The sequence below is a fragment of the Rhipicephalus sanguineus genome, unplaced genomic scaffold (genome assembly GCF_013339695.2).
Source record: "Rhipicephalus sanguineus isolate Rsan-2018 unplaced genomic scaffold, BIME_Rsan_1.4 Seq668, whole genome shotgun sequence".
Taxonomy (NCBI): Eukaryota; Metazoa; Arthropoda; class Arachnida; order Ixodida; family Ixodidae; genus Rhipicephalus; species Rhipicephalus sanguineus.
This window is the reverse complement of record NW_023615731.1, coordinates 1-60,001: the sequence shown is the minus strand read 5'-3', so window position 1 is coordinate 60,001 and position 60,001 is coordinate 1. Positions and strand designations below refer to the sequence as shown.

The window sequence follows — 60,001 nt, the reverse complement described above, 5'->3', positions numbered from 1 at the left end:
ATAACTTGGCTGCATACTCTCGAGGAAGAAGCCGCGCATCTCGAAGCTAGTCGTGTCGATCGACGGGGAGCACGCGCTGCGACGGGCCCGTGCTTCGCTGTGCCAAGCTTTGCGCGACTTAGTGCAAACTGCCAGCATTTTTTTTTGCCATCTTTTAACATCGGATGATAAATAAAAGTTCTGCTTGCTACGTGCGTTTAGAATCGAGTTTTCGCCCGTCTTCCATGCTACAATTCTAGAATATTAAAGCAGGTCCCTTTGTCTAACAAGAAACTTGTACGGTTCACATCTCTTTGGATGGTGTGAAATCCTCCTGTACCGGGCGTAGCCAGAAATTTGTTTCGGGGGGGGGGGGGGGGGGGGCGTTGAACCATACTTTATGTATGTTCGTGCGTTATATATACGCAAGCAAAATTGAAAATTTGGGGGGGGGGGGTTGAATCCCCCCCCCTTGGCTACGCCCATGCTCCTGTATATGCCTTCTCATTCTGAAAAAAAGAAGGCTTCCATACGAAATCACATTTATTTGTACGGTCACATCGTCATAGATCTGAATGAACATTACATTATTACAGCGATGTCGGCAAGCTCCTGAAGGGCACGACACCTAGGAAAACATCTAACAGAAAAATATTAACGAACTTTACACAGCCTCCTAATCGATATATGCTGCTGTGCATTGCGCGAAGAACATGATAGTATCGCTACAGCGCCATCTTTCGGCGCGATCAGTGCATCCACACGAGCGCTGCACAAACCGTCTACAGGCTACGGTGGCTTCCCGGCACACAAATCTCCTGGATCTTCACTCCAGTTCCGATTCCGGCCTCCGAAACCACCCAGCGCACCCTGGCCAGCCGGCGCAGCACGCATGTCAGGTCCTTCCACAAGACCCGCTTTCGCTCGACCGCGGCGCACGCGATCTTGCGCATATCGACCGCGAGGGCCTCAGTCGCACCGGTTCGCCTGCCTCGGGCGTAAAGACCAAGCACACGCCGCTTCGCTTCTTCGTCTCGACATAGATTCGCCACGTACAAAGCAGTGCAAGCGTTCAATCGAAACAGGACGTCTTCCGTCAACGCCGCTGCACTTGTGATACCCGATTCGGTCTCCGCGTCAGGTGCCCGAGACGACAAGGGCAGGAGGAGCTGCAGGTCTTCCACGGAGGGCCTCGAAGTCGTCAGAGCGTCTGTCGAACCGGACAGTACGGTCGCGACACAGCAACGTGCTAGAGACGCCGTCTCTCGTGCCGGGAAGTTCTCGGACAACACGATCACCTCATTGAGATCGTCTGGCACGGTCGAAGCGAAGGACTCGGTCTCGCGTTCGCAGTCCACGCCGCTCGACAAGGAAATTACCGAAGAACAAGGTCGCGCAAACGTGCAGGAGACAGCCGCGACGGCGTCCCGATTTTGCCGACTCCACTCGCGACCGCTCCAGCCGGTCACGACGACGTCGGGAAACGAAGAGTCCAGCCACTGGTGGACCGCGGCTGTGACGTCTTTCGCCGGACGAACGAACGCGGCCAGCGGATCGGCAGGCACGGCGTCTCTGTCGAGGCGACCGGAGGGTCCTGCTACCGAGTCGGGACCTTTGTCGAAAACGTCTTCTTCCTCGTTCTCGTCGTGGCCTGCAGGGCCAGTGGAGTCGACTCCATAAACCGGGCGGTCTTGCTCGACGTCCGGCGGACGACTCCCGGTGTCGCCTAGTCCGGTCGTTGAGCCAGGATCAGCGTTCACAGTTACCTCTGTATTTACATCATCATGAATTGCGGAGGAAGAGAGCGTGGCTTCGGTTATCACGAGGGCTTGGTTTTCGTCCGAGGTAATCGTACTGACGACGCGAGGCAAATGATGAGCTGGTCCGTCGGTACCAAGACTCTGGGAACATGCAGAAGGGACTGCATTGCAAGTTCCGGCGTTTTGGGCATCGCTAACAGGAGGCTCCAGGTGCGCATTCTCCTCAGTTATCCTCGGTGCCTGGAGACGTATTAATTTCAACATGTTTTCGACGGCCATTTCCGCGTCCTTGTATCCCGCTTTGTCTGTTGCCCTGCAGAGTTGGTGCGCAGTTCCCGCGTTCGTACGAGACTCGGTCGACGTTTCAGACACCTTCGCGTCTGACGCCCGCAACGCGGCGTCCGCGTTCTGCTTGCGCCGCGGAACGCTGCACCGGTAGCCGCGGCAGACTATCCCCGTGTTTTCGACTGCACCACAAGGATGGCCAATCCTGCGATCATGGTCTAATCGAGTGCTACGACTAGTGCACGAAGGACGTCCGTCCCCGCTGCCAGCCTGAAATGACGTGGCACGTTCAACCAGCGCATCTGCTTCCTGCGATACAGACCTGCTTTCGACCTTGCGGCGTTCGTCCGGCAAGGTTCTGTTACGAAAAACGCGTGGGTCTGCGTCTGAGGCAGCGGTCAGTTTAGACCTCGCACTGACGCCTTCCGCACACACGGCATCGGTAACTTTCATTCCCGAAACTTGCGTCGCCTCAATCCGAGAATGCACCGTAGCCAACTTGCTCACATTCGAGGACTTGCCTTTTCCAACGACGCTCTCGCCAATGGCACCGCGTTCGGTTCGGGCGTACATCTCGGTGCGGTCTCGGGACGCGTATAATGCGTTGTCTCTGCAGTCGCGCGACGCGTTCGCAGTTGCTATAACTTCGTTCGAAGCGACAGCGGTGGCGACGCTACTCCGCCTGTCTCCCAGGTCGCATCGTAGAAGACGGCCGACTTCGTCGTCTGCGCGGTCCCTACGGTCCCGCTTGCTGCCACGATCACCGCAGTAGTCGTCGTCGTCGTCGCCAGGCCTAAACGTGTCACGATGAGTCCTCTTGCGCTGCTCGTTATACCCGCTGTCGTCTCCAGCCGTCACGAATTCCTTCCGCGGAAACGGGAACTCATTACAACCGCGTGCCCAGCCTGCCGTTGCGAAGTCGTCGCGAGGCAGAGAGGGTCGGTGATGACGTTCAGGTCCGTCTTGCGCGTTCACCGCAGAAGCGTCGTCTCGGCCTCGATTTGACTGATGTTGAAAGTATAGCGCGCCGCTGTCGGCCTGTTGGTTGTGTACCAGGCCACCCCGATGGCTCCAGCCACCAGGACGAAGAGAAGATCGGTTACCAAAGCCATCCATGCTGCCACGTCCCGTCGCGCCACGTAGGAAGGGTCTCTGCGTGGGAACTCCAAACCGGGGGCGGAATGGTGTCCTCCACTGTGTTCCGGGTTGACCCACCCGAACTGCCCACGACGCCATCGGTGGCCTACACTGCTGCGGAACTGGCTGCCGCTGTCCGGCACCTCCTAACCACGGACGAAAGCCACCACCGCGGAATGACTCGCCGCGTCCGTCAACACCCCGCGCTCGAAGCGGTCTCCTCCAGCCGCGGTTTGGCATGGGGGTACTTGGGGCGGGGCATCCGTATGGGCCGGGCATAAAGTAGGCTGGCTCGCAGAAAGGTCCGATTGGCTTGCCGGCGCACGAAACGCGGCGACTTGCTCCTCCTCCGTCGGCGTTGACGTCACAGCCAACTTGTCGTTCGCTCTGTCCCTCGTCCTGGCCTTCCAGAAGTCGCTGTTCCTCCGCCGCCTCCACGAATACATCTGCATACGGTGCTGGCGAGCAGTCGTAGCCGAAAGTCTGCTGGCCGTGTTCTTCGGGCAAGGGCCTTGGTGCGTGGACGTAGCCATAACTGGAGGTACGGAACCCGGATCTCGCCACGCTGCCGGCCATGACGGCTCCTTCGCGAGACGCGTCCGAGCGTCTTTTTACGGCGCGCGACCACGCTGATGATGATCCGTGACTGAGTGACACGATTCCACTGTGGAGAATAGCCCGCGAAGTTGGGTGTGACCCATTGCGGAGAATAGCCCACGAAACAGGCGGTATGATTTACGCAATAAATGAATGAATGCATGAACATAAATGTCGCTCTAAGAAACGGCCATCTTCTTCGTCTTTCTATGCTGGCTGCCATAGTCTTTCTCGCTAGACAGGTTGCCGATCGTTTTCGAATGCTTGTTCCGCCCTTTTAATTTTTCATAAATTTCGTGTATATAGACAGTTTTAGATGGGCGTCCCCAGCAGCTCTACGGATGCAGGCTCCCATAGGAAATGGCTGGCACTGCGTACGCTGCGCTGCGTCCGTAACAGCGTCGCCATGCTTGGCGCAGAGCACATGGACAACGCAGCGGACTTGCACGGCCGCTCACCTTTCTTTCTTTCTTTCTTTCTTTCTTTCTTTCTTTCTTTCTTTCTTTCTTTCTTTCTTTCTTCTTTCTTTCTTTCTTTCTTTCTTCTTTCTTTCTTCTTTCTTTCTTTCTTTCTTTCTTTCTTTCTTTCTTTCTTCATCGAGCACCTGTGGTAGTAGTCTAAGCCAGAGGAGGCGTTGGCTAAGCCAACGCGGAGGCGCTGTGTAAGCAAATCAATTAAGGACGCTACGCACGCATTACTAAAACTTGCACATCCGACAGCGAACGCGGAATACGCCAATGCTACCACAAGCGACTGTAGTCCCGCGATTGAGTACGTGTAAGAAAATTAAAAAAAAATACTGCAGGACACTATTTGAAAGAGGACTCAGCGCACACCAGCGAAGTATTTATATTTGCTTCACTTTTTGCGTCGTCATTCACTTCACGTTTTTCCACGCGGGAGGTTTGCGTACCTTTTACGTGTATCTCAAAGGCAAAAGGCGTCTCCGTCTCGGCTGAGAGAAAAAAAGTCACAGTTTCGCCGCAAGGGCGAAGCAATGAATGCGATAGCAAGAAAAGCGGCCCGTGATGGACGCGCTGCTACGCTGCAAAAAGACCGCCCGAACACCCTGCAAAGGGTGTTCGGGCGGTCGGATTGTTAAGGAAGATCAGCAATAATCGATTAGGTATGCGGAGAAAAACGCTTTTATCAATAGACTGCATGTATGTTCGCCCAGTTCTTGAATTCGGGTGCATATTATATGCTGAGGCTCCTGCTTATAAGCTTCATCCTCTTGTAGTCCTCGAGAGACAAGCCTATGAGATTATGTTTAGGTCTTCCTAAATTTGTAGTAATCAAGGTCTTGTATCTGGAAGCTAGGCTCCCCTCACGTGCTACCCGTTTTAAGTTATTAGCAGCTCAGTCATTTCTAAGGCTGTACGAATCCCCCGTAAGACGTTCCGAAACAGTTTTTATTGCCAGTCCTGATTTGTTTTTTTTTTTTTTTTGGAGTATATTGGCCGAGATTTCATACGCCTCAAATTCTGATTATACAGAGCTTTCTTGACATTTTAAACGTTCAAATTAAGGACATGCCTTTAATCAGTAATAGCAACTCTACTAAAATACAGTTTGACGACATTTTCCCCAAAAATGCAAAACTAATTTCGTACCGCTTGTTAAACGCTATATTAAGTGATTACCTGGTACATATGCCAATAAAAACAGTCGTAGCGACTGATGCTTCGCAGAGTGAAGAAAAATGTGGAATTGGGATTTTCTCTCCCACTCTAGATTGGTCATTTTCTCTTCGCCTTCCACATTTTGTGCCCGTCTTTGTAGCAGAATTTTTAGCGATCATTCTAGCTCTCCGTAAATTAACAGCATCAATCAGATCTGCAGTAATTTTGACGGATTGTCGATCGGTCTGTTCCTCTCTCACTGCAAATGAGGAATCACACGTTCTGAGTGCTTTCAAATCATTAGTCCCACCGCATATAAATTTGATCAAGTTGTTTTGGGTTTCCAGGACATAAAGGGCTATTTATGAATGAAATGGCAGATGCGCTAGCAAAGACATCTTTGAATGGCCCTGTTAATCAAGTATTACCGGCATCTACATTTATTATAGGTGCGCGATTAAGGAGGAAGCTGTTGTTAGATGAATTTTCTGCACCGTCAATAACGAACACATTAGAATTTCAGCATTTGAATCATTATTGGAATAGTAACAAATGTCAAACACGAGCAATTGAAGTCGCAATCACTAGACTACGTTGTCAGACTCCATACCTAAAATTTTATTTACACAGAGCTGGTCTGGCAGCTTCCCCTAATTGTTCTTTTTGCGGAGTACATGAGACAACAGAACATTATCTGATTCACTGTAATAGATACTCTACCTTGCGCAAATTGACTTTAGGTACCGTCTTCCGACTCCTTATAGATTAAAGTGCACCAAATGAACTTTCATTGAGCGATTTGTCTCTTGGATATAGTGACGGAGAGATTCCGTATATTTTGTGCCCGTTCTTTGCCTAGCAGACAATAAAATCATTGACACACTCTTAGAAAAAAAGTTAGTAAATGATCAGTAAATGCTTGCATTTACTAATTTCGAGCATACTTTACTACCTTCGCGAAATCTGTTTAGTAGCCAGCAGTTAGTAAAGGTCGTAAAGTGCTGCCTTCACTAACCAGAAAGTTTACTTGGTGTTTTTAACTAAGTAACTACTAGCCACCCACGTTGCCAGATCTTTCGTAGATGCGCGGTATACTTTGCCGTAATCGTGACGGTCTTTAGAAAAATTTAAACAAACATTAATTTTATTGATTACCTTGGAATTAAAGTTTCGTGCTACGTGATGGCACGCATATATAAGCAAATATAAGGGCACACGATAATGTGTAGAAGACATCAATTATTCTTCTAAATTATATGGTTGCTAACCAGCACACGGTGTGCTATCCCAAAGTAGGAGCATAAATAGTCTTCAAGCCGCTGCTAGAGTAGATATCGGCTACCTAAAAGTCTTGCTATTCTGTGTGTGCGCTTGCGTGTGTTCTCATTCGTGATCAATTCTTCCCTCTATGTATGTTGCTGTGATGTGTACTTACAATGGTAATTACATGAACTAATTAGCGGCCATTAGTTAAAGGGACACTAAAGGCAAATATTAAGTCTACGATGATTGTTGAAAAGCGGTCCAGAAACCTCGTAGTGCTACTTTTGTGCCAAGGAAGTGCTTATTTTGAAATAAAATCACGTTTTAGTGGTCCGCATTGCGTTAGCGCATTTCAAGTCACCCGCCTGAAACCAGTCTTTCACATCTCACTGCTGCCGTGCCAAACGTTGCCCGCCTTTATTGCGCGGCGGCGTGTACTGGCGGCGTGCACCATTCGGGCATCCGGCAACATCACATGCATGGGGCATTTTGTCGAACTTTCTGCCACAGCGACATTCACGAGCGTGCAAAACACACGCGGCAGTACGCGATACCGAAACTACCACTGAGACGCGACCGCGTGAGCGAAGCAGGGCGCCGGGCGAAGTGCAGTTCGGCGAAAACGGAACCTTTGAACCACGAGCGCCGTTCCCCATGGCATGCTTTTCAACATCGCCCTCATGGGGCTTCCAACACAGCTGTCTGCTATCCCACGCCTAAATCACTGCCTATACGCGGACGATATTACCCTCTGGACTGCTGGAGGCAGTGATGGCGAAATTGAAGAGACCCTGCAAGAAGCAATCAACGCGGTGGTCGAGTATGTCGAGCCACGAGGACTTTCATGTTCGTCGAGCAAGTCCGAATTACTAATCATACGCCCCGCAACGCATCGTCGAACGAGTCAGGAGAGCACGCATCCCATCATGCTCGAAGTCAAAGGACATCCCATACCCTGCGTGCCTAGCCTGCGAGTCTTGGGGCTCCGCATACAACAGAACCGTAAGAACACAGACACTATCGAATGCCTCAAGACCCACGCTACTCAAATAGGAAGGCTCATCGCCCGCATCGCCAACAAGCACATGGGAATGAAAGAGGTCAACCTTTTACGGTTGGTGCAAGCCTTTATTATCAGCCGCATCGTGTATGTCGCGCCCTTCCTATGCCTCTCCAACGCCGAGAAACACAAGATTAACATAATTATCAAGAAAGCATACAAGCAAGCCCTGCACGTCCCTCAATCTACGGAGAATCAAAAGCTCATGGAATTAGGCCTACATAATACAATTGAGGAGTTAATTGAGGCTCAGCGCATTTCACACTACGAGCGTCTCTCGCAAACACAGACCGGGCGGCACATCCTCCGTGCCCTTGACATTGAATACGTTACGCAGACCGGACCCAAGGTCCCATTGTCCAAGGACATCCGAGAAACGTTCCTGATTCCCCCCATCCCTCGCAATATGCACCCCGTCTACAACGCAGAACGGCGCGCCGACCGTGCTAAACATCTCAGCAAGAGTTACAAGGGGGCCGCGCATGTAGCTTACGTCGACGCAGCAGAGTACCCGCAACAACCGGCCATGGCGCTCGCTGTCGTCACGGGAGAGAATCATGTAACTACCACCACCAGCTCCCTACTCACCACACAACCCGAAGAGGGCGAACAAGCTGCCATCGCTTTAGCCTACGCGACGAGTACCGCCTCTTGCATTGTTAGTGACAGCAAGACAGCTATCCGCAACTTCACCAAGGGCCTCATTTCACCGCAAGCGAACCGCATACTTGCAAGCACATCCCCATCTCGTCGCCGCCAAGTTCATTTAATCTGGGCTCCGGGCCATTCGGGCCTTGCCGGGAATGAAGCCGCTCACGACGCTGCCCGAGAAACCGTCCACCGGGCGCGTCACCCGTCATCAGAGCAGCTACCCTCCCGACGAGCCCAGCAGGCTGAGGACGAAGAAGTCGAGTCCCGGTGCGGCCACGCGAAAGAAAGAATGGTCACGTATGGTGAAATTGTCACGCATTACCGTAGGGCAAGATTGAAGTACCCACCCCCTGACAAGTCGCTAAATAAGCAACAGTCGACAACATAGCGATTATTACAGACGCGAACATTCCCTACACCCACGCTGTACAGCCGCATATACCCGGACGTTTACACACCACAGTGCAAAGCTTGCGGGATGGCTCACGCCAACCTCGACCACATTATCTGGGCATGTCCCGCAGCGATACACACCACCAAACACAGCAAGAACCCTAAACTTAAGATTACCACGCCCGAGCAGTGGGAGGCTATATGCTGCTCAGCGCGTACCCGGATGACCAACTCAGGGCAGTCCGGCTGGCCGAAGACTGCCGCCAAGACCCAAGGTCTGGCCGCCGCCTGAGGAAGGGGGGCTCCGGTAGGGCTAGATCTCCCGGCCCCCGCCTCCCTTGACCCCAGCAAGGACAAAATAAAGTTATGTCTCTCTCTCTCCCCATGGTAACGCCAAATAGGTGCTTTTTTGCATGAATCAAACAGAAACGAACAAACGGCATTTTATTACGTCTCTTGATGCACGCAAGGTTCTTTTTTTATTGCTGCTAGTTTGATCACTAGTGATTATTTGTAGGCAGACTCTCATATGTCATTGGGATCATTTTGAAAATTTACCTCTCGTGGCGCTCATCGTGTGATACATTTAGCTTAATTTCTCGGTAAGTAAGGCACTGCTGTTGATAATATTGCCGTTTGAGACGTTGTCCTGCATTGAGCTTTCACTCTGACATAAATTGTTATTTGCCTTTAGTGTCCCTTTAATGTACGAGGACAATGCCACTTCGTTTTTCTGTTTTTAATCCTTTAGGTACTTTTGTAATATACTCATTTTGATATGGCAATGCACACGCACATATAAACACAATAGGCGTAAACCTCTAATTGGCTAATTGTAGTAGAGTTAATACGGTTAGTAACTTGCTAGCGCGGTTACTAACAACTTAGTAATGGACTAGCCATTCGAGCTAGTACTATTCACTCACTAACTAGGTAGCAAGTTTCACTTACCTGCATTGTACTACCTTCACTTACTAAGAGGCTAGTGCATTTTGTGACAAGGAAACGGTTAGTATTTAGTTAGTGAATATGCCGACCTTTTTTCCTAAGAGTGCAGCACTGCCTTCTCCGGTTGCTGTTCTCACGTCTGACCGTCAGACGAGCATCGACCAATCACGTGCGCCGCGATAGAACGTTCTATCACAGAACCGTACAAGACTGCACCCCAGAGCACCCCATTCGGATGCCAAAGCTCGTTCGGCGACGTCGTTTCCTATAGATATTGCCGCCGTGGCATTACCCTTGGCCGTATAGCGACATCCGGACGGCACTAAAAATTACACCGGAAATTCGCTGGTCTCAGTTATCATCGTCCGTGCGAATATAGTACAGAGGCGATTCAACAACCCGTCGTCGTCGTGAAAACAGCGCTGGCTTGCACAAAAGAAATTCGCAATAAGACCCAACGTTGTGAAAAACGCATAAAGCGCGTAACGCACCGAATGTCATTACGTACGTGTCATTCCTGCTAAGAGCATTGATGTGAAATCATTGAACAGGGAATGAACCTTTCCCCCTCACGCACCCAAAACTGACATCTGCCAGGCGTCACAATAGTAATAATAATAATAATAAAATAATAAAAATTATGTCACACGAGCCCTTATCCATTTGCCTAAGACGACTCGAAGACCTCACGTGGTTTTGCAGCGCTGCCTCCGAGATCGGCCCACGTTTGACCTAAAGTTTGACCAAGCGACTATATCGGGTGACGACGCCATCGTGTGACGTCATGTTATGTAACGTCATAGTGATGTCACGATGACGCCATCGCACGATTCTTTTTGCATCACTTCGTGATGCCGCCGCCGACGGTCAGTTTTCGTGTTTGGTGAGGCATGTTAGGTGTTAGCCTTAATATTAATAACAATGAGTTTACTTGCAACAAACACACACATGACGCTGGAAAGCAGCGGAAGAAAACTGCCGACGTAACTATACATACGTGTATTTACATTACTATTTATAAGTGTATATAGTCATTCTTGACACATCACACAACGATATAAAGTGCACTGAACAATTCAGGCACAGTTCGTAACTACTTTGAGACGATGAAAAAAAAGAACTAAATAAAAGCAACTAAAAGTAAAAAAAAAAGGTAAATAAAAGTAAGAAAATAAAAGTAAAAGTAAGTAATAATCCGAACGTTGTCCAGTTCCGTCCACTACAGCTGGGAATAACTGTGCTCCAGCTCGCACAATTCCCGAATCCTCGCTCCATCGCAAGATCCCTGCTGCGGGAACAGCCACTCGATCCTCGTCAACCTACGCAGCACGCCGATAAGGTCCTTCCAGACGTCGCGCTGACGCTCGACCGCAGCTTGGACCAGAGCTCGTATACGCGCGCCGTACGATTCCATGGCGTCGCTGTGCCGGCCCTCGAGGTAGAGCCGGATAACGAGATCTCTCGTCGCGTAGTCCTCGATCAGGTTGAGCACATAGAGCGACGAAACGGTCATCAGTTCGAAGAGAGCGCCGCGTCTCCCGTCGGGACCGTCGACCGCGGGAAACCGACGGCAAACGGCGGCAGCTTCCGAGGACTGCGCGGTGTTCACCTCGTACATCGGGACTCGGAGAGTGGGCGCCCCGGGGGGCATCCTGACGGCGCATTGTACCAACGCGGGGCGTTCCCGCGAAGCATTCCGGGAAGGCGAGCCCTCGGACGCGACGTTTTCAGCAACACTCCGCGTGGGCACCGTCGCTGGCACGCGGGAGGTCTTACTGCAAGGGCTACCGGAAGTTCCGGCGGCGGAAACGGCAGGAGACGTGTGAGCGGTAACGGTTGCGCCGCGCCGAACGCTTTCGCGAACTGGTGTATCCGATTCCGCCGCATCTGCGTTCACACCTGCGGCTTTTGCGGAAGCGGGGCTGCTGATAGTGACGCGTTCGAGGTTCGACGTTGGGAACGAATCGGAAGACCGCGAGCGGTCAGCGACAGCACTGACGTCAGTCGATGGCGGAGCAGACGCAGCGGGAAGGGCGGTCTGACGGATAATCCCCCCCGCCGGTTCGTCGCTTCGATCCCGTGCCTCGCTGACGGAGCTGTTCGCGGCGGCGACTTCTGGTCGCGCGTCTTCCTCGCTATTCTCCTCGGATACGATGAGGACGTCGGAAAATTCGGTCGCACTGCTCGAAGACAGCGAGCGACTGCGGCTCGGTTCCTCCACGGTCATGTCGTCTTCAACCTCTCGCTCCACTTCGCTGGAGCTGCTGGACTGGTCGTACTCGTAAACTTCGGTCGCGTCGCTCAGCATGTCATCTTGGCACAGTTCGGCGCTCTGGTCACTTTGGATGTGCAAGTCACAACCGCACACTAGCGGTCGCTCAAGCGGCTCGCCGACGGTGGCGTCCCATTTCTCCGAGGGGGAACGAAGCGTGGATTCGGGTTGAATACTCTCAGCTGGGCTCGTCTTCGACACTTCGTCCGTTTCCGAGTGCGTAACCAGACGCGGACCGCTAGCTAGAGTCTCAGCATCGTACGCGATAAGACTTTCGGTACCGTCGGAAGCGTCGTCACACGATTCGTCCTCGCCGATTTCTTCGAAGGCGGCAACCGCGGGACTGGGTGTGTGTTCAGCAGTCGCTTGTAGCGCTTCAGGCGACGGCGGACCTGGCGGCAAACCGTCAGGTTCTACGGGAGCTGTCACGTCGCTCGCGACATCGCCGCAGGAGTCTTCGCCGACGGAGTCTTCGTTGAAGGCTTTCCTCGAGTTTGGGCTAGTAGTGCTGTCGGCGATCGCAACAGACGGAGCAACGACCTCATCTGGGTCGGGCGAACGCTCCTCATCGGCCAATAGCGCGGGATCCGGACTTTCCGGATTCAAATCCGTACTTTCGGAGTCGGTGCTATCGAAGGAACACGGACTCTCAGCAACGACCCCCGAGGATTGAGGCGAAGCGTCAGCCGCAGGCTCAATTCGTAGCTCAGACGTAGCACGCAGCGCAGCAAGCAGTTTCTTCGTCGCCGAGCCGCTGGAAGACGGCTGCTGCCGAACTGAGGAAACGTCGTCTGCCCCCTTGACCTGCGCCGAACTACGCTGCTCTTTCGCGCTCAATTTGGGAATCTTGTACTTCGCGATTTCCGGACTTATGAGGTCTTCGAACGCAGCCTTGGTCGAGTGGTCTCGGCGGTGTAGCTTCGCCCGCGTCGCTGCCTTGGCGACACTCGGTCGACTTGTCACAACGCTCTTCCTTGTCGACCCCGACTTGACCACACCGCTTGCCCGCGACTTTCTTTTCGAAGAGTCGGTGTCAGTAGCGGTCGCTCCACCGCTGCGCTTGATCTGTCGCGACGGGACGCTGGACGCACTCGAGGATCTCTCCTCGCTGCGGCTCCTGAACTTTCCCGCGCGGCAACCCGGCTTGTGTCGCTTGCTGTTCCTCCTCGCGTCGCAGCTGGTGGAGCGGTCGTGCCGCCGTTTGGTACCGTCGCAACCGCTCTCCGACTCGATCGAAGTATGCACGGTCGCCTTTGATACGTGTTTCGGCGGAGGAGTACAGGAACGCCGCCGCGCCGGTGGACTACGTCGTTCCGTGTTGTCCCTAGAAGTCTCCTTCCGTGCACCATTCGTTTCCTCCGTCCACTCTCTACTCCGCGACGTCGAGGGTGAACGACGTGGTAGACCTGAGGTAGCAGAATCACGCTCCGACGTCGCTGGCGAAGAGGAACGTTTGCGCGGCTCTCGACAGTCTCTGAGCCCGTCCGACGCACCGCTCGCGTTGAGGTCGTCGCACGGACGATCGCGGTCGCAGTACCATTTTGGCGACCGACGTCGCCTGGGATCGGCGACGACGCGAGTCTCGAAGTGTTCAGGTGACCCGTCATGCGGGCGTGGCGTCGGTACTAGCGTTCGATGCTCGCGGGAAGTCTCCTCGCCACCAGTCTTCGCAAACGATGAACTTTCGTCGCCACGAGTCACGTTCGCGTCATTGCACTCACCGGTCCATCTTTCGCGAGAACGATGCGGTTGTACGGCGGAGACGCTGCCGTCTTCGTAGTAAGTAGAAAGGTACTGCTCAGGCTGGGACGACTGCCAGCTTTGGATATAGGCGAAGTTTGGAGGGCGCGGAACGCGAAAGCCAGGCGGCGGCGTAGGCAGCAACGGAAGCCGACGGCCGACGAAGAACGGCGGGCGAACGCCGTGGGCGTACCTCGGGAACGGTGGCCTCCACCAGGCAAAGCGGGAAGCCTGCCGAAGCTCGCGAATGCCGGAGCTGTTCGAACGCCAGTCACCGCGTGCACTGTCGCCGCCGAAGTTCTCGTAGTAGCCTCCGTCACGCATTACGGCCTTTTAGAAAGTGGCTCCACTCAACGCTTGACGATAATTGCGCATCACAGGCGAATAGTGATGGCTGAAAGTTCTACGCCGTTGCGTCGACACTGGTTCTACTCATTCCCGTTGTGTACGGTCGCGCGCAGCACGTCTATCATGGCGAAGCTAGCACGGGCAGGCACGGGTACGCGTTCACGCAGATAGATCCACGTACTGCCATGTGCAGGCGCGCTTCCTCCAATCGCAGCGCATCCCCGAAGTTGAAGCAGCCAATCGAAAATATGGCGCGCAATTTGAAATGCGTCTCGTATCCGGACGGTGCACGAATCTAATGTTCATGCCGCCAGGAAACCACCGCGCTTTTTCCAGGTTGACGACCCCCGACCACAGTTTTCGGCTACTTAGAGTGGGTGCTATTTCATTTCGAAAGGGGCAGTGTAGAGGCGCTCGACGTGTCGTTACCTCTTCGATTACTGCGGGAGAGTCCAGCGAGGTTGAAATTCATGTTTACTATAGCGCGAGCATCATTGCATGGTACACTGAACTAGATACGTGGTTGTGGGCTCACTGGCGTCGAACGCGTGACGCCTTCGATGTCTCTTTGGGCGCAAGCGTTGCTCACAGACGCTACATTGATCTCGACGTCGTGACACGAGGTGCGCAGCAGCGTAAGCATAGGCGTGCGCAGGGTTCGCCTTCAGGGGGGCGAAGGTTCATCGCGGCGCCCCCCCTCCCTATTAAGTCAATTTATGGGGCAGACTTTGCGCCCCCCTCTTCTTAGGTTAGGAGGGGGGCGGCCGCCCCCGTTCCCGCCCTCTGCGCACGCCTATGAGCGTAAGCACCCTTCATTCCTAGCTCGAACGCTCGTTGCCTAGCTTCGCGTCGCGTGCCCCCTCAAGCACTGCTGCGCATCAGGTACTGTTAGTGACCGTCGAGATCAATGTAGCGTCTGCTCCGCTGCTGTGCAGTGAGCCCACTACCCTCTTCTAGTTCAACACATGGTTAACTAACGTTTGTCTCTATCGCCCGAAACAATCGTGTTCTTGAGCCATGGTAACAAATTGCAAAAGAAAGCAACAATTCTAGCCAGCCCTACTTAATTACTTTCAGCTAGGCGAGTACTCAGGTGCATGTCCGCGAAAATGCGGCCCCTCTTCTCATTCACTCCAAACACAAAAACGCTTCGTGCACCTTCTATGCGTTGCCTTTGGTTTCTGGCCTAACAGCCACCAACGGCACTTAAAACACCGGCGCGCGGACAGTCTATGCACTTGGCAGGACAGAAGGCTAGCGCAGCTGCCACGGCCGGATTGGCTAGAGGAGGCGACACGCACTCACCTGATTTGCTACCCACTTAATTGTTATTGGACGCGCGTTAAGACGGCGCGCATCAAGTCCATGTCACCCTCCTCGGCTCAGCCTCGTACCCACGACGTGACATGTGCGGGGAGTGATGTCATGTCATCAGACTCCGACATTAAGCGGAACATCACGGCGACGCCGACGGCAAAAATTCGCCTGGAGTCTCTCTGCAAATGGTATCTCAGTAAAGGCCCACGTGTATCCCTCGCATTGCAGTTAAGCGGACCTTTCTTCAGTTCTGCATGCTGTTACTCATGCAAATTGACTAACATGGTGTACTTTTACTGTTCACCACAACGATCATATTTAAGTGTGTGCTCTTCCTGTTCTTTTTTAGTTATGCTGCTTCGTCGGAGCACAGAGTGTACAGGGGTCAGGGCGTCAGTTACGTGCATGCTAGTGCCTTTAGTCCTCACCCTTTTGTTTGCCTGTAGGAAAACTGAAAAATTTGTGAATAAAAAAAAGAATTCTGATGGTCATTCAGAGCTTGGTGCAGTATGACAGTGGTTAACTGCAATACAAAATCCTTGTGGTGTCTGCATATTTGCACACAGCCAGTGAGAAGGTTCGCACTCACGTGCTGCGGTAGCTCAGTACACAGTGTGTTGCGCTGTGAAGCTCAAGGGCACGAGTTCAACTCCCAGCCACGGGGGTCGAATTTGGATGGGGGTGAAGTGCAAAGAACACCAGTGTGCTTAGATTTAAGTGCACATTAAAGAACCCGAGGTGATCGAAATTGAACTACAGTCCCCTACTACGGCATGCCCCATAACCATATAGCAGTTTTGGCATTGAAAACCCCAGCAGTTATTATTAGGTACTGTATAAAGACACCACGGACAATATTCATGGAGCACCAACTTAGTCGTATACTGACAGCAATGTTGCATAATCAGCTGTGTAGCATGCACGTTGTCATTCGTGTCTATAAAGTGTCCCTTTTTCAATGGTTTCTCAGTTGTACAGAGCATGATATACATTGATCGAGCCATTGTTCGCTTGCAGGGTGGCACCATATTTCTGAGTGGTTTCGCGAGCTCCAACACAAATTGACACTGCTATCAAAGGTAACACTAAAAACTTTCTTTGCTATTGCCTTCACTCTCTCTCTCTCTCCCACTTTCCTGTTGTATCTTGTACACTGTGTCTAGCAGTGATTGAAGGTGTTTAGAAAGGGCATAAAAACTGAAACAGAGGGGCTGCCTTTTTTTGTAACTGTTTTGTTGAGAGCTCTTCCTGCACTCCTGACAAGTTACTGAGTACGTGACGAACGAAAGGAGACAATTGTAAGGGCTCGTTTCTTTGTTGATTCAACCTTAATGAAAACCAGCAGACAATGAAGCCAACGAAGGTTAACTCATAACAAGGGTCTCGTTCCGGAACACTTGATGACTTCAGGTAGTATGCGAGAGCTTATTGGTCAGCTGTCTACTCGTAAAAAGATCACACGCTATGCGATGCCAGCTAGCAAAAAAAAAAGGGTGTTCCACACTCGCCGTCATGGCTATGAGCGGTGCTGACTAACACTTCCAGGTTTGCGTGCACACAAATACCCCATAAAGTGGCCGAGAGGACTACCACCATTGCAGATCGATTGGTAGCGCATCGGGTGCGTTTACCGAAGGTTGCAGGTTCGGTCCCTGCCGGCGGCAAGTTGTCTTTTTGTCCACTTTACTTTCTTCACATCTATATCACGATCACTACAATACACTAAAAACAGTACAGTTAACGTTCCCTATGCCTTCCTAGCCTTCATTATCAGCTGGTTTTCATTGAGTATGTGATCGGATGATGACACAGAGGCTAAGTGACACACACGGAAGGCCTGCAGGTCCAATTCTATAAGGGATTCAAGCATGTGACTGTTTTTTTTTTTACATTTTGCGCCTGTCAGAATGGAGTCTTCGTGGTTAGGAACCAAACTTGCTGCCACTTCTTTGCTTTCGACAACAGAACACCAGGGACGTAGCCGAGGTGGAGACATATCTAATACTCTGTATCATAGTTGTGGCACATGGCATTAATCAATGGACTACAGTGCCCAGCTCGCCTACCCCTCCACCCCTACTTGTTCAAAGGGGTTCCCTACACTACACTCCACCCCCCTATAAAAAAAATCATGGCTATGACATTGCAGAACTTCTCCATATCCACTGCTACACTCCCACCCTAACTGAAGAGATATTTGCGAGTAGCGCTACCTGTTCCATTCTCTAACATTCTTCTCTATGTGCACCAACACCAGTCATTGAAATATCATAAATCATAACCAATTACGTATGACTTCAGCAAGTCTTTCTATGCAAGCCTTCCGTAATACTAGATGTGTTCATTGTGTTGTTGTGCTGTGTCAAACTTACTCAGTGCTTTGCAGTGCACAAATCGTTTCCCTATGTTTCATCAACTTTTTTCCTTTCCACTAGTGCAGAGTACATAGCTAAAAGAATGTACGGTCCTCCACAAAACTTTATGGAACAAGGGTTCTATGACAATTCTGATTCTGCTCTCTAAAAACAGTGCTTCCAACATAACAGATCACTGCATAGGCCACAAGAACTATCGCAAATAGGAATGACTCGTACAGGTGTCCAGGTTTTGCAAGACACAAGCTTTTCTTTTTTTTTTTTGCAACTCCCATATCCTAAAACAGCGTACACTACTGCACTCAGTGCAGTTTCAGAACTGAGAGCATATATTTCTAAAGTCTCAGAGACAAACAGAACCCTTTCACTTCTTCATACACACCTGTCGGGAATGAAAAGTGAAAGAATGGGAGGAATATGTTTACATTAAGAAGGAGAATGTTGTTTTCCTGCTTTTATCTATACTTAAAACTGTATTCTAGAACGTCCCTCTACCCGACGTTCCACCTTGACTCGAAAATGATGATGGCAGTGCCGCCCCCAAGTAGAAATGGTCACTGCATATGAGCGATAATCGACACCAATTCTTGAAAATCACGACATCATTGTTAGTCGGGTGGTGGCGCTGTGATCAACTCGGTCGAGTGAAGGACGAACTTCAAGTCAAGGCTCATATGTGAATACGTGGGTTAATATTTTCAAGTTTCCTACAATTTATTTTCTCAGTCTTGAACAATTTCCTTAAAACTACCCGGTTCTTGGTTGTGAGCGTGAGCCCCAAGTTCAAGGTTCCACTCTACTCTTATAAAACCACCTAATGGGTCAATCCCCCACAATGGGTGTGAGTCCCCGGTAATAGGTGAACAAGAACAACATGCCTTCTTAGAGAAAGGATGCATGCATAGAAGGTGGCCAGGGTGCAGCGTTCAGGGAGAAGACGGTTGACACCTCTCTGGGTCCTGCCCCAGTATTGCAATGTTCATCTTGCCCGAGTAACAGGCTCAGAGAGCAGCTGTCCGCCGGTTCCGTATCAATACGCTGGCCCTGACCTACCCGACAGGACACTTCAGCGTTTATGTCACTGAACATGGGCGCACAAAGGCTGGCTGCCACCAGTCCCTGTCCCAAACAAGGACTGCAGCTAGACCGGTGAGAACCAGGAGTGCTAGCCGGCACAAGGACCACACTGCCGGAGCATGACAGTGTCCAAATGGTGCCCAGCCAAGCTCGAAGGCCGACCACAACCGGTCAACAACGGACTACAGACCACGTGGCGACACAGCACCAGTAATGGAAGCGCCTTGACGGCAACCTACCGACCATCAACACCCAGATGTTAATTGAAGCAGTGTGAACGATGAGTGTAGTTAAGGAGGACACAATAAAGTGTAAAAGAAGTGCGGCAATATATTTGTTTCATGTGTTGCAAGCATTTCACAAGGATTTAGGATGTAACATCGATGAAGGTCGTGTTTGTGTCGCAACTCTGATTCATGTGTTCATTACGCACGCAATAGCAAGCGTCCCAGGGACTAAATTACGCATGACAACATCTCTGCTTGCAAGCACATGGGTTCACATACAGTGATCCACGTGATCAAATGTGAACCCGTGTGATACATGGGTTCACATGTGATAACATGTCATTCAATGTTCACATTGGGTTCCCAACCTTAGTATCAGATGGTTTCTCTTCGGCACAGCTTCAACTTCCTCGCAATTCTCTATAATCTGGGTAAACCAACATTTCGGCCAGGTTACGCATTATAAGAGAACAACACAGTCCACAAATGAGGAGGCCAGAAATATCTTACAAATGCTAGTTTATATTTCATTAAAACAAACACTTCAGCATGTACGGCCTTCGGGTACTACTGGTCTCCCGGGCCCTTGAAAAGATCAGCCGTGTTTGGCACACCCGTCGGAGGGGTGTCCGGTTGGCACGACGGGTCGGCCTTCTGGACGAGCGGGTGCTGCTGAAGCGCCGCGTAAATTCGCCGCACCGTCGGGAAGGGTGCCACGTCGACGCCAAAGCGGTATGCATTGCACACTTGAGGCACGAGACAGGCATCCGCAAAGGTCACTTCATCTCCGAAGCAGTACTTGCCGGCAGTCTCCGCAAAGATGGCTTCTAGGGCTGAAAGTTTTGTTTGTTTCAAGGAAAGGTCCCACACAGAGTACATAAAGCAATCGTTTTCCTGCTAACATGGAATGGTTATGTAGTTGACCCACCCAGTAGATATCCTCACGAAAAGAAACATACGCTATAACCTCATTACAACAGTCACATATTACACAAAAATACTGTTATATCCGAAAATTCGTTATAAATGTGCATTCATAACACTGTATCTATGACAAGGCTTTCTTCATTTACTTCGTTATAACCGATAATTTTTTATACCCTTGTTCATTATATCAAGGTTACAGTGTAGTTAAGAAATTTAACTGCAATAGTGAAGTGCTCCAGATTGTTCTTCCACCACTTGCCTTTCCTAAAGGGGTCATGGACCATGCCTCAGGTTTGGTGAGGAAACACATCCTGCGGATAGCAGACACTGCTTCGAACATCTCAGCCAAACCTTGCAGTCATGTGTGGCATGGAGAGCTTACAAGCGGGGCATGAATTTGCCATTTTCTCAGACGTCCTCTTTTCGTACAAAGGCTTGTGCTCACTCTTTTCGGAATCGTCAGCGCCTGCTGTGTGACGTCGTACAGTGGGTAGCATGCCATTGGCCAACAGCCAGCATAAATCGAGAGTGGTGTTTGGTTCAGATGCGCTTGTCACCGCGGGGTGCCGTCACATGCTGGCACTGTGCTCCGTAGTCTGACAAATTTGCCAGTGAGCCACACTCGCGTGCAGGGTTCACAATGGGAGAGAATGATTGCGCTCCATCATGCGCGCTCAAGGTTATAATGCACGCCGACGTAACTTCTTTCCCCGTGCCATCCCTCCCTGTGTAGCTTCCAGTGTGCTCATCAGGACGAGAGAACAGAGAAAGAGCTTGAAGTGTGTGACAAATCCCTGTAACTTCGCTCGTTCTTGACAAATTCAAGAAATTTTTGCGGCAATAGATTTGTGAGGCTATAAACTCCAATACTAAGTTAATTCGACGATTACTTGGTGAAGTGGTTCATGACCCCCTTAACGGACACCTCAACGGAAGTGTGCAAGCGTCCTTGCATTTCGCTCTCATCAAAGCGCAGCCACTGCAGCGGGGAATTGCACACCTGCAACCTTGAGCACGGCAACAAAGCAGCACGGGCACTGAGACAGCACAGAACATTAGAACAAAAAACTAATAAAAATAGCCTAGAATGTACTCTCAAGTCCTCAAGTGTTGCCAGCTCATGTGCACGATGATGCTTGATTTGGCGATGGCAGGAACCTGGACATTTGTAACAACAGTTTGTTCATAGTTTTTGCATTCATCCCACTTTCCATATCCTTTCCAAGCACAGTGTGCGCAATTGTGCATGCCAAATTGGTGTGTTATAAGCAACAGCACAGATTAGGTTGTCGTGGTATTATTTTAATGTCCTCTCTTTCATTTCAGAGTACTACAAATTTGACCTGTGCTGCAAGTCTGAATAATACATGTAATACACATGCACATAAAGTGTTTTTGCGAAGTGAACTGGAAGGCAAATGCCAGGGTGCTTGCTTTCAGTGTCCGCTTAAACTTGTAAACTTGTTTAGTTGGTTTCTGTGAAGTGTCACATGAGGCTCTTTTTTTTTCATGCAGCTAGGTAGCTGCTTTTCCAGTGTGCTAGACACAAAACAGCCTATGCTCTCACATCCACTATTTAGTACGTTCGAATTGCACGTTCCGTAAACTAGGAAAAAATCACCGAGCAATCTCAGAGTTTACGTTTGAATTCCATGTTCCATAAGCTCAAAAGAAATCACCGAGGCACCATTCCACAGCCGCGCGATTTTTCCCAGTTCTGAAGATGCAAGGAACGTGGTTAAGCCAAATATAGTGTATGATGAACTTATCAGCTGCTTGTATGTGATGCTACCGACGTCAAGTCGGTCTTCCCATTGTCAGAACGTGGTGCCCCCGCGTACAACATATGCCCATTCATCCCAGTTTTCCCAAATGACTTGCGGTTTTTCAGGCTCACCAGTAAAGCCGCGAGTGATGTTGCGGTCGGCCCACTTCTTCCATTCCGCCTTGCCGAGAAGAGGGATCAGGCCAATGCTCTGCAGAGGCTGAACTCCAGAGACGAGAAGCTCGACCACCTCTCGACACTGCAGAGAAAGTAGCCGTACTACCATTTAGCTACGGCAAACTGCTGCCCAATTTGGGGGATGCTCGCGTGCTACAACAACAACAAAAAAAAAGGTTGTTAACTCGGGAAAACCTCATGAGCCACAACATCCAAAAGGTGTGCCAATTCGGTGCAAAAGAGAATGCCCTTTTTTGACACGCTACAAGACAAAAAAAAAAGGCGCTGAAAGGGTGCTACAAACAGCTTGTGAACAGGACGATGAAAGCATACAATTGCGAGAAAACGTGACGCCTTTTTTTTATATTCGAAGTCCAGGCATGCCAACTACACCCTTGTGCATACTACGACACCCCAAGAAAGGGCGCTGATGAGGGGAAATGTCGTACGCTACAACACCCAGGAAGGGTGCCAATTTGGTGCACAAGACAATGCCTTTTTTCAACGCATCACAACACCAAAAAAAAAGGCGCTGAAAGGGTGACAAAAATAGCTCATGAACAGAATGATAAAAGCGTACAATCACAAGCCAAAGCAAAACTTTCTTTTACATTCGCAGCCCAGGCATGCGAACCTGCGACCGAGTATGCGCACAAATACGTCCATGTTGTTGTGAAGCAACTACATGTAGCGGACCTGTGCAGATGGAAATGAGGTTCTGCTAAGGTTGGTTTATTGGGTTTAACATTCCAAAGCGACTCAGGCTACGAAAGACACCGTAGTGGAGGGTTCCAGATAATTTCAGCCACATGGGGTCCTTTAACATACACTGATATCGCATTAATTATTGCAATAGCAATTATATGGACAGTCTCGGCTGAATTTTGCCGTCGCCGTCGCCGCCGTCATGCACCGTATATGTATAAGTATGTATATATATATCAAAGCCCCAAAGAAAAAGAATTCAGAAAAATGCTTCCGAAGCGTGGAATCGAACCAGCGACCTATCGTTCCGCAGCGCGTGGTGCTAACCACTACGCCAGAAAGCGCAGACCCTTCAGGTAGCTAACGGCGAGCGTTATATACACACCCTTTATCGATGGCAGGACTCAGAGACCAGGCGCTTATAAGCGTTTCTTCATTACCAGCGAGATGGCGCGAGGAGCGCGTCGGCGAGCTCGCTCGCTTCTTCTTATATTTGCGCCGGGAGAACCTTGCCCTTCCGCTGTCTGCTCGCGTGGTTTTCTCGTTGTGAGGGGAAGAGGGATGTTTCAAGCTTTCACCGTGATGTCCGCGCTCATGTTACGGAGCGTACGAAAGTCACTCGAGCTCAAGAGACGCCGCTAAACGAACAAACAGAAGATGAGCGCGAACTATCAGGTGTCACAGCTCGACACTTGAAGCACGCTAGATTCCTTCGAAGCTTCGGCCGCCTTTGCAACAGGAGCGCTGTTTAAACTGAAAGTATCCATTGGCAAGCCTCACTTCGTGTAGCATTAGTTTCTTGCTATCGCATTCATTGCTTCGCCCTTGCGGCGAAACTGACTTTTCTGCCAATTTTCTGCCTTCGACTTGCTTGCAACTGTAGAAGCGCTAGTCCAACTAACATTTTGTTTATGAAGTCCATTCATTTGGTTCTTGCTTCTAGTTGCTCAAGTTTGTCATGTCACTCCCATCATTCTCGGAGGCTGAATTGCTCCTCCAGTTGCACTACTCATGCACTTAAGCAACTTGTTTCAGGACATGCTAAGCAACTTGTTTCACACAACACATCACGAGTGGTACCACTGTGAGGAATCTGAGCGGTCAACGCAAACATCGTCTGATCATTGCAATAACACATTATATTTATGCACTTTTAACTTGCCAGTTGTGTCCGTAGGCTTTGTAACAGCGTAGATCAGTAGCACAGTGAAAAAGATTACATGCACACAGCATACGTCATGATAATAATATCATTATGATAAGTTTATTCATTAGGCCATCAAGAGAGTTATTTTTCACTGAAAAGAAAGCTTTCCCGAGCAAGGAAAATGCACATGCATGTATGGAAGGATTGATGCTGCAATTCCCAAGAAATGTAGCAACAGATCCCATGAAGTTATATGTTGCGCCATTTGCGTGTGTATAATGTGCAGCTAGATTTCAACATCGGCTTGTGAAAAATGTTCAGTAAGTTTCAATGTGCAAAAAACAAAAAAAAACCTGCCTCGCCAGTTTGATTGTATTTGTTCTGTGAAATAATTTACTGATGGAACCTCATTCCCTGGGATCTACCAGCGCTACCTGTTGAAGCGTGGTGCCTTCTGTGGACAGGTGGCCTGGAGTACAAGTTGGCTAGCGTCACTGAACAGAGCATGGCCTTTAATATTGCCGGCATCGCCAAACATGTGCTACTCAAAACTAAACTTGCACAATTTCCCCAAAGGGTAGCATAGTATGATCAAGTGAATTTGTTTTTTTAAACATCGATTTGATGCAGCAGCGGCACTAAAATAAAAACATCAGATCGATCGAAATAGATAAAGATTTCTTTCTGAACAGTGTTCTCATCGATATCATGGTAATGAGCTCATTTCGAAAAAAAAGAAAATGAAGGACAATGTCGATTTTCAGAATTTCTCGGCAGTACTTAGCACAGCTATTGCGATGTCGCAAGCATCAAAGTATTTTAACTGCATGCTCGCATTATACGTTTCCTGGTTACTGAGCTTTTATTTTTTACAGTCCTGTGAAAAACAAAGGGGTTCTACAGTAGTGATGCAGAGTGCTCATGCTAATGAGCCGCTACATCCCATGAAACACAAAACCTCTATAAAACGTCTTTAAAATGTTTAAAACTTCTATAAACCTCTATAAAACGTTTTATAGAGGGTTCATGTTTCGTGGGATATCACAGTTGAAACAGTGTGAAAGAACAAGATACGGTAAGAACACGTCGTATCATTTCATAGTACGTCTTTTTCTGCGTCGCAATCTTTCGTACTTTTTCAACTACGACCTGCGGTACGGCAGGTCGAAATTTTTCAGCGAAAAATAATAATAAAATAAATGTAAAGTGAACTGGTATTCAGAGAGACAGCTTAGAGTTCAAATATGCATTCACCGTAGCGTCAGCTCAGGTACATGTTTTTAAACGCACATCCGCTCTCTTCGTAAAACCTCTTTGCTTTTCCTGTACAAACGGCTGTCGTATCCCGTCAGCCAACTGCGACTGCTACACAGATTACAGCCCTGTCTCGCCGTAGTTGGTTTTTATTTTTGAGCGTGCGTGCGTTTCCTTTTCGTTGCAGTTCCAACGCACGTGGAGGTAAAAATAGCAAGCCATACGACAAGGCCACTCTTTGCATAAACTGTCCCAACAAACGCATGCTTAGATAAGCGTCAAGAGTGCAGAGTCTACAATTCTCTCGCACGCAATGCCTGCAACACGAGAGAGCTCGCCTAATCGGTCCCTTTTTTAAAGGTCAAAGCACTGCATCTTTTAACTGTGGAGCAGTTTAAGGGACCGCCCTGTCCTAGTCTCACGCCTCGCGTTGGTGTCACGCAGTCTCATGTCTCGCGTTAACGTCACACAGGTCCCACGTTTGATACACATAAGCTGAGCAGGCTGCACGTTTGGAACGCTAGCGCACGCTTGCCCATGAACGCCAGCGTCGCCGAAGGACTACTTCGCCTGTCTGAGCCAGCCAAGCAACAGTGAAACGCCAGCATCGATGGTTACATACACATCAGTGGAAGACAGAAGGGGAGGCGAAATGCTGGCGACGGGAGTCGGACGCACCGCAGTTAGATCAGCAAAGAGTAGAAAAATAGCAGAAAGGAGACCACCGAAGAGAAAATAGATAATCGGAAAACAAATCAGTTAATCACAAGAAAAGAACAGACAAGGATAGAAAATATCACGCCATCACAAGAAAAAAACAGAAAAGAGCAGATTAACACAAGAAAAGAACACAAAAGAGCAGATAAACACAAGATAAACACAAGGGAAACACAAGCAAATTAATGCTCCACACTTCATACAGCTTTCACTTGGGGTCAAACTGGCTTTGATTTTTATTACTTTGTTTTTTTTTTTGCAATGCACTTACAGCTGTTACTGAACTTTGTAATTTTCAAAGCACAGCTGCTTCTACGGGATGCTTGCTGCAACTGGCATCTGCACAAAACTGGAATGTGGACGGGCGAGAGCGAATGAAAGCAGAACTTGTAAATGCTTACACGGGCATTGTAACATAATCGTCAGTGAGTTTTAGCATGTAAATATGGCATTAGTGAAGCTTTGAGTGATTCGTAAAGCACGGCCAAACGACACCACAGTGCTCTAGAACTCCCAAAGATTTTTTTTTTTTTTTTGCAAATGCACTACACCTGTAGGTACGTCATTCACTGCAAAACATAGTCTGTCCCTGCAATCTTATGAACACGTAATTTTTAATAAGTACCTTGAATGTGTTGAATGTGAGATAGTCAAGGTGAAATAAATAGTTCGATGATGATAGGGGGAAACGATATGTCAGTTAGTGATGAAAAACTATCGATAATTCAACAGTTGTTATTTAAACCATTCATAGTTTATAAAAGATAGATTATGATTGGCATTACTACCTGTAGTTTCAGAGTGAAATATCGGAACATGTACTAACAATAGTGCTATCAATAATACCATTACAATTGGTATTATTCAAATATTTCACTACAAAACTATCAAACTATAATGTTCCCTAGTGACAGTGCTATCAACAGTTATGCCATTCATGGCTACTGACATTGCCATAAATTGCAAGATAGCTGACCAAGAGTAACACTGTTCTTGGAACAGGGAATGGGAAAATGTTTACGATGTTTACTTGTGGTAGGTAGTGTGATATTACATCATCAGTACTTCACTAATGACAGTATTATCGATTTTTCTTGTATTATGGATGGATATTGCTCAACAATGCATTTATAATACTCTATTATTAGTTTTGCATCCCCAGTAGCCCTTTTTATACAAGTCATTAAGAAAGAACTCAACTATTTTTAGAATATGAACACATGAGAGGTTACATAAGCTGTTTTTTACTTGTTAAATCCCACATAGATACCTCTTTTTCTAAGTTTGAAATTTCAGTTCATTCAGACACAAAACAAGTACACAAATCTAGTACCCATACAAGGGCCCCAAACTGTTGATACTGAAAACGGGACCCTAGAACCCTGTGCAAATACAGTTAGGTAATGGCATACGGTGTACATGTACACGATTGAGGACCAGGAAATAAGGAGAATAAAGTTTTAAAATCGAAATGTCACTTTGAACGTACCAAAATACTACTCACAAGCATCCCCTTTAAAATGGAGCATCCCCTCTAAAATGCAATGGGCTTGATCTACCAATAACTTGGAGGGCAACACATGGGCATCGTTCGCAGCTATCCAAAATTGCAAACAAACGACCCTCAGCACCTTCGTTGTCTCCTTCTTTGGCTCCCTCACATCTTGAAAACATCGAGCTTTCAGTTCTTATATCAGTCTTGGAGATGAGAGGTTAGGAGGGGGCAAGATATGGCAAGTACAAAGTGAACGAGAGATAGCAATCGGCATTCCCATTTTTGGCAGGAAGTGCTTATGTTCAGCACTGTGCAGGCGGGAGCACTGTTGTAGCGCAAAGGTCACTGACCACAGTTTCACAGGTTGTTGAAGTTTTTTTTCAACTGTATCCCGCAAATAATTTAACACTTTAGGCTAAAAATACTGGCTGATTGTCTGAGTCTACTGTACAAACGTAGAAGAAAAATCTTTGGTAGAAAAACACTTTCTGATAGAGGATATAAAAAAGGTGTAAATACACATGGTCCTTTGATGAGTGCTACCGCAAGGTGTGACAAGGATAGCACAGACAACCTCGTAACGAAACAATACAGTGAGCAGATGAAACTTAACAGAACGACACTACTACTTGCTAAAAAAAGTGGGGACTATACCATATTGCGTGCACCTAGGCACACACACACACCATTTATCACATGTAGTATCAGTGTGTGTCGTGCGTATGTTTCGTCCTGGCTTGACAGAATATGACATCAGTCTGACGAGACTTCGTTGTGGGTGACCAGTTTCCAAGCTGCTGTTTAACGACATGAAGTTTATTACGTAATCTTTTTTTTTCCCAGAGGCACTGCCAGTGGCTCCTGCGCCTTTTCCATACATAAAAGGCTTCAGGTTTATGAGAGGTACAGTTATGGAGGAGTTCATCGCTCTTGTTACTACTGTTGTGGGATAATTCATACAAATCAGTTCAGCAATTGTTTCTCATGCAGCAATGGTCACATTTCATATCTGTTTATATGGGGAAGTCAGAACTGGCCTCGCAGTAAAGCCTCTTAATCTTAACTTGCTTTGCTTCAGTGCCATGCATTATCACAAACGCATTAATAATAGTTGAGGTTTTATGTACGAAAACCACAATATGATTATGAGGGACGCCACAGTAGAGGGCTCCAGAAATTTCGACCACCTGGGGCTCTTTAACGTGCACCTAACTCTAAGCACACAGACCTTTAGCCTTTTGCCTCCACCGAAATGTGGCCGCTGTGGCCCGGTAAAAAACGTATTAAAAACAACAGTGGACGTAAAGTTGGGTGTTCACCTTGGCTCTCAGGAAGGGGTCTGCGGGGAGCATCCTTGGCTCTGGATACTTCTCCTCCAAGTACTCCATGATGGCCACCTGAGCACGACACGTTGATAGCTAATTATTATTATTATTACTATTATTTTTATTATTGGTGGCAGTACTGGCACGTAGATTTGTCTAACATTCATGTATGCCTCTTCAGGCAATGATTTCATAGCTTTATTTGTTAATATTTCTGAATTCCCAATCAATGTCTTCATTGATGCACATGTAACAGGTCTCTGTGCACACGCATAGTCATTATAAACGCAACACTGTGCTGAAATTGATTGATACCCAAGGTTGCAAGGTCAGTCGAGCCAGCGCCTCCTCTATTTTTCAGTGCCTAGGCAAATGCTCTCCTCGGGCCGTCGAGCACGCGCTCCGCGTCCGCTCGCCGCTGCCGCGTGCTGGCGCTGTGCAAGTAGGCTACGGGAAGCTGGCGCTGAACGGCCGCGCGTATCACGAAGCTCACGAATTTGTGTATGCATCCGAGTTTAATTGCATTTGTGCTTCTTGCAGGCTTTCACAGCTACAGGGGGTAGAAAGAAACACGAACATAGCAGTCGGCGCGCTGTTTTCATCACACTCTAACCGTGGCGGCAATAAAAAGATGCTAGATGGCCTTTTATTGTGTCATGGATGACGCCGTGTTCTCATCAATCATCCAGGCTATAACCACTCGAAGATAGATGCGAAACAGCAAAGAATGCAGACGCCGCATGTTCGCGTGTCTTTCCATCCCCGCTGTAAGTATTCCGCCGGCAGACTGTCAGGCCGTGCTGCCGGTTCGATACTTGCAGTCGAGTTTGATAGTATTCGCGTTTTATTTTCTATTTCAGTCTATTGCAACCGCCCCAATGCCTTAGTATGTCATGCTGTTGTGTTCCACTCTGCAAATGGAACTGAAAGAAATCACGATTGTCTTTTTTTTTATTTCCCTTTATTGATAAAGAAAAGAAATCTCACAGCTAGGGTCCTTTACGCATTCATCTAAGACGACTGAAAGGCGAAAGCCATCTTCCTCTTTTTCTTCTAGTCAATGTATTGAAGATTTCCTGCCTCCCTCCGAGATATTTCTGTGCCTAATGTGGTTTTCTCACAGCCTCAAGGATTGGAGGCAGTGCAAGCTTTCTGCACATCAGTGGAGGCATGAACTGCCTCCGTGATCGGCCCATTTTGACCAAGCGAAGATGTAATATGACGACGTCATGATCTGTGATTTCATATGATGGCGTCATCACGTAATTATTTTTTGCATCACTTGTGCTGACACCGCCGACGGTCAATTTTCGCGTTTAATGAGGCTTTCGCCTTGATACACTGTTCAGCTGTCTTTCCATGAAATTCCAGCTGCCGCTGGTGTTCGGTAAAGGTGGCTTGCAGTAATTAGGCGGGTTAATTGATCTCCTAATACATCATCAAACTACACTAGAATTAGGGGTGTGCGAATAGCAAACTTTTCGAATACGAATCGAATACGAATATCCACCTTCGAATATCGAATCGAATATCGAATATCAAAGGAAAAATGACTCCACAGTAACGATATTTTATTTAACATGTAGCTATTTGAAAAAAAAAAAAACATTAACAGCCTGACTGGCAACACAACATACACTGCTATCTCCAGAACACAATGTCCAGGCTAGCACAATGCACATCACAACACAAGCAAATATCACGGCGCAATGAAAGTAATGACTAGATGTTATCATGAAGAAATATGAGTTGCTCCACATGATCAGGCAGCAGGCGCTCCCTTCTAACAGAGACAACCCCCCCCCCCCCCCCCCCCCCCCCCCCCCCCCTTGACACTGAAAAGGCACGCTCGCTTGGAACAGAAGTGGCTGGTATAGGGAAGTACATGGGGCAAAGCTTTGCCAGACTGGGGTATCTGAAGGTGCCTACAGTCCGCCACCAGTCACATGGATCACTGTCTTTCTTCAGAAGTGGCCCCGCATAGTGAACGAGTGGTAGTGCGGCACGTTACGGCCGCATAATATTGAAAATGTATGGTTACGTGATCGCCAACAGCGCCGCACTTCGGAGATGCACCAGCAATAAATCATACGTATTGGGGCGCTCGTCGCAGGCAGATATCGTGCCTCCGTGTACTTAGGATGTTTATCGCTCCTCTCGACAACGTTTTTAGCTATACGAACGCAGCAGAGATGTGGAAGACGAGTTATTTTATGCATGATAATCGCATCGCATATTCGAATTTTTCTAATATTCGAAGTTATCGAATATTCGAAGCTTTACGAATACACGATTTTCGAATCGAATACGAATATTTCGAACGTAATATTCGACGAATATTCGAAACTTTCGAATATTCGCACACCCCTAACTAGAATATGCAGCCGTCGTTTACGACGCAAAGATTTCATAGAATATAAGAAGCGGCGGCTTATGAAGAATGCAGTAGTGTCACTCTTTGCAGACTACCCTTCACGTTTGCAGCCCAAGGTAACAACTGAACCATGCATTGCAAGTATCCCTAAACGTGACAGTGTTGCGTCCGAACAGTCAACGAATGCATGTAGTACCAGTAGCAACGCTGCCTCGCAATCGCCACCATGTGCATGCAGCGCTGACATTAGTCCCGAAGCTGAAGAATCGGAGCCCATGGACACTAACATGCGCTACCGGCGAAACAACCGACAATCATTATGCACATTGTCACTGGAAGCAGCTTAGTGACACTTCATGCTATTTAGCGCATGAACTCATGGCTTGCATATAGTAGTGTGCTACACCAGCAGACGGTAGCACGCATCGGGGAACTTTAAGCGCCCGAGCTTTCTGTATTGGCTCTTGGCAAATAATGCTTTCGAAAATCGACTTTCAGACAGTCAATAACCGACTGTCAGTGAAGCGAACGTAACGGTGACAAAACAATTTTCCGCGCATCACTGGCATACGCTCTCTGGAATCGGGCTAGCAGACGACGCGCGAGCGTCTCGATCAAATAGACGCGAAAGACACATGCCTTCGAAATGGGCTGGTTGCCCAGAACGACAAGTGCTTCATGATTCCAGTTTACAAATTTTCATTATACTTTAAACAACGTGAATACAGCCGAAAACTGAACCATATAGCAGCTTCGAATGCAGCCACGGCACTCGTTTCCGCGAGTGACGACGCGACGGCTGGTCTACTATGGTGGCGGCACCCGGCGGCTAGAAGCCGCACTAACGCCGACGGTCGGTTCCCATTGTGCTCTGCTCCTTCGCCCAGGCACAGAAAAATAGAGGAGGCGCTGGTTGAGCCCATGAGAATGAAGCCTGGGCAAGACAGAGTACTATTATCACTTATTCCACGCTGGCTGAGCTGATTTTTATCTTTTATAGCTATTAACGGCAGATTATTCTTTGGTGTTTTTGTAGCAAGCTCTCTAATTTGAATAGGTCGGTGAACTCACTCAGACTTGCTCAGACTCAGATCGAGTCGAGAGTCTGAGTCTGAGTGAATCTGAGTGAGTAATACTTAGGTGAGTTTGAGTCAGAGTGAGTCCGGTTGAGAAAAATTTTAGTGAGTCTGAGTCAGAGTGAGCCCTAAGGGCAAAATATATTCCATGAGTGAGTCTGAGTGAGCCCTACATTTCTTGCTGACCTATGCTAATTTGTACAATGATATTCACGGCATAAGCATTGGTGTGCCTTGACATGCTTGACTGACAAATGAAAGACATGTGAAGAAAAAACTGACGCAAGAACATTTTTAAACAAAGAAGTGCAGAGAATGTCTGACAGTACCGATTGGCTGATGGGCTTTCCGTCGACGAGCAAGACTGGAACCTGGCCCATTGGGTTCATCGTCTTGAACTTTTCGGTTTGCTGAAAGCGAAAGTGAAATGCAGTGATCGTTATTATGAAATCAAGCTGCTAAAATTGTAGCACTTAGAAAGGCATTAAAGGGCCCCTCAACAGGTCACACCGCCAACTTTGATTATACAATGATCAAAGCAACCGAGCACAATGCCAAGCAATCACCTTTGTGCATTATAAGCAGGGTCAGTCATGCAGAACATGAAAGGTATCCTCGCGATGACATTAATCAAACAAGGCATTGTCAAAGTGATATCAAAGGAATCCCTTTTGTAATGTCAATTTGAAAAGTCATTGCAGCCGAGGGCGGCAAAGGCACCACCGTAGTTTTTCAGGACAAAAGACCAGCACAAGCTGCTGTGGCCTGAATCGGTGCTTGCTGTGATGGACAAGCGACAGCGCTCAGCGACAGTCACTGGCAATAGTGGCCGACTGTGACTGTGTGTGTGTGCGCGCTGCATCTGTCACTTTTTCCCTCTAGTCTCGTGTGTTTCAACCTTCCCTACTCCTGCCCTGCAGTGTAGGGTAGTGCTGTATGCACGATTGCACTACAGTGGTGCTATGCACATCGCCACAAAATAAAAACGGCCATGAGACGCAAGCACTCCGTTTGGAGTGTGCCAACCGAGTCGGCGTGCAGCAATGCAATTTTTGTGTAATGTAGTTGTGTAAGTTAGCTCCTCTGTCGCATCCCTCTTATCACGTGCGTGCCACTCAACTGCAACGACTAGTATAAAGGACGTTTCTTTCTAATTAACCTCCCCAACTTTTCCCTCTCCTGTGTTTCTGTCATTTTTTTTTTGTTATACGTTACAATTTGTACACTGTCCATGAAGCGTGTCACTGTGAAATTTTTTTCAATTTAATTTATTATTAGAGGAGATGGTGGGAATTCGAATGCCTCGTTGACTGCACGGACGCTGTCTCCCTTCACCTCGACTACAGTAATAAATGTTTGTTTTCTCTCCACAACTTCTCATATACACCACATAGAACCACATAAATAGGTGTCAAACAAAGAAATTGAACTGAATTGCATTCACTTGTAAAAGCATGCATTCTTTTCAATTCCACGAGATAAGATACTGACTCTATATCTACAGCTTCTGCGTTAAACATCTTGTGCACGCTTTATGCGCAAATCTGACCTCAGAGAGAAGAAATTGCAATGCAAGCTTAGCAGAGGCGGCGCAACATCCCATTCCAGTAATTGAGGCATCATGAAGTGTTGTTGCCAAATTAAGTGGGCACATTTACTAAACGAGACTGGTGCAAGCTCCGTTTACAAGTGACCAAAATAACGCGCACTCGCCTACTAGCGCTGCGAAAAACGTAAGCTTCTCATTGTGATTCAAACAAAACGTGAATGCAACGCCAATGAGACACCTGAAGAAATAGGTATTGGAATTTGCCATAATGATCTCACTTTGGCCATATTAAAGAATAATAATAGAAGTATTGGGCCCTTTTGTTTCTTTATGTCAGACTGAAGCGATTGCTGCGGGCATTGCTCTGTACAAAAAAAAAAGAACTTGTTCTCGAATTGAGTGCTTTTCAAATGCTTGACAAAGAACAAAGCACTGCAGCTGCTCCATTGTGTCGCAAATCATAAGCGTCTCCGTCAAGCCTCCGGTGCCACCGACGGACGTTAAACACACGGGTTAAAAATAACTGTCCATAGTGGCATTCCAGGCCGAGAGAGTAACGTCCTGTGATAAGCTTTCTGCTTTCAAGTGTCCAAACACAGGACTATATGGTCTATAAACGGCAAGGTGTATCTTATCGGCACGTCTCAAGCCGCACACACACACACACAAAAAGGCGTGCTCTTGAGCAAGCTTTCAGAACTACCAAATATAGCTATTCAAGAGTCAATATAGATTTCACGTCTACATTTCTTTTTTTGTTTATACTTTATGCGAAAAATTATTGTATTGCCCAACTGCCACGCTCTCGAAAGAGAGTAGCAGTATTGTAAATAAATAAATAAATACATAAGGTGACAGGGACAGCGAGATAAGGTAGTCTAACTAACTAATGTTATGTGGACAGTATTCCATCCAGTTGATGGCTGGCATGTGCCAGCTTATATGGACAAACGGTGATTAGAGGCTCATTTGCATTTATGTTGACTGTTGCAGTCATTTGCTGAAGGAGCTATATTCGGTAGGCAATCAAGTGCGTCCTCCACATGCTCATCTAGTTATCTACAGCATTTTCTCTTTTCAGAGGGTGAATTCAGTTACTGCGCTAATCACAGACTCAAACTATCACAGATGTCGTTATACGTAGTATTAATGCGACGTCAGCATAGGCCATTTTGATGTACAATTCGCAACTTCCACAGTACAGACTGCTATACAGATAGACGTACAAGTGTAGCTTTTCACTGTGGTGGCTGTGCAAAGACGTGGAAGCATCAAAGATATCAGTGCATACTTCCCACATATGGCTATCCTTTTTCTTATATTTGTTTATTTACCCTAAGGGCCCAAAAACGCATTAAAGAGGGAAGTGGGATTACATACGTACAGTACTTACGAATTGAAACGTGAAAATTTAGGGCTAAGTAATGCAAATATTTTCGTTTCCAGCGTCTTCAATTCGTGTCATATCAGCGTAATTTTGACTCAAACACTTACATCGGAGCCAGCACTACCTTTAGTGCCCACATCTGCAGCGTAATGATGCGGTTATCACGAGTAATTGCTCATAGCAGTCGGTATACTAAAAAGAATGATGTCGCGATTCAATCCATGAGTACTGTACATTATACGTAATGAAACAGCAGAACAAATATTAGCAGGTTCAAAGATATAAAACAAGAAACACAGCAAGATACAGCAAAGATATGCTAGTTGCGAAAAAAAAAACAATCTAAGAAAAGGATATGCAAATCAAGTTGACAAAAATTAAGCGAGATGACATATGCCACTATCGAAACTAACAGACTCGGTAATATCGAATACATAAAGGAAAGGTGGCTCCAAGGTTCAGAAGTGCTGGGAACAAATTTATTAGAAAAGTGTTCAGTTTGACAAGAAGGGATGCCTACACTGCAAGGACGATCAATGTGCACTGAACAGTAAGCAGGGGGAGTTAGGAGCCTGCAGTTGGAAGCCTGGATTCATGTAGGAAATATTCTGGAAAAGACATAAATGAGATGATGATGTGATGGTGTTTTGTGGCGCAAGGGCCGGTTAAGGCCAAATAGACATTAATTAACCTGTAGTGTGACGGCAGTGGTAGCAACAGGGTGCTTCTCGTGACGGTAGCCCTGGCAGTACAATGATAGTTTAAAAGTACCGAACATGATGCTCAGTTTTACATGGATTCAAGTTCACATGCTAGCGACGCAATGCCGGGACCCCCACACATATGCTACATATTACAATTAGAATGGGCTAGTGCTTTATAAAAAGACGTAAACTTGTCGAACTAGAAGAAAAGTATAAATTTTGACGCCGGTTAGCAAGAGTTTCAGCGTTATGTTTCCGAGAAAGGTTGGAAGCTATGAGCACACGAAGGCCTTAGCACCAAGGCGCAGCTTCAAGAGGAGTGTCATTGAGTCCACTTTTGTGAAAAACAAATTTCTCGATTTCTGTCTCTACACGTGGACAGGCTCTCTCTATACAAATATTCCCGCAGCGGGAAAAGTTCCGTATGGAATTTATCCCCAGACCCGAACAGACCACTTGAACCAAGTTTATACGTGTTGAAAGCAGTTAGATTCTGAGTTGTGGGCACACTTAGCCTAGAAATTAAGTATGTAATACATCTGACAGCGCAAAGCCTTCTTTCGTACGCAGTAATTGCACACAGACATACCTGTTCGCCATTGCCTGGCCTCAAGTTCACCGCCCGGTATTCGAAGTCGATCTTCTTCACCTCCAGAACTGCGATAAGCACAGGCACACACATTGTTAAATCAGCACTAGTTATAATAAGTACGTATATCAACTACACGCACCATTGAAGTTCATATTTGGCGCCGCGCCGCACCGCATATATGCCACGCCTACGATGACAGCAGCATGAGCGAACTAGCCGATCCGGCTTCCCTTTACAATTATTGGCACAGTTTGCTGTTTTGATTTCGTGTCACACTCGCGTTGTCCCGTAGGAAGGCTACTGTTTTAATCAGCGGCAAGGTAAAGAGGAAAACTCACCAATGCGTACGCGCCAGGCGCAGGAACTGAGATAGCTGGACAGCAGAACCGGCTGCGATTGAACATAGTTTGTCATCGGCTGTCAATCGTTTCATCCCTCCTAAAACCGGTCAAAGTATGCCGTAAACTCACCTTCGACATGGCGAGTGCTTCTGAGCCGAGCGAAGAGCTGCAAAGCGAACGCGGAAAAAGTTGAGAGCTAACTGCGACTCTCTGCGCTCAGCGCCGGCACACCTCACCAAGCACTTGTTGCTGTCAGCTTGTCAAGTGTGTACGTTTTTGTTTTGTTTGGTTTATCGCCATGAAGGAAGGCATGCTCCATGGCATCTCCATGGCATGCTCCATATTTGTTTATCGCTCACTGCAGCGAGGTCCTCTATCGTGGACCGCAGAAAGCAATTTTGCAGTATACGTGGCCTTCAAGATTGCTACAACGACACGCATGTGCGGTCTCGGAGGCCACGTTTTTAATGTGGCGCTTGATTTGAACGTGGTATTGCGCGCTTTCAAACAGCGCTTAGTAAATCTGCGTAGGACCAGATTTACTGCCCCATTTCGAGCAATCGTGCGAGAGCAGGTGAACTGGTTAATAGAGACACGCTGATTTCGCTACAAGGTCACTTGATTTATTGGGCGAAAACATTTTTTCATAAAGTCTTACTGATGTAAGGGACAAACGTTAGACTTAAAAGAGTACAACTGAAGAGAGCATCCCATAAGCACGTCGCGCACTTGCAAAATAAATACAACAAAACATATGTCGTGACTACTCATGAGCGCCCTACACGGCTTGACGGAGGTAGGGAGTTTCCCTTTGTTCGTCATCAACATTGAGGAAGGATGCGCTTGCACAGATGTCTGTTTCTTGGTTGATACTGAAAGCCACGATCTTTTTTTTTTTTTTTGGCAAATTTCTGCGCACATTTTCCTAGCGAACGCGCGGCCATATGAACTCCGGAGCACAGGCGGAGGTAGGGCCCCGATGTCCCTACTGCAGTAGGTCGTGGTCCCGACCTCCTCCTTTTGAATGCATAAGCTGGTGTTGACGCCCCATATTCAGATTTAGGTATCAGACTTCCCATAAGTTGGCCTCCCTTCCTCGGAAAAATCCTATATTTGCCCCTAAATGTTCCGGAGTACACCCGTTTTTTCGTCATTGATGGCGGAGGGAAATTGTAGCAGCCTAAGTACCTGAACCAGGCCTGTAGCCAGGAATTTTTTTCGTGGGAAAGGGGGGGGGGGGGCACTGGCTGAAGCATCCGATGTATAGCGCATCCAGGAATGGGGCAGAGCAAGATACACATAACACACACGCAGCACTCTGTCTCTTGCTCCGTCCTGGTATGGATAACCAACAAGCCCGCCGTGCAACCTTAACTGGCTGAAGGCCTTCACTATTCCAGAAAAACACCTATTTTCATTATTTATTTACGGCAAAACACCCCCTCCATCAAAATTTCGGGAGAGGGGGATGGACTCCTAGCACCCCTTCCCCTGGCTACGGACCTGACCAGAACACCCCGCGCTAAAGTTCACCCCTACTCACTTGTATTCTTAGGCGTTCGCTTAAGGGGTGGGGGGGGGGGGCAAGGGCAGCCGCTTCCTTTTCCTCCACCTCCCCCAAGCAGGCCCGTAGCCAGGGGGGGGGGGGCTAGCCCCCTCCCTAGCCCCCCCCCCAATAAAAAAATTTTGGTGAGGTAGGTGTTTTTACCAAAAATAAGTAATGAAAATAGTGTTTTTCTCTAATAGTCAAGGTTTTCAGCAAGTGCCCCCTCCGCCCCCCCCCAAAAAAAAAATTCCTGGCTACGGGCTTGCCCCCAAGTCATCTAAGGGGGGTGCCAATCTGCCACATACCTTTATGCACTCGGGCCTGTTCTATCACAATATGGCGACGCAAGTTTTAGACGATAAGACGGCAGCCGAGGACTCCCGATGCATTCCGAGAACTGTTTACTGCCCACCTACCTTTACACCCGTACAGCCGGGGACAAAAGGCGGGCCGTTGTGGGAAGCACGTCTTCGCTTCAGTTTAATTCTCGCATCTATTGCGAAGCTTAATTGTTTATTTTCACACTCGATCAGGAGAGAGTGCACGCCTATGCTTGTGACCTCTTCCTGGAGTTTCTCTTGTAATATATGGGTACTGACGACAATCATGGCCGAGCAGGTGACAGGGTACACAAGGTGCGTGTTAAATGTGAATAAAACGGTCGTTTGATTGCGCATACACTCGTCTGTTGCATGAAACGCAGCAAAATACTTTTATTTCACCAAGAGGTACACGATCATCAACCTTCGATATTTGTCGAACCTCGTTCTACACTCTTAGAAGAAAGGGCGTCGGGGCACTCCCTTTGTGAGAGTTTTGGCTTGTCCCGCTGGGCACTCCCTTTTCCGGGGTGAAACAACTCCCTCTAGACAGGGAGTGATTCAACGCCTCCTCATGGAGTACAGTACTCCGTCTGCGATAGAGTGAAAGCACTCCTCCGAGGGAGTAAAGCTATCACGTTGAAACAGCTTTGAAATAAAATTAATCGAGCACAGAAAATGGCACATTCGTACGCGCACACATTCACGCAACCAAAACACGTAGAGCGCTCGCAACCGAAACGCATACATTAGAGGATTTTAGTCTGTCCGGCACACCGCTATACGCAAAATGCTTTGCACCGGAATACCGGGTGTGAACTGCGCATACGCACGCCCGGTAAACATGGCCGCGCCGCCGAAAGCGATTGCAGCCCACCTCGAATCTATCAAGTGGCCGTCGCGCGCTCTGTGGCTCGTTATCTCCGAACTGATGCTTTTATTTGCTTTAGGTTCACGTCCTTAAGCTTCGACAGCAAGGTATTCGTGTCGATTCGGCACCGTTTTCGAGAGCCATACTCAAATAATCAACGATGTAGGCTTAGCGAGTGACAATCCCGGAATCTCGAAGGTCATACATTATGTGTCGGTTAGTTGTTTTTATCCTCCATAGCTGGCGCAACTTGACGTGGCGGCAGCTACGGCACACAAAGCGGCTGCGAAAAAGAAAAAATTTGGCACTCGAACAGCGTTTCACGGAATAATTTCTGTAATGCTTATCTCTAGGGGTAATTAGAAAATGGACATCATTGTAAACATGCACATATGACAACACATACAAATCGCACACGACACAGGAATCGAACTCATGACCACAAGCACCGAAAGCAGACACTCTAACTACTACGCCACAGAGCCACCGCGTGCTTCGTTGACTTTTCACGGCCTTATATATTTACAAAGTGGTTTGCAACGAGAGGGCGGAGCTTGCTACTTCTTTTTTTGCATCATCGGCGTGTGTTTGCGCGTGGATTAGGTTAGTAAATAGTTAGCGCGGCGCCATGAACTCACGAAGGCCACCGTTAGCACCTTCAGCTCCGACTTCTGTTCGTCGTTTGTCGTGCCGCAAGAGAAATGATAAACGTGTGTTTTTTGTGTGTTCACCATACATCGTGGATGTCTCGCTCGCCCAAAAATTTGCTCATACCGGCGTGACAAGTACCTTTAGATAGCGAAACTCACGTATGTGTATTCTACGAGCGTGTGCTGTTGGAGCAGTTTTGGTTATTTTTGCCGCGAGCTGCAAGTGTCGGCAGTGCGTTCTCAGCTGTTCGAAGACCATCATATGTCGCATATTTTTGTTACATACGTCGATGTCAGAGTTCCAAGGGTATTTTAGCGTGCACCTATACAAGCATGTGCATTTATTGCGCGTGTAGGTGCTGTTGCGATCTGCACGCAGGGTCAGCGGCACCTCTGAGCAGTTAGACGAATATTTGCGTGATGAGCACTTACGCGCGCTGAAGCACGACATACAGTGCTTCTGAATTAGTCATAGTCAGTATTTAATTGCTTTTATACTCGGAGACTAGCTACCTTTTACTAAGTAACCTTTACTCTTCCGTATCACGCCGCCGTTAAAATGTATGTCGAAGGCGTCCACCAAGGTTAAGCACGATGTCCATTAATTCGCGAGTGACATGTCTCCCTTAAAATAGAAAAGATAATACTGTTGGGCCTCTGTATTGCGAACGTCCGCGTGTAGTTGGCACTACTCCTGAAGAGATTGTGCAGTACCTATTAAAAAAAAAGGCATTATTGTATGCCTCAGTGAAACAGCTGTTCTTCAGAAAATAAGGTGTCATTTTAATTAGGATATTTTTGTCACGGCAGGACACAACTTGACTTTTTCGTGATTCAGGATTACACATAGCACGAACATGAGTGCAGCAGATAAATAAAAACTGAAAAAAGTGGGTGCCATGTGCACTCCTACTACCTCGTGTACCTGTAGTTGATTCCAAATCTACAAATTATGCGACCATTGATAAATGATCAACCCATCAATGTTCGATCACAGTTGATCTGTTTCCGTTTACTGCCTGTCGCTTATTTGCACGATGTTTTGCAAGAATCATCGGTTAAACCCATCTGGTAACGCAAGCATTATCTGTAGCATGCAGTGGTTCTCAAGAAGGGGGGGAGGGGGGGGGTCAGCGAAGCCATTTCTGGGGGTCCGCGAAACGCATCTTCGAACAAAAAAGAAAATACGCCTTTTTTGAAGAAACAATATGTCCAATGACAGCGGCCCCCACTATTTTTTGTTTTGCTTCACCGCATAACGGTTATGCATTGCGGCGGAGCTGACTTATGCTTTCCATGAGATGGCTGTAAAGCTTTTACTGCAATTTTCTACCACATGTGCTTTTCCAGGCTTGCATATTTGAAGAGAAAGCGTAGCGAGAAACAGCTGAAATGTGGCGGCAGATCGCACAACTTAGTGACAAGCTGTTGAGATTGAATTGGCGTGGCACTTTAGTTTGACCATTCTTTGCCACGGAGAAACGCAAGGCACCTATTTCACGCTGCATGCTGTGCTAATTTATAAGCCCTCACCCCCCCCCCCCTCCTTACTTCTCACTGCAAGGGGTCCCTCATCACTTCCACCAGTCCACAAGGGGTCTCCAAAACATCCATGGCTGAGAACCACGACCTATATATCAGAGCCTGAACAATTTCTTTTACATGTACAAGGACTTTTTTGTTTGAATGCCATTACAAATTCTTAAAACTTCAAATGATACAATAAATGCTGGTTGTAGCACTTTATTAGAATCAAAACAATAACATTCACAATGTCAATGTAAATTATACATTTTCATCTACCACAGAACCTATGCTCATTATTGAACAGATGAAACAACATACACAATGCAACCTGAGCACTAATTCACAGCAGTAAAATATTATGAAAGTATAGTTCGAAAATTCATCACAAAGCAAGACACATACACTTCGAAATGCCAGTATGCAAGTACAATCCAAAGAGATGGCATGCACAGCAGTGGCGTAGCCAGGGGGGCACACCGGGCCTCCCTCGCCCCCCCCCCCTCGAAATTTTTTTTTGCTATGGCATACAGAGCCCAAAATGACAACTGAACACATCTGCCTGCCCGGCTCCCACTTCAAATCAAGGAGACGAACCCCCCCCCCCCCCCCCGAAAAAATTATCTGCCTATGCCCCTGATGCACAGAGAACTTGGTGTCTGCTTACACATGAAGGCAACTCGATAAGTAATAAAGGCTTGCAACACTTAGGCATGGTGGTGTACCATTTTTCTTATATATTGCATTAGTTTGCCCTCAGGTATGAAAACATGTTACGCATGATTGTGCAGTTCAATGTTTTGTATAAAGACCTGTGGTGTCGACCATAGATCCATCTGCCAAGGTTTGTAAACACAGTCGCCTTTATTCACATATTTTTAAGAAATAATGTAAATTTATAAAGTTAAGCTTGGGAACATGGCATTATTTCGCAACCCTATTCACCCGTATTATTATGCATAAATAGTAGACCAATGGTTACAATATTTACATGCCAGCTAGTGCCATGAAATGCGACCGGAAAATTGGTTCCTCGTCACCTTCAACAGCTCAATTTATGGCTCATGCAGAAGTGCCACATTGAAAATGAATCCGCGAATACCGTGACAGGAAAGTTACCTCGGAGTTAGGCAATAACATGCTTTGAATTAAAAATTGCCCATCAATACTGGTGGTGGCTTGGCACATTAGAGCCAAGGACTGGACATGCCATGAGGTTGAATAAAAATTGAACAGGGAATAAATAACGGCTGTAAAACAGTCAAGAACCATGCTTAGTAAATTAAATGAGTTTACATTCAGCATCTTTTCAAGCCATGTAAAATTTTCAAATGCACACTGTTATTGGAAAGTTTGGACTCAGCACCGTGCATAACACAGTGCAGCAGTCCAAGTGCTGACAATCCTAAATACTGAGAGATGTACAAGATCATCAGTATAGTATACTGTAAGGCACAGGAGTGTTCACAGAAGAGACCGTCTTGTAGACAAACAGGTGGGCCAGAACTGTTGCTGCTTTGCCAAAAGTGTTCAGTCTTCCTGAAAAAGATATCAAGCAAAGAAGTCCATTAAGCTTTCTGCATCCATACAAAATACCCACTTGTCTTCTCTTACTGCAGACTTTTCCGAAAAAACAGAAAAATACCAAATTAAGAAGCTGCCAAGTATTTTCTTGTGAGATATGCAATGAGTGTGCAGCACACTTTCATTCTTGTAATATCTAGAAAGACGCAGCATTATAATACAGAAAGACGAGGCTCAATTGCTTGTCCATGTTTTGCTGCCATGTTTTTATACACCTAGCAAAAGAACAAGGTACAATAGCTAGTGTGCAGTGTTGCTTGTTGTTTTGTGGAGGCAACTCCTATTACAAAAATAATTCATTTATCCTCAAAACTTAGTGCAAGTTCTCCCAAATAAATTATTTAAAATCCTAGGCTAGACGGGACAAAATATAGATATATAGTACTTATGAGGCATGCCACAGTGGACAGCCTCGATTTTTTAATTTACATTTAAATATAAAACTCTGTTTATGCCAAAGCAACATCTAGATGTTGTCTTTCTCACAGCACTTCGGACTAAACCAGCTGTGCACATAGCACCTGCCTGTAAGCACTGCACCATCCTGCTTCTGCCAACTATGAAATGCGTGCATACTGAAAATTTTATATGCTGCTTACTGCTTGCTGTTACCTTAAATCTCCCCTAGCCAACACAAACTAGACAAGCAATTAATATAACTATCAAGTGGAAATGAATGTAAAAATTTTCCTAACAGTGATAACTTAAATCACAAGGCGCATGCAGCCCATCCTATGTTAGTCCTGTTGTGACTCACAACAGGACTAACATTTGTGTCGCAAATTTGTGAACGGTTTTGCAACTACCGAACACAAAAATAAAGTTAAACACCATAATAACAATGCGCTAGTGAGCTTCAATGTATATCGATGTATATGCCACTTCATTGTTAAGGTAATGCATCACAATACTGACCGTTTGAAGCAAAACGGGAATGTGAACTAGTTGGCGGGTAATAGGCGAGGTTCAAGTTTAGGCAATAAAGCTTTCAGTTGTGAGTAAGCGCTCTTGATGTGCACTTTCTTGTCCTTGTCTTCTTAGCACTGCCGTTATATAAGTACTGACCATTTCGCCAGGAACACTATGAATCCCTCACAATACAGTCAATATCATGCTACAGGTGTCTATTATCGAGGCACTCCACTGTAAATTCAATATAGTGTTATAGGCGTGACAGAGTGCAGGTGCAGATTCTGCATACTGTATCGGATGACTGAGATAAGAGCTACCATGACATTGGACTCAAAATAGTGATACTCTCAATGTTTCCAATGTATCAATGACTTGCTTCATTAAACACAGGTATGCATTGCACAATTCAGAAATGGATTCTATTTGATCACTCTCTCCTAACGAGATTACTGCTACCAACCCAGGTTCTGTGAAGCATCCAGATGAGCTTCAAGAGTTCTTATCAAGCTGCTGGTGTCCACAGCTGCATAGCGTTGCATGTGCCATCTTGAGCACCATCTGCAAAGAAAAAAAATGTACAGATTTTTTGCAGTGACTCACTATTTCATGCTGCACTAAACAGCTGTAAAGCACACCAATACCTAATTCAGATAACCGGCATAAATTCAGTTAGACGTCCATGCATGTAACAATCTTTTAACTCTAAATTTATTATCCTAATGCACTCGAACACCAAGAACTAATTCAGTACATAATACAAAACTGGCAGTGTAGATAAAGCGTTTTTTTTTAATCTCAGGGAAAACAGATTCCAGAGCTTTTTCATTGCTGCTCCCGTTTGATGTTAGCATTGAAAGTGCTGCTGTGCTTCTTACGCAAAAGTGAGCTTAGAGACAGACTTTACGAGGCATCATACTCTTCTTTCCTGCTTTGTTCTTTTTCTGTAAAGTTTCTTTTGTATTATCCTTTATTCCTCGTACCCTCTTCCTTTGCACAGCATGGCCAGCCAGTTTGAGAAGTGGCTAACCTGCCTGTCTTCCCATCTATTTCTTTCTTTCCTTCCTTCATTTTAAGTCTTGCAGCATTTACAAATATACACATCAAGTTCAGTAGTGTAGTGTTGCCAACTGCACAAACATTCATAACCTACAGCCAACCTACAGCCAACCACAAATTTCACTGCCTGTGCGAGACTAGAAAGCAAATACTTGTGGTTTCAAGTTCACTCCACACCTACCATTTCGTCAAAAACACAGCATTTGAGTTTCTGATAAATTAAGTTGTTTGCCGTGTATCATGCTAATGAAAGAGCTCAAAACAAAGCATGATACAGCAAGGAGTAGGTGCACAACAGCACATCCTTTGAGAATTTGCGATAGAGTCATCTGGTGACCTGCGTGCCATTGTCTACTGCTTCTGGTGCTGCACTAAACACAATATTCACATTCATCAAGAAGCATGAAGGTAGGAAGCTTACATATGACTTAAAGAAGTAAACCATAAGAAATGACGAAAGGTGTTCTGTTCTTGCTGAACATTAGTTTTTTTTTAACTGTGATAATGTTTAATGGCTGCTTAGCCTTGCTTCAAAGCTTCATAATAGTCTTATGAGAGTCACATTTTTTTAATTATTGTCCCTCTGCCATCAGTATTGCATTGAGCTGACTTGCACTGATGTGACTGAATAAGCCTGGCACAGCTCGCACATCTTCAACTCGATGAGAATATCCACATGAAATTCAGGAAAGTTCAAGATGTCACTAATTATGTCACAAAATTGTCACGAATTAAGTGACAATATCGTAAAATGCACGTGCTTCACCATAAACGCTGTCACTTAGCAGACAACTTTCACATAATATGGCCATAATCATATCTCTGCAGCATAATTTATTCGTTCTAGTCCAACCTAATGACGTTATTACCCTATATATGGTATGCTGTTTCTTTTTTTGTCTTAGAGACGAACAAAGTGCGCAATGCAAAATTGTTATCGAAAAGTATTCCCACTTACTAATATTAGGGAGATTTGGAATAGCGTACGCCAGGCCCGTAGCCACAGGGGAAGGGGGGGAGCGAAATTCTGATGGAGGGGGGTGTTTTACCGAAAATGAATTATGAAAATAGGCGTTTTTCTAAAAAAGTGAAGGGCGCAACGAAGGGCTCCGGAAGTTTCGCCCATCTGTTTTCTTTAACGTGCACTGACATCGCAGAGTACACAGGCGTTTAGCGTTTCGCCTCCACCGAAATGCTACCGCCGCGGCCGAGATCGAAGCCGCGACTTTCGGGTCGGCAGCCGAGCACCGCAACCATCGTACAACCGAGGCTGACAACTACAATAACTGAATCAACTGAAAACAAAAGTTAGCCTTAATGCACACATGACGGAGTGATAACCGCGGCCTCTCGCTTGTTTATATTTTCTGAAAGCACGCTGCCGCATTCACGCTTTATGGCAAGCAAAGAAATTGTATAGCACAAATTGTCTTCATTGAGGCGTACCCGCTCTTCGATAGACTGGCCGTGCGAAGCGTGTGCCTTCACAAAAGCTTTTTAAACGCGCATCAGGCATCACACGTATGTGCGCGTAATGCTTTTCCATTCTGCTTTTTATTGTACTTTCCACGCGACACACTGTGCAGCACTACACACGTGAGCGACGCGAAACTGAGAACACAGAAGCACCACTTACCGTTCGCATTTCCGACTGTGCCTAACCAGGTGCTGGCCGAACACGAATACACGAAGGTGCAAGCACGCTTGAGTCTTCAGACCATCATGAAACCAACACGAACACGCTCACAGTACGCGATATTGCACTGCCGTCGCTAAATGCCGTTCACGTCCAGCGTTGAGATCAGAGTCGCGCACACACAGGACACGGGCACGCACAGCCGGCACAGCTGAGCAATTCGGAAACTTCGATGACCGGGCTGACCTGGCAACGGGAGAAAATGGCGAAGGCAGCGACGGGCGACGGCGAGACTTCGACTGCTTCGACTTGAGCACGCACGCTTCTCCTCTCCTGGTGCGCGCGCGTGTGTGTGTGTGTGTGTGTGTGTGTGTGTGTGTGTCTGTTTTTTTATTTTGTCTTTCCTCGCTCGCGCCTGCGTGCCTGCGTCGTAAGGTTGCGTTATCGTGTTGCTCTCGGCGGCTCATGTAACAGCCCTCCCGTTTAGCGACTGCTTGAAGGAAGTCGCGTTTATATATATCTTTTTTTTTTTTGGACGCGATAGCGTCAAAGAGCTCGTCTCGCAGAAATTCCGGTGTCGGCGGCGTCGGCGTCATTGGTTCTGAGCGAAAAAGCCGCGTTGGTTGGTCGTGAGCGAAAAGTCGAGGTAGATGCAAAGAGAGAGAGCGCGTTTGCACTTTGGCTTTCCTTGCGGCACTGTGTATACGTCTCCATCGAGAAGCGCAGGCAAGCTAGCGATTGAGAAGGCGATAGTGTGTGTGTGTGTGTGTGTGTGTGTGTGTGTGTGTGTGTGTGTGTGTGTGTGTGTGTGTGTGTGTGTGTGCGCGTGCGTGCGTGCGTGCGTGTGTGTGTGTGTGTGTGTGTGTGTGTGTGTGTGTGTGTGTGTGTGTGCGCGCGCGACCATGCGTGTGTACGAATACCACTGTCGTGTTTTAAAGGCGAAACTAAAGGTCCCCCCCCCTTTTTTCTTCTTTTTTTTCTCGTGCTTTCTGTCCACAGCATTTATTGCGTACGCTGCGGCGTGCCGCCTCTAGACAGTTAATAACTAGGACCTGACTCAGAGTGTGCGTACGTGTGAGTATAATCGCGTACATTTATGATCGCAGATTCTTTGTGCATGTCAGCGGTTTTCGTTGCGATAAGTTGACGAGGAATCTATCGCCGTCACTCCATCGATTGAGCTACTGCCAAAGATATTAGACTGCACGAAATTTTCTTTACAGCTCGTTATATTTGGAGAGTTGCAAGACTAAAACAAGCTCTGAAACAAGCTTTTATATGGCAAGAGAGTAAAACAACCTTTTACTCTCTCGTGGGATGCGGGAGTGAAACAGGCACTTTACTCTCTTTCGCCAGGAGGAGTGAAAGGCCTTTTCACTCCTTCTGGCCAAAAGAGAGTAAAGCGCCTCCCTGAGAGAGAGTATAATGAGATCTGTGGGAGTAACACAGCTCTATAACTCTCACTGCAGGAGTTTCAGTTTTTAGAGTGTACATTTGCTCGCCGATTCAATTGAGCGTCTTGTGTAGTCTTGTGCAAAACCTATCTGAGTGATCGCTCTTCAAGTTTATCGACGAAGCAGGATAGATTTCGCTGTCGGCTTTTCACTTGCGGAAAGTGTTGGTTATGCTCCTTTGAAGACACACATCACGCGTTTTTTAGCATGAAAGTTATTGAAAAAAAAAAAAAAAAAGAAACGCCAGGCCTGCGCTGAAACCGCAGCACAGTCACAGCGAAAGCTGGAAGAGCGGCGTTTCTATAGCCCGTTAAGCTCTCTTGGGGCTAGAATACAAGTACACTAGAAAGGTACCCACTACGCCATAAATCACAATTTTTGTGTAGTTGAGAAGCACCTACTAAGCCATTATTCGTCATTCTGCGGAGAGGCGAGGCACCAGCTACACGTCTGTAAGGCATTATGTGCACTTTGTTGACGCGACGACTGATGACGATGAAGAATTATGGCTCAGCTCTTTGTAATGGGTTGGAATCTTTAAACGGCCCACCAGTTATGTAATTTGCATTGGGTGACGCCCGGTCGCTATTTCCCTCTCCCGTCATTCTGTATAACATACGTTGACGTGGGAGAGAGACGGGAGGGGGGGGGGGGGCGAAGAACTTTACTGAGACCCCGGGGAAATGGTCATCCGCTTATGGGCTTACTTGGCAACCAATACAAGTGCACTTGCGAGGAACCCACTACGCTATAAAGCATTGTAATTTTTGAGAAGTAGGGCAGCAGGCACTGTGCCATTTTTCGTCATTCTACAGAGAGCGTTGGTACCTGCTAACGCATGTAAGGCATTATGCGCACTTTGTTGATGCTGTGCCTGATGACGATGAAGAATTATGGCAGAGCCCTTTGTAATGGGTTGGAAGCATTCAACAACCTACTCGTTGCGCAATTCGCATTGTGTGACGCCTGGTTACAGAATTCGCGTTGTGCGAAGCTTGGTGCTTATGTTACTCTACCACGCCATATTGCATATGCTAATGTGGTTGCTTCCCGACATGAAGCCTGTATAGGACCTTTCTGCAAAGCAGTTTCAAGCACTGGCATGGCTCAGAGGTTGAATACTGGGCTCCCACGCAGAGGGCCCAGGTTCGAGCCTCGTTCCATCCTGGAATTTTTTTCTTATTTCGAGCGATACTGGTTACGGACACCGGCGGCGGCAGCGGACAACTAAGGCGCCAAAAACGGCCGGTGAAATGACCTCATAACAGCTTTCGCTGTAAAATATGGCTGATCCCTCTGTCACAGGAATCGGTATAACACGAAAGTAAAACGTGTCTTCACAGACGTAGCTGAGCGTTTGTTGTGTATTCTTTCACCCCAAGCATAGGCGGAGAGCTTTCATTTTACCGGAAGGGGCGGGGGCCCGACTTGCTCTTCCGCATTTCTCTCTCTCTCTCCCTATATATATATATATATATATATATATATATATATATATATATATATATATATATATATATATATATATATATATATATATATATAAGGAACAAGAGAGAGTACGACGCACGTTGGTTTTTGCGGTATGTTTACTGACGTTTCGGCTGGTGGACCAGCCTTTGTCAAAGTAATAAGTAATGTACTTATTACTTTCACAAAGGCTGGTACTTATTACTTTGACAAAGGCTGGTCCACCAGCCGAAACGTCAGTAAACATACCGCAAAAACCAACGTGCGTCGTACTCTCACTTGTTCCTTATACTACCGGGGCCAACGTGACTTCCTTGCTGCAACTATATATATAAATATAAATATATATATACATACATATATATATATATATATATATATATATATATATATATATATATATATATATATATATATATATTATATATATATATATATATATATATATCGCGCCGCGGAAGCCGCGCTCTGCGTTTTGTTGCGCTTCTGCCATTTCATTTTCTTTTTCTTTTCTTTTTTCCCCTTCTCCCACATCTACGGCACCTGCTCTACTCCGCCGAAACGGCGCTTGTCTCCCGTTTCCCCATTCTCTTCTTTGCTTGCTCTAGCGAATGAGCCGAGAGGAACTGTTTGACACACTATACGTCACCGCTGACAACTTGACTGATTTATTATTTCCTCCCTTTCCTTCCTTCAACTAAGAGTGACCTCGACGATTTTGGATGTTCGCATAGCGCTGTATTTGCTCATATGCCCTGACGAAGACCGGTCCTCCGGTCGAAACCGTTGGCAAATAAAATTAAGACAACCGCTTAGTTGTGTTTCTTCTCTTCCCAAGTACGTTTGGCCCATTGGAAAAGCTTTTTCAGAATATATATATATATATATATATATATATATATATATATATATATATATATATATATATATATATGGAGAGAGAGAGAGAGAGGGAGAGGAGTCAAACTTCCAAATTAAAGAGTTTAATGTAGCTTTAGTCTCTTAGGTGCCCGCGATATCACAATGAAGATCTGGAAGTGGAAGACCCTAGATTTATTTTTCAATTTACACAAAGACATCGATCAACCTCGTAACTCTTGGCTCGTAGCGAAAAAGGTCGCGACCTTTTTCGTTGACTCGTTGACTGCGTCGCGTAAAATCGATTCACGCAATGCGTGGGGTTAGGCTTTACTTTGTCAAAACATGCGCCACACAGGAGACAGTAGGCTAACGCTATCACGGGAAGCTTTAATTATTGGCCAGTGAGTTCAATTCAAGATGGCCGAAAGTAATTCTGAGATGGTAGCAAATATCATTTTCTACCACTACACCTTGTGCGAAGCTGCGGTTATGAATCTGGACGAGTAATGGAGTTCCTCATTGGCGGCCGAAGTTTTAATAAAACCCTTTGCTGATAAATCAAAACTGCGTACAATCTTTTCTCGTCACTTTTATGAGCAGGCATGTCGAATGGTACCAATATGTAGGCAACCAAGAATTTACCCGTTTTTTTATTGGCGGGTAAGTTTGTCCGAAAGCGTTCACTGACTGACTGTGTCGGGATTGCTTTGTATTCTCATTATCATTTTTGTGTTCTCAAAACCATTCACTACGGGGTTCAAGACAATTAGAGCGCAGCTCTTAAGCCTGTTTCACATGCGAGCGACCGAGCGGCGGGGCCCGCGGCGATCGAGCGGCAGCAGGACGCTCGGACGCGGCTTCGTTTCACATGCACCGCTTTTGCGCGGCGCGCGCCTCTGCGATGCGCAGTGATGGTTGTGGGAAGCGCCCGTTATCCGCGGGTTTCCTTTCTCCGGGCTCGCTTGCTTTGGTGCGCTTGGGTTGCAAGTTTCACCAGCCTTCTACTTCGGTGATCGATTTTCACGCGCCTAAACCTTGAATGATGAAAATGTGCAGTTTATCAGAGTGCAATTAAACAACTTCAGTAGTCACGTTTATTTCTGTTCCAGCTTTCTTTTTTTTACCACGCAAGTCATGTTGCACGCACATACACTTGGCCATGGAAAAGCAAAAGAAAGAATTTGTTTTTGGGGTTTTAAGCTTTCACAGGGCTTTCGGTGGCTTTTGGTCTCGAATGCCGCAAGGCGTTGGTGCGCCGTATGGGCCGGCAAGCGGATGCCAACGGCCCAGTCGACGACATTGTGGGTTTGTGAAGGAGCTCGTCTCTTTTTTTTTTTTTGCCTATGGGCATTCTGCAGTAAAGAGGCGGCGGCATTTGTCGTCTTCGGGGTACGTGACCACTAAAAAAAAAAAAGGAAAAGAAAACAGTAAACTGTTCGAACGTGCTGCACCAGAGTAGTAAAAAAAAAAACTGAAACGTCTTCTGCGAACAAGTGCGGAGTGTCGTAGGTTCCCCCTGTCCGGACCTATGTTGGTGTCACGATTCGATAAAAATACAAAAGAACAAAATGACACGTGCAAACGATTTGTCTGCCTTGATGGAAGCGCAGTAAAGAACAACAAAAGGAAAAGAACAGCGTTTTCTACACTGCCAGCTCGTTGCAGCGAATGTCGTCTGCTAGGAAACCGAGTCGGAGCGAGTTCCTCCCGGCGCGCGCGGATGCTCTCGTCTCCATCCCTACGGTCACGTGCTCCCCGCGTCACTGCTCCCCCTTTGGTTGACCTTGGGCAGCCGCTCTGCCGATCGCGAATTTTTCCAACTCCGGCGATCTCTATCGCGCGTCCACTGGTCGCTCTAAAAAAACCTGTTTTTGGGCTTCCGCGACGGCAGCCGCTCCGCTCTTGGAGCAAAATCGCTGCATGTGAAACAGGCCTTAGGCGTCCGTTCCTGTGTTGAGCGGCATCGCCGTTGGCGTCGGCGGCGTAACCGATAGCGCGAACGAGGACGAAAGAGAGCGAACGCGGAGTCTGTCGACATCACGAGATACAGGCCTCTAACCTCGCTTTCTTCCCCTGTCGCTCGTGCGCATGCAGGGCTGGCACGTGCACTGCGGCTGGCTTCGCTTGTCGTAACGGGGCTGTGGGCGTTTCACTTGGTTCGCGACAGCTGCAATGCACAGAGTATATAGTGTGCGTAGCACTCGAGCGCTGGCAATTTCTGTGGCAATATGTAACGAATGTTACATTGCTGCAACTGCGGATAGTCAAAACTTCAAACACAGCTGGCGTTGCCCGAACACGAGACTGCGCTCAGCGAATTAGGCAGTATCGTAATCGCCGGTGATTTTTTTTTAATTTGTCATAGCTTAAGTCGTCGCTTCAGTTGTTCATCAGCACAACATATTCTGCACGTAAAAATCCGTTTGAGGGGCACTTTTTCATTGAATGTTTGACTTGTCTAGGCCCATGTGCCGAACTTTAAATGGCTGAAATGAAAAAGAAGCGGGCATAAACAGCCTCCTGTGAAATAGCTGCCAGACAGGACGACCCGGGGACCTAAGCCAAGCTCTTAAAAAATACCCTGGGCCGGCGCCAGGGGGGGGGGGCTCTGCCCCCCCCCCCTATGAGGCAGTCCGGGGGGGGGGGCGAGCCCCCCAGCCCCCCCCGTACTCTCCGCCTATGGCGCCAGCTTATAAAGAAAGACACGGTTTTCGAATGGACGGAGAACCACGCAAGGGAATGGGAGCAGCTCTGCAAATGTCTTAGTGGACAACCGGTGTTGGCAATATTCGATCCTAAAAGAGACACTAAAGTAACCTCAGATGTCTCACAGCATGGCGTAAGCTCAGCTCTTTTGCAGCGGTATGGTGATTCGTGGAAACCGGTCGCATATGCCTCCCGCGTATTGACAGAGTCTCAGAAAAGGTATTCACAGATTGAAAAGGAGGCAATGGCTGTCGTAGTAGGATGTGAGAAGTTTCATCACTTTGCGTACGGACGTCACGTTATCCTAGAAATCGACCACCGTCCATCGGTGGCAATCTCGAGGAAAGCTATTGGGGAAATGCCGCCTCGACTGCAGCACTTTTTTCTTCGTTTGTTCCAATACGATTTTCAATTGCAGTATATTCCAGGAAAACAGCTCGTCCTCGCAGATATGCTGTTACGGGCTTCTGTCGGCAGTCCAGAGAAAGACGGTCCAGATAACGTGGTAACACAGAGGGTGAGCAGTGACGTCAGAGCGCGGCACGTGTATGTATATAGAGACATAGGCGGAGAGTACGGGGGGCTGGGGGGCTCGTCCCCCACCCCCCCCTTGGACTGTTTCCTGGGGGGCGGAGCCCTCCCTGGCGCCGGCCCAGGATATTTTTTAAGAGCTTGGTTTAGTTAGGTCCCCAACCATTGACAACGGACTTTTGGCCGTCCTCTCTGGCAGTAATTCGCAGCAGGCTGTTTATGCCCATTTTTTTTTTCATTTCAGTATTTTAAAATTCGTATCATGGTCCATTGACAAGACAAACATTCACTGCAAAATGCCCCTCAAACGAATTTGTATGTGCGAAATATGTTGTGTTGATGAACAACTGAAGGGATCATTTAAGCAATGACAAGTTAAAAAGTCTTGAACCGCGTAGCGGTCTTCCGAACAAAAATGCTGATAAGAATACTAGGCAGTCCGACACAGTCAGTCAGTTAATGCTTTCGCACACACTTGCTCTCCAATAAAAAATGGCAATTTCTTGGTTGTCTACAAATAGCTACCCTTCGACATGCCTGCCTATAAAAGTGCCGAGAAAAGACGGCACGCATTTTTTATTTATCAGCACAGGGTTTTACTACCAGATCGGTGACCGAAGACCAGCTCAATCGCTCGTCCAGAAAACAACCTTTGGCGGAAGAAGTCGTAACCCCAGCTTCGTACAAGGTGTAATGGTAGCAAATGGTATTTGCTACCTTCTGAGAAATATTTTTGGTCATCTTACATTGAATTCAATGGCATAGTTAAAGCTTCCTGTGCCAGCATTCCCTCCTGTTTGGTGCATGTTTTAACAATGTATAGCATGTCAATAAAAACATTCGGGAGATCACACGCATTGTGGGAATCAATTTCATGCGATGCAGTCAGCGAGTAGCAGCCTACATATGCGGCCTTCTTCGCTATGAGCCAAACGTTACGAGGTCGATCGATGTCTATCTGTGAATTGAAAAATAAATCTGGAGTCTCCACTAGAGATCTTTATAATGACATCTCAGTGTCAGCACCTGAGCGACTAGTTATAATAAATTATTTAATTTGAAAGTCGGTCTCTATCTTTATATACCGGCTCTCCCAGCTAAGTTGGACCAAGACTTAAAAAATCATGCGCTCTAGGAAAGTTCTACCTGTTGTATATTAGCGGTAGTGGGGTGTTGTGTACATACCAACATGTAATTTTGTCATGACTAAGTGCTAATTAATTAATTAGATTTAATTAGCCAACCCTTTTATTCTTGCTAGAATGGGAAAAATATTAACTTTATGTTGTACCCAGTGGCGTACCAACTCGTTCGCGAGTGGGGGGGCTGGCGTTGCTGACTCTGTCCGCCGTACATGTGTGTATATATATATATATATATATATATATATATATATATATATATATATATATATATATATATATATATATATATATATATATATATATATATATATATATATAAATATATATATATTGTGCCCAATACGTCCGGATTGATAGTTTCGCCTGTTGCATGGGCATGCGCAGATAAGTTTTCGTGCCTTCTTTCTTTTCAGCCGTTGTGCGTCTCTTCAGTTGTTAGTCGGCGTTTGTGGTGTCCTGACTTCTTTCTTGTGTCCGTGTTTGCACGCCCTGTCTTTTTAGAATGAATACTTACCAACTAGCTCAGCTCTCTGTTATGAGAGTGAAATAACTAGAAGAATAAGGATGGGTTGGGGCTCATTCGGCAAGCATTATCAAATCATGAATGGTAGTCTACCACTATCCCTCAAGAGGAAGGTATATAACAGCTGCATCTTACCGGTACTTACCTACGGAGCAGAAACCTGGAGACTTACAAAGAGAGTTCAACTTAAATTGAGGACGACGCAGCGAGCGATGGAAAGGAAAATGATAGGTGTAACCTTAAGAGACAGGACGAGAGCAGAGTGGGTCAGGGAACAAACGGGGGTTAAGGACATCATAGTTGAAATCAAGAAGAAGAAATGGATATGGGCCGGGCACGTAGCACGTCGGCAGGATAACCGGTGGTCATTAAGGGTAACTGACTGGATTCCAAGAGATGGTAAACGCGTGAGGGGGAGACAGAAAATTAGGTGGGTAGAGGAGATTAAGAAGTTTACAGGTATTACGTGGCAGCAGAAAGCACAGGACCGGGTTGATTGGCGGAACATGGGAGAGGCCTTTGCCCTGCAGTGGGCGTAGACAGGCTGATGATGATGATGATGATGATGATGATGATGATGATGATGACCTATTATATTCCCAGAGCTGATCAGTTGACTTGCTTTTCAAAACTGTTTGTTTGAAATCAACGAAGAATTTGTGCAAACAGATTGTGCAGGCTGAGCCGCCCTACACCGCGACAACACAGCAGTGTTTAATAACATTTTGGAAATATTACCCTGAAGTTTAATAAGCACACCCACATTAAATCTCATCATCTGAGGATTGCATCAGCAAACTTCCCTGCCTTAGTTGGCGTTGTAGATACGGTGAGTATGAAGAACCTGCTATGACTCTAGTACTTAAATTCTCACTTATTAAACAAAACATGTGGCTGACAAAGCAAGGTACTTCGCAGATGTCTTCAGGATAAGCGGAGTGCCAATTTCTTTACTGTTAAAGCCCCCTAATATAAAGTCGTTCTTAATAAGAAGGCCAAGTTCAGCCGATTAATACTTAAGCAAACCAGCTGTATTGAGCCACATTGAGGCAAACCATATTGAGGTTGTGTATAGTTATAACAATATAAATGACTACGAATTTATATACTACGTGTCGTTCGTCACCCACCTACTTTTCCCAGCTTGGGCGGGGGGTGGACGAAAAATCGGTGAAGTGGCCCTGTACACCTTCCCTCCGGTTCCTCCAAGTAAATAGCCTACGTGAACTGTGTAAGCACAAATTCTCCTTGAAAAAATGTGGGCGATTATAACGTTAAACTACCCCGCATTGTTTCCTTCCGTATAGGTCGTTAGCTGTTAATGATTGGTCGAAATTTTCTGGGTTATGCTCACAGCACCTGCTCATAAAACGACGCAACAAATGACGCGTAAGTGATCCACCGTAGTTACCACGTACGCATGACTACGTAAAAAAAATAATAATGAACTATTTTCAATACGGCGCATTGTTTGTCATTGTGTCTTGGCTATTCGTCAAAAATTTTCAATGTGCCATAAAGTCGCCTCCTTGTTGCGCGACGTCACAAGTCTGCGAAAACTCGCGGCGTTAAAACGAAGTGTCTACAATAAGCAGCACATTATTGTGTTGAACAATAACTCATTTTTTTCGGAATAGCCAGACAGTGCCTCTTTCTGAACGTAATTTAAGAAGGCCGCCCGCCAATCACATTGGCAGCGGCTGCTTATAGCAGCGGGCGAGATGAATTCATACGTGTAAAATAGATACTTTCTGTTGTAGTATAACGATGTGGAGTTGATTTTGCGCGTGTACAGCTCTCTGTGAGCTCATCGTTGCTGACAGAGAGGTAGAGAGAGAAATAAACATTATTAGGAACAGACAGAATTCTTTTCAGGTAGGCAGCCTTCTTAGCCCAGAAAACCGTGGACGCTGATAATCTACCTCGTGAGGTCGATCAAGTTACGGGGCAAACTTGAAAACTGCGCTTCTCAATGTGCTCGAGTCCACTGCCTTGTTACAAGCCGCCACAATTGCTGCAGGCTACAATATGATAAGCCAAGTGAAGCAGGCTAATCGGAGACTAAAGCGCGAATCTATTTTAGCTGTCCTGGCTTAACACAACTAAAATACTGGACACTTCTGCACACTCACCAAGTCACAGCAGCTTGAATATGGAGCAGTGGCGATGTATATTCGTTTTTAAAGAAAGAAAGTGAATTTCCTGAAAAAGGAGAGCGTTTGAGCTGGCTATAACACGTTTACTGGTTCCCGCCCATATATGCGTCGCGGATTACTTAAATTTCAGGCCAGGCAGAACAAAATAAAATCATGACAGATTGCTGTAATGTTATAAAGCCCCTGCTGAGCGATAGCCTCCTCTGCAATGCTCGAACGCAAGACGCACAAGCGTGGAATAGGCAGCCCGCGCCGCAGGTAGCTTACAGTGCGTGGTCAAGATACACAGAGGACAGTCGTCACAGCAGAATTGTAGGACGAATTATAATAATATTACGTTATTGCTGCGCTCAAGCAAAACTTTGCCTGACTTGTTGTTTCCCAGTCTGCAGCCGACAATAACCACTGTCAAAAGTGGGGGGGGGGGGGCTCCGCCCTCCCAACATTTCTCAGTGGGGAGGCTCGCGCCCCCCTTGCCCCCCCCCCCCAGTAGATACGCCTATGGTTGTACCTTACCTCAAATAATCCCAGAATCAACCCCAAGCTCGAAGGAATGCCAACAGCATCAAATTGTAATGTTACGCGAAGAACGGCAAGCCACTCGAAACTTGCAATGCGCTGCTCAAGCAGAAAGGACGCGCGGAACGAACATACACAGGATGAGCGCGAAGTGTCACAGACAGACAGACAGACAACGAACTTTATTGGATCCTGAGGAGTTACAACCCCCTAACGGGAGGCCGTTGTAACTGCTGGCCGCGCCCACGTAGAGGCCAGTTGTAATTTATTTCTGTGTGAGCAGCGCGCTCCTTTCGCAAAAGCGGCCGCTGCAGTGTGTGAGGTGAGCTTCGTGATCTCTACGGAAACTTTCAGGCAGAGCGCAAGACGTACAAACCACCGAGATCACGAGATAAATGCCCGCACGAGCGACCACGCCCTGTCGAGGCGCGCGCTAATCCGCGTGGGGGACGACTTTTAAAGCGCGCTGTTCGAGCCCTTCGCGCCATCTCGCCAGTGATAACGAAAACGCGCTGTACCGCCGATCTCTGAGTACCGCCACCGGCAAATGGTGTACATAAATAGCTCGCCGTTAGCAATAACCGAGAACATGCCGTCTGTGGCGGAGTCGTTTCGCGCTGCGCGCTGGCGATCGAGAGGTCGTAAGTTCGACTCCCTGCGACGGAACTTTTTTTTCTATAGTTTTTCTTTGCCACATGTTATTCTTTATATTTTACGACGTCACATCCGTGACGGAAATGCGTCAGTGGAGCCGTGGTGGACCCCGGCATAAAACACTTTCGTGTTAAAATGGTTATCGCCGTCAACAAGCGAAACTGACCTGACTTCTAAACGTCAGTGTTCTGCGCCTATAGAAGAAATGCTTATAGCAGACCCAACTAACTCTTCCATGAAGTGCTATGGACTTCGTGGAAGAGTTCATGGTGTGTGCTTTGTACTTATTGTTACGTAGTTGGTTCTCTGTTATAAACATTCGCTCTGTTATATGTAGTTTCAATAGTGTTAACCTCCCCCTCCCCCCTATGTAATGTCCTGTTAAGTGTGCTCAAGGGTAAATAAATGAACAAACGATGATGACGACGATGGTAAAGAAGTCCTGCAGCGTTATCCTTGGTGCCTAGCACAAAGCCTAAATATTACATTCAAGAAATAGGTGAGCGAGAGGGGAGGTGGGTGAGAAATATTTTTCGAAATATGATCGATTGGATATAGCGAATGACAAAAGAACGAACGAAGGAGACTATAAATAATAAAGGGAGAGTCCAGGTGCGTGGCGCACGCAAAGGCGGCAAGTTAATAAAGGCGAACCAAGGCGGCGGCGGCGCAGCGGAAAGACGCGGCGTCCTCACAAACCCTGCACTTCCGCGAGCGAAGGAGGGAAAACGGGAGCAATATTAGGGAGGAAAGAAAAAGGTGGGGAAGGGAAAAGGAACGGGCGCGGGCTCGACTCGAGTGGCGGCGCCTTCTCGGTCGAACGGAAAGGAGGAAGGGATAAGGAGAATAGAAGGTTTCCCCAAATCACGTTTCGGGGACGAAGGCACGGACCAATATCCCCCCCCCCTTTTTTTTTCATCTCCTCCTCGCCCTACCGAAAGCTCGGCACGTGCGGCCCTGGGGCGATGCCATCGCGGCGCATCGTTTCTCTACATCCTGTCTCCTCTGACATTACTCTATGTGATATCGACGACGGGAAGCGGCTGCTTTGAAAGCGGCCAAGTACTCGCAAGGTATATGAACGATGTAGGGCGTATTTGTAAGAACTGGCGTTTGGGATTTTTCTTGGTATTCCCGGTTCGTGAAGGGCTTCCCATAGCTGCGTGACGTACTAAGGGTGCACGCCGTGTTTGCTCGGCATATCGCACTAAGTTGCTTTCGAGCAATTAAGAAACGTGGCTGAGTTTCGGTGAAGATTATTTCGGTGAAACAGTGCGTTACTAGACGATGTACAAGA

The 60,001-nt window shown here is 47.0% G+C and overlaps 1 protein-coding gene across 1 annotated transcript; it reads right to left on the bottom strand.

The window, feature by feature from the left end:
* Positions 1 to 19,538: 19,538 nt before the first annotated feature.
* LOC119378062 (maleylacetoacetate isomerase) lies at positions 19,539 to 36,905 on the bottom strand. The gene is made up of 7 exons (XM_037647306.2): positions 36,716 to 36,905; positions 36,584 to 36,635; positions 36,243 to 36,310; positions 32,343 to 32,423; positions 28,558 to 28,635; positions 21,876 to 22,002; positions 19,539 to 19,884 (listed from the first exon to the last, which is right to left on the bottom strand). The coding sequence occupies exons 1-7, from the start codon at positions 36,722 to 36,724 to the stop codon at positions 19,619 to 19,621; spliced, it is 681 nt and encodes a 226-aa protein (XP_037503234.1). The 5' UTR covers positions 36,725 to 36,905; the 3' UTR covers positions 19,539 to 19,618.
* Positions 36,906 to 60,001: the final 23,096 nt, after the last annotated feature.

Excerpts from the sequence above, each read along its gene's own strand:
- LOC119378062 (XM_037647306.2), bottom strand. Across the intron at positions 32,424-36,242 it reads GGCCAGGCAATGGCGAACAG|CAAACCGAAAAGTTCAAGAC; the intron begins GTATGTCTGTGT and ends TTTCGCTTTCAG. Across the intron at positions 22,003-28,557 it reads ACCCCTTCCTGAGAGCCAAG|TGTCGAGAGGTGGTCGAGCT; the intron begins GTGAACACCCAA and ends CTTTCTCTGCAG.